General features: G+C 37.3%; 1 protein-coding gene across 1 annotated transcript; it reads right to left on the bottom strand.

Annotated features, from left to right (window-relative positions):
• Window positions 1-26,830: 26,830 nt before the first annotated feature.
• On the bottom strand, window positions 26,831-56,787 carry LOC146365690 (M1-specific T cell receptor beta chain-like). The gene is made up of 7 exons (XM_084915565.1): window positions 56,736-56,787; window positions 56,393-56,682; window positions 28,664-28,727; window positions 27,680-28,036; window positions 27,567-27,593; window positions 27,288-27,394; window positions 26,831-27,165 (listed from the first exon to the last, which is right to left on the bottom strand). Exons 1-7 carry the CDS (start codon window positions 56,785-56,787, stop codon window positions 27,139-27,141), a joined length of 924 nt encoding a protein of 307 aa, XP_084771691.1. The 3' UTR covers window positions 26,831-27,138.
• Between the last annotated feature and the right edge of the window lie 15,302 nt (window positions 56,788-72,089).

The raw sequence follows: 72,089 nt of genomic DNA, 5'->3' as shown, positions 1-72,089 counted from the left end.
GCAGTGGATTTTAGCATCTCCTCCTGTTGTGTAAATATCAGTTGGAGTCTGGTAGACTTGAACACTGGAACCTGCTGAAAAGACATCAAGTAAAATTAATACACATTATATGAAAATCATAAAATGCAACTTAAAGTTATGTCAGTAACATCGTATAATACTATTCTAAAATATTTTTAAAATATCCATGGTATTACCTGAAACTAGGATGTTAGCATAGATGCTGAGGAGTAGAATGATCATGATATTCTCTGTTGCGTCGATTATTTCTAAGCAATGAAGAAACTTTCTCATGAGCAAATGAGCAATCAACAGGTGGAGTCTTATCATGTCCTGAGTTTATTATAATGAATATCACTGTGTCAATAACTATTACAAATGCACACTCTTTGCTCAGTATACAATTCTGAGCAAGGATATATGCTGCCACCTTATGAGAGGAAATATTAGAGGTGAAAGGGGGTGTATGCAAGCAAGAAAATGATCATGATGGGATGCCAGTTTAGTTTAGTGAGTAAGCAGGCAACCAGATGCTGCATGTCCAGAGAGCAGCAGCTGGGTCAGTATATGACCTCTGGGTCTTTTCCTGCTTGTCTTCCCCCTTTGTTTCCCCCTGTTTTCCCATCATCTTCACTGCCTCTTTCCAATAAAGGCAAAATGCCGAAAATGATCATGATGTTGTGTTTTTTGACTGAATGAACATCAGTCTGCTTGTTATTGTGTTTCCATCTTAATCTATGCTGGTATTTAATTATTGTTAAAGCTGGTCTTTTACTGAAGGTAGTGGTATTAAAGTTATAAAACAGCTTAAGAACATTAAAGTACAGCACTGAGATGGTATTTATGTAGCTATACAATATAACCCTCAAATTTACAGTTTCATTTTCTTTAAAAGTCAATGACACAGTTTCTTTTCACAAAAACCTTTAATTGTAAACTACCGCAATGCCATCATCACAGAGTGTATTGAGAGAAATGTCTTATCATTAATTTGGTTGTATTAGTTAACAGAAAAAATAAGTTTATAATATGTGATATTTGTGAGACCAACATTGGTTATAATGGCTGATGCCAGGTGTGAGCTGCTGTACAGATACCCAAAAATGTGTTTGATAGGTTTTTGTATTGAGGTGCAGTGATGTGCAGCACTGTGGTAACTAGCAGCACAGAAGTACACTCCACTGCTGCTCACTTTGAGATCCTTAATCGTTAATGTGCAGTTCTCTTCTTTTTCTGCACTCCCATGCATTGTTACATTCACTCCTGTCTCTGGAGTACTTGTGCCATAACGCAGGTATCCAAGTAATTGTAGCTGTTTCTCTGACTGCTTATACCAGAGGATTGTGTCATAGTTTTGAATACGGTGTGAGCAGTGGATTTTAACTTCTTTTTCTTTTGTGTGAATATTAGATGGAGTCTGGTCGACTTTATCACTTGAAGAGGAACCTGCTGAACAGACGACAAACAAAAGTAAACACGATGTAAAAGAATAAATGAAAAATTATATATAAAATACAGCTTTATGTCATGACATTAACAATTTATATAACTGTTGTAAAGTATATTTAAGATCAATGGCATTACCTGAAGCTAGAATATATTTAAAATAGATGCTTAGGAGTAAAATAATCATGATGCCTGTGTGACAGATGTCCTCAGTGGTGCTGAATACTTCTGTCTTGTTTCATGAAAGTGTCTTTTAAGCAAATCGTGATCCAGTGGGTGGAGTGTTCTTTTATCTTGAACATTATTTGTTAAACAACATTGTGCCATTCACAACAGTGTGCAATTCAAAAGATATACTGCCACCTAATGACAGAAAGTGTTACAGCTGCAAAGGGCTCTAAACTGTGAGAATTGATGAAAATTCATGTTTATTCACTGCAAAAACTCTAAATCTTACCAAGTCTATTTCTCTTATTTCTAGTCAAAATTATCTCATTACACTTAAAATGAGACACAATCAGCTAAAGGGCAACATTTCAGTAAGCTAAAGGAACTTGTTTCAAGACAGTGAATCTTAAAACTAGAAAAAAAACGAGACAATTTTCACTTGCTTCATTGGCAGATTTTTCACTTAAGACAAGATATTTTAGCTTGAAATAAGTAAAAAAAATCTGCCAATGAAACAAGTGAAAATTGTTTATGTTGTCTTCATAGTACTAATGTTGAAATCAGAAATTGCAGATATTTTGTATATTAGAGGTTGATTTTTATGTCTGTATAACTTTAATGTCTATGTACAAATACGATGTTTTTGGCCATGCTGTTGCCAGGTCCATCCTTTTATGATCACAATGCACCGATGTTCCGATGGTTGTTCCAGCAGGATAAGGCGCCATGTCACAAATCGCAAAACTAAAACTAAAACTGTTTTCATGTACATGACAGTACTACTGTACTTAAATGGCTTCCGTGGCTCCCAGGTCTCAGTCCAAAAGAGGAACTCTGGGATATAGTAGAACTAAAACTCACATGATGATTGGGCAGCAACTGTGTGATGCTAGCATATCATATTAACCAACTAATGATACCTGTGAGCATATTTGTGCCATCATAGTGCTCAAATTGAATTTGGACACTGCAGATATTTTGAATGCTGGAGGTTGCTTTTTATGGCAGGATGCGGTTTAAATGTTACGTTGATGCTCGTGTGGAACATTCTCTGGTGATATCTGATCTTTGTGGGACCAACACTGGTTATAGTGGCTGACTCCAGGTGTAAGGAGCTGTGAGCTACAATACAGATATGTTACAAAAACAAAAAACCTTTGATTTGTTCAGTTATTGTATTGAGGTATAGTGACGTGCAGCACTGTGATAATAGGCAGCACAGAAGTACACTCCACTGCTGCTCAGTTTGAGTTCCTTAATGATTAATGTGCAGTTTTTGCCTTTATCAGCATTCCCATCCATTGACACATTCACACCAGGCTCTGGATTATAGTTGTTTAAATACATGTATCCCAAAAACTGTAGCTGTTTCTCTGACTGTTTGTACCAGAGAATTGTGTCATAGTTTTGAATACTTTGTGAACAGTTGATTTTAACATCTTCTCCTTTTGTGTAAATATTAGCTGGAGTCTGGTGGACAGAAGAACCTGCTGAACAGACATCAACCAAAAGTGAGACACATCATATTAGAATAAACCATAAATATTAGCATTACTATAAAATGCAATTATACAGATATACAGTTTTAATAATAGCTTTGTATCATTTTAAAGTATAATAAAGAAATTCATTGTATTACCTGAAACTAGAATGTATTTAAAATGAAAGCTTAGGAGTAAAATAATCATGACGCCTTGCTGTGACAGATCGCCTCCGTTGTGCTGAGTAGACTCACTTTTCAGCAAATCTTCATTCAGCAGGTGGAGTCGTATTATATCCTGAGCTCTGTGACCACCAGGTCGCACTGAACATTAATCTAGTTGATACTATGTTTCACTTTCATTGTGTGGTTGCATTCGCATTATTGCTACCTCTGATGGAATTCTTTCATTAGGAAAACATGGACTATATTTAAGTTGTGCTTTGTTTGAGTCCTTTCTCGTTTTGTTAAAACATTAAACCCGTTAAATTAGCCCTACACAACACTCGGTACAAACCTGTAATGTCATCATGTGAATAGAAGCAAAACAAAAAAAGCCTGTCTTCATTTTATAATGATTTCCACAAAACCATTGAGTTTTCAAAGTGATATGCACAATCTAAGTGCTCACATTTGAATACAACATTACAGATATTTTAAATATTGGATGTTTTTTTTTTAATATAACAGGATGTGGCAGTTTAAATATTCTATTTTAATATCTGATCTTTCTGTAACCAACTTTGGTTATAATGGCTGATTCCAGGTGTGAGATGCTGTGAGCGTTGATATAGATTTAATACAGAAAAAATGTGTTTGATAGGTTTTTGTATTGAGGTGCAGTGATGTGCAGCACTGTGGTAATAAGCAGCACAGAAGTACACTCCACTGCTGCTCACTTTGAGATATTTAATCGTTAATATGCAGTTCTTGTGTTGTCTTGCATCCCCATCCATCGTCACATTCACTCCAGCCTCTGGATAACCCTTGTCATAGCGCATGTATCCAAGCAATTGTAGCTGCTTCTCTGACTGCTTGTACCAGAGAATTGTGTCATAGCTTTGAATACTATGTGAGCAGTGCATTTTAGCTTCTTCTTCTTCTTTTGCATAAACATTAAGTGGAGTCTGGTTGACTTGGTCACTTACAGAGGAACCTGTTGAACAGACATCAACCAAAGATAATACAGATTATGCAAGATTAAGCCTTGAAATTATCTAAATTTAAAATGTATGTAAAAAAAAAAAATGCAGCTAAAGAGTTAAAAACGTAGCATTGCGTCATACTCTAATACAATCAGCATATTCATGGCATTACCTGAAACAAGAAGAAGAAAGAAAAAAGACGAAAAAGTAATAGTTAAGAGTACAATAATCATGATTTGCTATGATAGATTTTCCCAGTCGTGCTGATCATTTGCACCCTTCTTTCTTTGTAATCTTCCTTTTGAGTGAGCTATCATTCAGCAGGCGGAGTCTATATCTTCAACTTAGCTTTGTAATCATCACTGTGTCAACTTTGACCACAAATTTACAAAACTGGTTCAGCGTTAAAGGTAAAGACATACTGCCACCTTACGACGGGATGTTTTAAAGCTACACAGGGCTCTGAGATGGCGTTTGAGAAGATTATGTACTGGTGAGCAGTGATATGAACCCCTGTGCTAACTAGCAGTAAGGAAGCAAACTGCACTGCTTTTAACAGTCTTTAGTTGATAAAGTACAGGTCCATTTAGTAGCTGCACTCACATCTGTAGAGTGAAGTTATTTTTGTCTGTTAAATCATGAACTGCTACAATGTTGACATTGATACACTTGCTGTAGGTTTATATGTGTACACAACCATGCTGTATTTCAAGTCAAACAGGCGATTAAAGTGCAGACTTTCAGCTTTATTTCAAGGGGCTTAGTAAAGAAAATGCCCAAAGTGGTCAAATTAACAGTCTGGTACATTGTTAGGAGGGAATGTATCTCAGCAACATGAAAAGGCCTGAATGGCCACAGAAGACAACAAGTAAATTTAAGACGCACAGTTTAAACTTTTCCAGAAACAATCTAAAGGAGGCCACACAGTTGTGAAAAAAATGTTTGGACAGATAAATAGAAGGTGATGGAAAAAGAAAAATATGGAGCAGGAGAGAAACCACTCCTTATCTGTCATGGTCCTGGTTGGGACCCAACATTTTGTATTTTCTTGTGAATGTTTCTTCTGCATTTAAGAGGTTATTTTAGTTCAAGCTCTGTATTTCTTGATCTTGAGTTTAGTTCTTTGAGTTTTATCTATATTTCTGGTTAATGATTTATTGTTTAATCATATTGGTCCCTTTTCTTGTCCTCAGCATCTCCTGTGAGAGTCAGTCTTGTCTAAATAGTTTTTTACCTCTCTGTCTCCACGGTTGTTTCCCTGTTTAGATCTGTCAAGTTTATTTGTCTTAGTCTTACATCCTGTTTTATTTTGAGATTCCCGTGTCCCATGTGCATTATGTTCAGTTTTTCTTCCCCTGTCTCCGAGAGTCCCACTAATAAACGACAGCTGAAGGTGGCTGCAGTAAAGGCCAAGCAGAGCATCTCAACGTAAGACACGCAACATTTGATGATGTGAAATCAGGTACTATGTATAGAACAAGACTGTAACAGCGCCTTTGTTAAATCTCTTGAATTAAATCAGAAAGTCACTTCACTTAAATCCCACTTGATTGTTTATTGAAAATGTAGTATGGTGGCATACAGAGAAATAGCAAAAATAGTAAAAAAGTATTTATATGCCAACCTGAAACCTGAATTATATCCTGAGGTTTATTTTTATCTAAAGGATTGTGCCATTCACAACCACCAGTTCACACACCTGGTTCAGTGAGAAACTCAAAGATACACTGCCACCTCATGACAGGACATGAGAGGACATGCACCCTAACCAAGGTTACACTAGTAGAGGAAACTCTCCTGTTAATTACAGAGACCCAACCAACCAAGTTTCTTTGTCTTATTCACTGTATTTAAAATAATTAAATCACAAATTTTCTAGTACTTTATGAAATATAAGTCTTGAGTATTTTAATGGTTAAACATCTACAACTTAAATAATATATCATAAAATGTTTTGTTTTTTCTTCTTTAAGCTGTTGTATTCATAGTCAGCAGCCAATAATAATCCTCTACAGATGTATTTGCAATTGGAGATTAGCTTCTATTAATATCTTATCACTCATTTGGTTGTATTAGATGATAATAGGAAAAAAAGATATTTTTTACGATGTTAAAAAATATTTTAAGTTACAGTAAACTTAAAAAATTGTCACAAACTTAAGTCAGTAAGGTGAACATGATACATGCAGGAAGGTTGTGTCATTGTTTTTAATAACAGGATATGACAGCTCAAATGTTGCATAGTTGTTTATAGGGAACCTTGTGTTATAATATCTGATCTTTGTGAGACCAACATTGGTTTTAATGGCTGATTCCAGGTGTGAGGCTGTATTAAAAAGATTAAGAACATATGTTTGATAGGTTTTTGTATTGAGGTGCAGTGATGTGCAGCACTGTGGTAACTAGCAGCACAGAAGTACACTCCACTGCTGCTCAGTTTGAGATCCTTAATCGTTAATGTGCAGTTCTCTTTTTCATTTGCACCCCCATCCATCGTCACATTCACTCCAGGCTCTATAGTACCTTTACCTAAAAATAAAAATCCGAGCAATTGTAGAGTTTCCTCTGACTGCTTGTACCAGAGAATTGTGTTATAGCTTTGAATACTGTGTGAGCAGTAAATTTTAGCTTCTTCTCCTTTTGTGTAAATGTTAGCTGGAGTCTGGTCGACTTGATGACTGACAGAGGAACCTGTTGAAAAGACAAGAATTATAAAATGCAGCTTAAAGTTATGTCAGTAACATTGTATAATACTGTTCTAAAATATATTGAATATATCCACTGCGTTACCTGAAACTAGGATGTTAGGATAGATGCTGAGGAGTAGAATGATCATGATGATCTTAGTTGTGTCGATTATTTCTCATCAATGAAGAAACTTTCTCATGAGCAAACTGTCATTCAGCAGGTGGACCCTTATTATGTCCCGAATTTACTATCATGAACATCACTGTGTCAAAAACTATTACAAATGCGCACTCTTTGCTCAGTATAGAATTCTGAGCAAGGATATATACTGCCACCTTATGAGAGGAAATGTTAAAGGTGCATGGGGGTGTGAACAGGCAAGAAAATGATCATGATGTTGTGTTTTCTGACTGAATGAACATCAATCTACTTGTTATTGTGTTTCCATCTTAATCTATGCTGGTATCTACCTGTTGTTAACACTGTCACAACTGGTCTTTTACCAAAGGTAGCGTTATTTAAGTTATAAAACAGCTTAAGTTTTTTACACTACAGCACTGAGCTGGTAGCTTCATGTAGCTTTACAATATAACCAGCACATTTACAGTTTCCTTTTCTTTAAAAGTTAATAACAGTTTCTTTTACAAAAACCTTTAATGGTAAACTATCGTAATGCCGTCATCATAGAGTGTTTTTTTTTTTTTTTCAGAGAAATATCTTATCATTAATGTATGCATGTATTAGATCTTTATTAAGCATTAAGTCTTTAGTAATGGGTTGATTAAAAACATTCAAGATTACAGGAAACCAACAAAAACAATTTAGAGATTATAGAGACTCAACTCAATGTGAAAACAAAGAGAAAATGACATATACGGGAAATTTATGATGACATCTTCCCCCCAATGAAATCAGACACTGCAGATAATTTTAATATTAAAGAGTGTTTTTTTATCACAGGATGTGGCAGCGTAAATGTTTCATTGCTACTCATATGGAGGCTTCTATTATAATATCTGATCTCTGTGAGACATTGGTTATAATGGCTGACTCCAGGTGTGAGAGGCTGTGAGCTGTAATGTAGAGATATAAAGAAAAACAAGTGTGTTTGATAGGTTTTTGTATTGAGGTGCAGAGATGTGAAGCACTGTGGTAAGTAGCAGCACAGAAGTACACTCCACTGCGGCTCAGTTCGAATTCCTTAATCGTTAATGTGCATTTCTCTTTTACATTTGCACCCCCATCTATTGTCACATTCACTCCAGGTTCTGGATAACCTTTGCCAAAACGCAGGTATCCAAGCAACTGTAGAGTTTCCTCTGACTGCTTGTACCAGAGGATTGTGTCATAGCTTTGAATACTGTGTGAGCAGTAGATTTTAACTTCTTCTCCTATTGTGTAAATATTAGCTGGAGTCTGGTTGACTTGATCACTTGAAGAGGAACCTGTTGAACAGACACCAATAAAAGTAAGACACAGTACCAATGAAGAATTACATCATAAAATGAGGCATAAAGTCATAACAGTAGCAGTGTATAATACTCAAAAAAGTGTATAATATAATGCATTTAAAGCACTTTTGACATTACCTGTGACTAGATTACATTTAAAATAGATGCTGAGGAGTAGAATAATCATGATGCCTTGCTATGACAGATGTTCTCAGTTGTATCAAATACGTCTAACTTCTCTTTTGCCTGCCTCTTATGAGTAGATCATCACTCGGGGGGTGGAGTCCTATTATATCCTGAGGTTTATTTTTATCTAAAAGATTGTGCCTTTCACAACCACCAGTTCACACACCTGGTTCAGTGAGAAACTCAAAGATATACTGCCACCTTATGACAGGACATGAGAGGACATGCACCCTAACCAAGGTTACACTAGTAGAGGAAACTCTCCTGTTAATTACAGAGACCCAACCAACCAAGTTTCTTCGCCTTATTCAATGTATTTAAAATAATTAAATCACTAATTTTCTAGTACTTTATGAAATATAAGTCTTGAGTATTTAAACTTAAATAATAATTCACAAGATGTTTTGTTTTTTCTTCTTTAAGCTGTTGTATTCATAGTCAGCAGCCAATAATAATCCTCTACAGATGTATTTGCAATTGGAGATTGGCCTCTATTAATATCTTATCACTGATTTGGTTGTATTAGATGATAATAGGAAAAAAAGATATTTTTTACGATGTTAAAAAATATTTTAAGTTACAGTAAACTTAAAAAATTGTCGCAAACTTAAGTCAGTAAGGTGATCATGATACATGCAGGAAGGTTGTGTCATTGTTTTTAATAACAGGATATGACAGCTCAAATGTTGCATAGTTGTTTATAGGGAACCTTGTGTTATAATATCTGATCTTTGTGAGACCAACATTGGTTTTAATGGCTGATTCCAGGTGTGAGGCTGTATTAAAAAGATTAAGAACATATGTTTGATAGGTTTTTGTATTGTGGTTCAGTGATGTGCAGCACTGTGGTAACTAGCAGCACAGAAGTAAACTCCACTGCTGCTCAGTTTGAGATCCGTGATCGTTAATGTGCAGTTCTCTTCTTTTTCTGCACCCCCATCTATAGTGACATTCACTCCAGTCTCTGGAGTACCTGTGCCAAAACGCAGGTGTCCGAGGAATTGTAGGGTTCCCTCTGACTGCTTGTACCAGAGGATTGTGTTATAGCTTTGAATACTGTGTGAGCAGTAAATTTTAGCTTCTTCTCCTTTTGTGTGAATATTAGCTGGAGTCTGGTCGACTTTATCACTTGAAGAGGAAACTGTTGAACAGACACCAAACAAAAGTAAGATAAATATATAAGTACAAATGAAAAATTACATAAAAAATTTTGGCATACAGTCATAATAGTAGCAGTGTATAATATCCTCATCAAATATATTTAACACGTTCATGACATTACCTGTAACTAGATTACATTTAAAATAGATGCTGAGGAGTAGAATAATCATGATGCCTTGCTATCGCAGATGTTCTTAGTTGTGCCAATTACGTCTAACTTCTCTTATGTCAAATCATCACTCGGGGGGTGGAGTCCTATTATATCCTGAGGTTTATTTTTATCTAAAGGATTGTGCCATTCACAACCACCAATTCACACACCTGGTTCAGTGAGAAACTCAATGATATACTGCCACCTTATGACAGGACGTGCCATCACCAAGGTTACACTAGTAGAGGAAACTCTCCTATTAATTAGAGAGACCCAACCAACCAAGTTACTTCATCTTAGTGAATGTATTTAAAATAATTAAATCACTAATTTTCTACTACTTTAAGAAATATAAGACTATATGTAAATGGTTAAACATGTAAAAGTTAGCTAATGTATCTTAAAACAATTTTTTGTTTTTTAAGCTGTTTTATTCATAGTCAACAGCCAATATTAATCCTCTACAGATATATTTGCCATTTGCGATTGGCCTTTATTACAGGAAGTGGCAGCTCAAATGTTGCATAGTTGTTTATAAGGAACCTTCTGTTATAATATCTGATCTTTGTGAGACCAACATTGGTTATAATGGCTGATTCCAGGTGTGAGAGGCTGTATTAAAAAAGATTAAGAACACGTTTGATAGGTTTTTGTATTGGGGTGCAGTGATGTGAAGCACTGTGGTAATAAGCAGCACAGAAGTACACTCCACTGCTGCTCAGTTCGACTTCCTTAATTGTTAATGTGCAATTCTCTTTTTCATTTGCACCCCCATCCATCGTCACATTAACTCCAGGCTCTATAGTACCTTTGCCTGAAAATAAAAGTCCGAGCAGTTGTAGCTGTGTTTTTGACTGCTTGTACCAGAGGATTCGGTTATAGTTTGTAATGCTGTGTGAGCAGTAGATTTTAGCATCCTCTCCTTTTGTGTAAATATTAGGTGGAGTCTGGTCGACTTTATCACTGAAAGAGGAACCTGTTGAACAGACCAACATCAAAAAGTAAGAAACAATGTATTAACAATGAGTTAACCTAAAATGATATGTTTAAAAATGCAACTTATATACTGTTATAATAATAGTACTGTGCAATCAAGTCCTAAACCATTAAGCACATTTATGGTATTTACCTGAAACTAGAATAGAGTTTAAATGGACGCTCAGGAGCAGAAAAATCATGATGCCTTGTTTTCAGTTTTGCTTGGGATTTCCAAGCTTTCTGAGTAAACTAGCTTTTGAGTAAAACTGCATTCTGTGGGTGGAGCCCACTGTCATGGTGTCAGCCTGATGTAGTATTAAGGTCTTAAGAAAGATATACTGCCACACCATAAAGGAAAATGTTACAGGTGCGTGAGACTGAGCTGTGATACTGATCACTGGAATATTGAATTTTAGGGAGCAGATACACACACACACACACACACACACACACACACACACACACACAACACGCACACACACACACACACACTGTTACGTTCCCCTAAAAAGGTCCAGAGTATGAGGGAAAGTAACAAAAAGTGTCTGGGTGAAAAAAAGGAGACAGGGAGGCAAAATGGTTAAATTAAAGAGTTTTATTAATGCTTCTATTAGTAACACTAGTACTGTGGAATCTAGCAATACGCAAGTACAGTGCAATGCAAATACACAGCCCGAGTTTAAGTAAAGTCAAAACATTGTTATTGTATTAGGTCTTGTCTGTTAGTAAATCCTTAATAGAAAATTCTGGTACAACATATGCACAGCTATTTCTGGATCGCAGCACAGTCCTGGGCTAAGGCTAGAAAGGGAAGGGAACTGGCTGAAGTTAATAGAGGAAAGGGAAAGAAAAGCTGAGGTTGTGGGTGAATGAAACAGATGATTGTTGCATGGTGGGGCAGGATGTAAGTACAGAGAAAGTAAGGAGCTAACAGGGAAGCAGTCTCCTCAATGCTCCTGTCACTATTGCTTTTTCTTCTTCTCTACCCATTTCTATTATTCTTCATTCTATTGCTCCACCTCTTGTTTCCAGCCCTCACACTTCTCTTAATAACGCAGACTCATCTTTTTCTTTCTAGAGAACTCCTGCTGTGTTTAAGTGTTTTGTATTGTTTCCTCATAATGAGGAATGATCATAATTCAAACAATGTGGAGAGCAACAGTGCTCCCTAAAGGATGAAATAATTATAGCTGTTTCATGGCATGACAGCTGTGTGAGCAGTCACTGATATGTGGTTTATTTGGTGCTCTCCAGAATAACTGCCGCTGTCTGCATTAGAGGAGGTTTTTGTTGAAGAAGGATAGTAGATGCAACACTGTGCAGCGCTGGCAGCACAGAAATACATGGCGCTGTCCACAGACTCTCTCAGCTTTGGAATGTGAAAAGTTGACAGCTTACTTCCTACACCTGTCACTTTATAAATGTTTTCAAATGCATCTTCAACAGCTGTAAAGGTAAATCGTGCATAACCGAGTAGAATCATTTCATTTTTCCCCGGAGACTGCTTGTACCACTGTATCATATCAAATTTATCGTTTGAATGGTTGCAGTGTATTTGGATTTCCTCTCCTGGGGCCTTAATGAGGGCAGCTGGAGTCTGATGAACGCCAGATTTTGGGACTTCTGCAGAATAAAAGTTTAAAAAATAAAAGCTTTAGAGGTAACAAAAAACTTTAAATATTTTAAGAAGATTTTGTAAGTTTGAATTGAACATTACCTGTTAAACAGAACGACAGTGTTCCAAAATGGATGATGAGTCTGATCATGATCCTTACATTGATGAAAACAAAGGTGTGACGAATATGAACAGAGCTGCCTGAATGTAAAGGAAGAGGAGGGATCTACATTATGTGTGTCACTTCATCATCAATGCATTCTTCTGTGTGGGCTAACACAGGAAGAGATGGTTTTATGGCTGATATCACTGGTGATTTCCTGCCATAAACAGCAGCTAGATGCAGGTGCGCTCTTCTTTGCTGCTTATTTATGTGGCGTAATATCATGTAGGGTTTTTGTAAAAGCAAGACGTTAACTAGCTCACTGTGTGTACTAGCTGCACAGTAATAACTACCGCTGTCTTCAGTTTTGAGTTTCTCCACTTCAAGCTGTGATTTTACTGACCCATCTCCACTAATTTTGAAAGATTCTTGAAATCCATCCTCAATGGTTGGGTTTCCATATAAAATATATCCAATCAGTTTAAGAGCAGAGTCACCCCTTGGCTTCTGGTACCACAATATTACGTTGTATGTACTCTCTGAATGGTTGCAGCTGATTCTTGTTTCACCATGAATACTTCCTAATATTGATGATGGAACCTGCTGAACTCTTGTGCACAATGAAGGACCTGTGGTGAAAGTGAAAAGCAATATAAAGTGAACGAAAGGAAAAATGCCAGTTGTGAGCAATAAGTTCAGTTTCAAACCTACAGAAGCAGAGAAGCAGAAGAATGATCCTGGTGATGATTCTCATCATAATGTCTTTATGTTCCTCTTTGTATCTGCACTGAGTGAGAGGCTGAACACTTGCTGTGGGTTACTTAAAGGGGAGGAGACAAAAATTATGATACCAAGAAGGTAAGCAACAGAATGTGCCAGTATTGAAAAAAAGAAGGTTTCTGGCTTGACTCTCCTGGTCAGCTGGGGGTGTTTGCAGGTCCTCCTGCAGCAGTGTAGGTTTTTCTGTGTACCCTTAAATGGAATAAACCGTTTATGTGTAATGTATATTCATTACACTGTCTATCAGTGCTCAAGCAAGCAACTGTTATTGTAATGTTATAGCAGTCGGCCAGATTGCTGTACACTTGTTTCTCTCTTGTTTACTATTCCCTGTGAGCTGTTGATACTAACTCATCTAAATTGAATATCTTGGAACCAAAGCAGGTTTAAATACCAGAAACAGAGAACCAAGAAATGGATGATGATGATGATGATGATGAGAGCTGAGTTCATGTTGATCTTCTTTAAAGATTATTCTTACACTGAGATATTTTTGGGAGCTGTTAAGCATGATGCTGTGCTGCAAAAGAGGTAAATCATTACTGCTACCATGCACAATTTTAATACTAGGCAGTTTCAGTTAGGCCGTGTGTCTTATTGTACAACACAATCCAAATAAATGTGGCCTTTATTCACAGAAAATTCCTTTTTCAGGTACTTGTCTGCTTGTGACTATTCATAAAAAACTATCAAAAACATAAAGTAAAACTCAGATGTAGTATAACATTTTATTAAAGTTCCTGTGCTAAACACTGAAATAGATAAATTAGCTTGTAAATAAATTTAAAAAAAAGTCAAGCAACATTAATGCTGTTAAAAAATATCTATATTGCCATGCCAGTGTAACTGCAATAAGCTGTTCTTATCTTAGATCATTAAAAAAGGAATGCTGAACCCTAACCAAGTCCTGACATCAGTAACAGGTACAGAGCTCCCCCTACAGACACTGATATCTTTAGTTTATCAGTGTGCTGTCTGTAGGGAGTATTTGTGCAGCTCTTTAATCCACCTGCATCACTGTGTTCACTCACAGAACAGAAATACACTCCACTGTCTTCGGGCACCAGCCGCTTTACTGTCAGAGATCCCGTCTGTTCATTGGTCTTTGTTGCTGGAAACTTTTCCTCACTGAAGCCACTTTCATATGTGTGAGTACTGTATGCAGTTGTAAAAACAATTTGCTTCATTCCCTTCCCTGGCAACTGCTGATACCAATACATCTGTCGATATGCAACCCCCTTAGTGTGGTTGCAGTTCATTGTGACAGACTGACCCTCGGTACTCCACAACAGGGGAGTCTGTGAGACATCGCTCCCACCAGTTAGACCTGAGAATTAAAAAGTCACATCATGTAACAAGACCTCCAACAACTTTTCTATATGTTAACTAAAAAAACAGCATAGCAGCTTTTAGTGTAAAATAACAACTTGTAAAGTACCTCCGATACAGAGCAAAGCTGCAGAGAGTTTGATCAGAGCAGCTGTGATCATCACTGTGTTCTGAGCAAACTGAAATAGAAACCACAGTCAACAGTCAGCGGGTGTGATATACGCAGAGATACATGTGGGAGTGTCACATTACTGTGAGACAGTGTGTGTATGTACTTGAAGTTTATTTAAGTAGAGCAGATAATGGAAACTGGAATGGAAATTGCATGTAGGATTCTGTTCAGCTCTCTGCTGTGTCTGTATCACTGTGCTTGCTCATGACACAGAAATACAAGCCTCTGTCTTTTGGCTCCAGGTTCTTCACTGTGAATGTCCCACTCTCAGGAACTGACTTGCTGGCCGAAAATTTCTCTCTGCTTAAATTTCCACCATTTTTGGCTATACTTGTGAACACAATTAGTTCCAGAGTTTGTCCTGGTAGCTGTCTATACCAGTACATCTGGAAATAGACATCACCCTTTGTGTGGTTACAGTACATTGTTGCACTTCCACCCATCCTTTCCCACAGTATGGGAGTCTGTTGGACATCACTTCCATCAGTACCACCTGTGTGTACAACAGTTAAAGTTAATCAAGTAAACTTTTTAACTCTTGCACTTGACAGTTGTCGCCTTCTGATAGCTGGAATATATAAATGCTGATCTTACAATATTTTACCCTCAACTAATGACAGGTTCATAAATGTTGTCACCTTATAAACTTTACCTTTAATCCAGAGCACAAATACCAACAAGCTGAGCAGACCGCATCCAATAACAGTCATGTTCTCTGTTGGTTTACTGTAGTTAGAGAGATAAGAAGAATTTCAAACAGGTAGTACAATGTATGATGTTCTTTGATCCTATAAGCTGGTGTAAGAAAAAAAATCTGCTCACATGTCAAGTAAAATGCATGGATAAAAGCTGTACAGGAGCTCCCCCTACATATAGATCAGTCACATTGATTAGCTCAGCGGGCCAGGCTTGAAGTTCTGAGCTGAACAAAGCATTACAATTGGCTTGAGAATCAGTCAGTTAACGAAGATAAAGAATTACGAAAAATGTATGAGGTTGAAATCAGTTGAAATATTATCTGCTGTGAAGGCTGGTCTTTCATAAATATAAAACTGAAAGTTGCAAGTAATTGATGTCTTATTTTTAGTAATCAGAGTGTATACCAGTTGGAGTACTTCAATTGCCATAATCAAGAAATGTTGAAACAAAATTATGTTTTCATAGCTGAATGTTAAGTTGATCCGACAGTTCGTTTTAGGTGTGTTGATGATAAGACACAGGCTTGGGTAATAACCATGTACTATTTCCCTGTAATCCCAGTCACTTTTGTACTGATACCAAAATTACTGGATCACTGTGTTGTTTGTGAGTGCCGAACACAGTACGGTCAGATAACTAACATTTGCATGGATGTGTTACATCAGCAGAACATAGTTAGACCTTGGTGTCGTAGCTTTGGGCTCAGCTTTTCACATCTCTATTGGGAAGTGATGAGTAAATTTGTCCCCAGGCTCTACAGCTGTGTTTTGAGTTTAAACAGCAGGCAGCAGTGCAGATCAGAAGTGTGAGACGGTTTAAAATTTGGAACATAAACAAATCACCAAATGAGAGGTTGTGTTTTGCACATTCTGTGAAGGGAATTTTATGATGCCGTGCAGCTCACTCTGTCTGCCTTAAAGAGCTTCAAGCTTTGTCCCTCACAACAGAGGGACATATTTTACAGGACTTCCAACAACTCTAAAATAACAGAAAGACATTGTTAGCATAACTACAAAGGTAACATAAGAGCGTATCTTGTGATTTGTAATGCAATGTAAGGTGATGAACTTCCAGTTAAGCATCAGTGATCATTCTTGTGATCTGAGCAAACTGCAATGGAAACAACAGGTCTAACAGATATATGAAGAATTGTATTTGGCAGTTCCACAGTGTTGTGTGGCAGTACTTGAGGTTTCCCTACAGATGATGGGAACTTTGCCCAGAGGTTTTTGTTCAGCTCTCTGCTGTGTCTGTATCACTGTGTTGGCTCACAGCACAGAAATACCATCCTTTGTCTTCTGGCTTCAGGTTCTTTACTGTAAATGTCCCACTCTCAGCAACAGGCTTGCTGGCTGAAAATTTCTCTTTGTCAAAATTGCCATAGTCATGCTCATTATCTCTTTTGCTTGTTGTTGCAAACACAATTAATGTCATTGTTTCTCCAGGCAGCTGTCTGAACCAGTACATTTAACTATAGGTAAAATCCTTTGTGTGATTACACTGCATTGTTGCACTTTTACCCTCCCTTTCCCAAAGTGTGGGAGTCTGTTCAACATCACTTCCATCGGTCAGACCTGTGTGTAGAACACTGAAAGTTACATAAGTGTATATATTAAATCTTGCACTTGTCATTTTTCCAAATGCTGTCACATTTCTGGGATATCCACTGATCTTAGAGTATTTTACCTTTTGTCCAGAGCACAAACACCACCAAGCTGAGCAGACTGTGACTGATAATAGTCATGATCTACAGCTAAGAGTCTTGTACAGTTGTTAGCAGTGTTGGTCAAGTTACTTGAAAAAAGTAATCAGTAACTAATTACTGATTACTTCCCCAAAAAAGTAATACCGTTACTTTACTGATTACTTATTTTCAAAAGTAATTAATTACTTAGTTACTTAGTTACTTTTAAAAACACGATTTACAACCTGAATAGGTGATAAAGCAACAGATCTTTCAGCCCAATTCTACTTTTTCTGCATAATCTATCATACAAAATGTAATCAAATGGAAAAGTCTCTTTTTTTTTAACTTGTTTTATTAATTTTAATCTTTTAACTTTATGCATCAAGCAAAAATTAAATTATATGCAACATTCTCTGACTTGAAGAAATTAGTTTAACATTTAAACCTATTTTCTGCACATTCCAGCACATAAAATAAAATATTTTTTTTGTGTTTACACTCAGTCTTTCAAATAGATGTAAGTAAAACACAGCAGAAAATAAATAAAATCAAAAACTCAGCGGTCCTGTTGCTCTATTTTCACCTGTAAAGCAGGAGTGGGGTAGACGGAGGTGTGCTCTGGTGCAGGTGTGCCGCAGCGGTCAGTGGAAGGATACGGCAGCTTCTCCGTGAATTTCCCATTATGTAGTTGCGCACTCGGTGCTTGTTTAGGGTTTTTTTCGCTGTAAAAAGAAGTTTTCTTCCCACGCACAACTGACGTTAATGTTTTTGTCACTTTTTATGGAATCAAACTCAAAATAAGGTCAGTACTTCCACGCTTTAAACGCTGCACGCACACACCCTCTCTCCACACTCGATATATTATCCATTGTTAATCTGCACACAGCTGTTGTCACGAACATGGCACTTGCTTATGTCACTGTCATGAGACATTCTCACAAAAAAATCACGGTTTTAGTAACGCAGTAACGCAGCGTTCCTACAGGAAAGTAACGGTAATCTAATTACCGTTTTTGCAATAGTAATCCCTTACTTTACTCGTTACTTGAAAAAGTAATCAGATTACAGTAACGCGTTACAAGTAACGTGTTACTGCCCATCTCTGGTTGTTAGTGTAGTTAGGCTAATATGAAGACTTACAGGGAGGCGTGTCCCTGCAGTGAGTGGCATCCATTCATCCTGTGGGTTAATGCAAAATACTCTTTCTGTCTGTTAAAGTGTAGATGGTTAGATAAAAGTCAGTCACACTAACAAGCTAAGGAGGCTGGGTTTGCTGATGATATCATTTAATGAGTGTAATGAAAGTGAATGTAATGTATAAGCACAGGTCTGAGTTAATCTCTTTGGAAGAATACATGGAGGGTAATTATAGTTGCCCCTTATAGTTGTAATATCACAAACTACCTACCTGCTATTGCCAGTTTTAATTCACTTTTTATATAAATGAATAAATTAATATGTGTGCTTGTGAGTAACTTCAACCTGAATTTCTTTTCTTACTGCGGCCCACCTGCAGTACCTTCACGGACCACCTGAGGGCACCGGCCCTCATGTTAGGAATCACTGATTTAGTTCCTTGGTTCTACTTTTTGTTAGGTTAGGAATTCACAGTGTTCCTACTAGTCCTGTTCTTCTTGCTTGTCCTTGTTTCTCCAGTTTATCTCAGCTATGACTGTTTTTAGACTTTCCACAGTCCGACCGCTCATCTGGTTTGTTTGCCACACTAGCTACCTAGCATGTTTGCCATTAGTCTGGATTGAAGATTTCGATTTTGTAACTCTGCTGTAGCATTTATGTTGATTCATAGCACAGAAATACACTCCACTGTCTCCAGACACTAACTTCCAGATTCTCAGAGATACAGTCTGAGCAGTCTTTGTCTTTAATGCTGGGTTTTTTCCTGGATTAAAGCTAGTTTATATTTATGACTGACCAATGCAGTTATGAAAAAATGCATCTGTTCACCTCATGCAGATTTTGATAACAATACTTCTGAAGATATGAACTCTCAGCAGTTCTGGAGACGTCACCCCCATCAGTGAGACCTGTGGTGTTAAAAATCAATCAAAAAGTTATCTTATATATATCTAAATGCAGACTCAGAGAACAACATGAAAATACTAAACAGCTGTGATCATTCATGTCGAAACTGAAATAGAAAACACAGTGTGAGTGCTGAGAAGTCTGACATGACATACATATGAAGTGATAGAAATGTGGGAGTGTCACATTATTGTGAGACATGGTGTGGTTGTACTTGAGGTTGCAGACAATGGGAACTTTGCCCAGAGGTTTTTGTTCAGCTCTCTGCTGTGTCTGTATCACTGTGTTGGCTCACAGCACAGAAATACCATCCTTTGTCTTCTGGCTTCAGGTTCTTTACTGTGAACGTCCCACTCTCAACAACAGGCTTATTGGCAGAAAATTTATCTTTTTTGAAATTCCCATAGTCGTGCTCATCCTCTTTTTTCCCAGTTGTTGCAAACACAATTAGTGTCATGGTTTCTCCAGGCAGCTGTCTGAACCAGTACATATAACGATGAGTAGAATCCTTTGTGTGATTACACCACATTGTTGCACTTTGACCTTCCCTTTCCCAAAGTAAGGGTGTCTGTTCAACATCACTTCCATCAGTCAGACCTGTGTGTATAACAGTACTAGTTACATAGGTGGACATTTAAACTCGTGCAGTTGACAGCTTCATAAAGTTTGTTCATTTCTGACTGTTAGAATAATATTGAATTTTACCTTTTATCCAGAGCACAAATACCAAAAAGCTGAGCAGACTGTGTCCAATAATAGTCATGTTCTAAAACTGAGAGTCACATTCATCTACCAGTGTAGTTACACAGCTATGAAGAGTTGCAGGTAGGTGTGTCACTGCAGTGTGTGACATTCTGCGAAGTCGGTTGGTTGAGTTTGGTGACGTGAGAGTTGCTCAACTGAAGCAAGCGTCTCTTTAAAATTCTGGTGAATCAGGCTTTAACTGACCTGATACAACACATGTGGTCAATTCTGATCTTGAACAACAATATGATAAGCACATTCCTTCTTTAAACAAACAGCTATCCAATTTAATTACATTTTTTTTTTCAGGTAAATCAGGAGAAAGTGTCAAAGTTCATTTACATTGTTTCCTGTGTTTTTTATTTCACGTTTGTCGTTGGAGGACAGTTTCTATGTTTCTTGTCCAAAATTAATGCAGTGACATGTATGTAGATTTATGATTATTTTTTCTGTTCATTTTGACTTACAGAGGAGTTTTATGATTGCATACCCATTGTTACTGCAGATATTGCTTAGTATGACTGTAAATCTGAACAATGAGCATTGAGCGCCCCCTACAGATAATTAAACACACTGATGTCTTCAGTTCATTGTGAAACCATAGTCTGGGTATTTGTGCAGCTCTTTAATCCACCTGCATCACTGTGTTTACTCACAGCACAGAAATACACTCCACTGTCTCCAGGCACCAGCTTCTCCACTGTCAGAGATCCAGTCTCATAACTGCTCTTTGTTGCTGGAAACTTTTCCTCACTGAAGCCACTTTCATAAGTATGCGGAGTTTTTGGAGCTGTGAAAACGATTTGCTTTATTTTCTGTCCTGGCAGCTGTTGATACCAGTACATCTGTAAGTAATCAAAATTCTTAGTGTGATTGCAGGTCATTGTGGCAGACTGACCCTCTGACTTCCATAGCAGAGGAGTCTGGGAGACATCACTCCCATCAGTTAGACCTGTAGGTGTGAAAAATCAAATTATGATACAGTGCCTCATGAACACCACGAAATTTTTGCATTAAATTAAAGCTGAAGACACAGGTTATCTAGTCTTCAGCATCACGATGAAACATACCTCCAAACCAGAGCAAAGCTGCAGAGAGTTTGATGAGAGCAGCTGTGAACATCATTGTGTTCTGATAACACTGAGAGACCAGACTCAGTCTTTTTCTGTGTTGGGAGGTGTGGTATGACAGCAGAGATGAGTCACAGGTGGGAATGTGTTTGAATATTTTTATCTTGTAACACCAGGTGCTTCACTGTAATAATACTACCTTATGTGTGACTTCATATTTAACAGTGTGAAGCAATATTTTCATCTAATTGATCACTTCTGCTGCAATTCTCTTTGCACTATTTAATCTTGTTCTGTGATTTTGTTAGTAACTGTGCTAGAAAAATGTCTGAGGGAAACCATTTATATCTGGGAATGTTTGTGGTGTTTAAGGTCCCCCTACAGTTTATGTCATAGTAACAGTTGTGAACACTGCACTGAGGTTTTTGTTCAGCTCTCTGCTTCGTCTATATCACTGTGTTGGCTCACAGCACAGAAATACAGTCCTTTGTCATTTGGCTGCAGGTTCTTCACTGTGAATGTCCCTTTATCAGCAGTTGGCTTGGTGACTGAGAATTTTTCTTTACTGAACTCTCCAAAGTCTTGATCGTCATCTTTTTTGCCTCTTGTTGTGAACACAATTAGTTTCATTGTCTCTCCAGGCAGCTGTCTGTACCAGTACATCTGGAAATAGAGATCACCCTTTGTATGGTTGCAGCTAATTGTTTCACTGTCACCTGATGTTTCCACAGTATGGGGGTCTGGGTAACATCACTCCCATCAACATGACCTATGTATGTATAACAGTACAGAATGCCATATTGAACTTTGATTGCTCACATCCTTCAGCATCATATCAAAATATGATTAAAGTATATTTATTGCAGCATGACAAATGCAACTCTATATAAGTTTAAATGTTGATTTTGTTGCAACTTACCCAATTCCCACAGCAAGAAGACTGCCAGTGTGAAGAGAACTTGTTTATTGATGATGACATCCATCTTTTGTTGCTCAGAAACTGAGCCAAAGTCTCACACAGATTAAATGAAGAGCTGCTGATGGGAGTGTCTCTCCACTGTGAATTGTCAGTGATGTTGATAGCATAGTGGTACAGTGGGGCCCCCTTCAGGACATCCCAGTACATGATTATGATTATGTGAATTATTTTCAATAGATCAGGCAATCTAGGATCATTATTGCGCTCTTAGCTAAATAAAATCCAAGACCACAATCTGCCAATAATTAATATATTTTTTATCAATATAAATTAAAACAGTGTAATCAGTAAGTCTTTGAATGTGGTTGGTGCAGGTGGTTGTCACTCTTCTCTGAGAGATGCAAAAGTTAATTGTAGTTGTTATGTTTCATTTTAATATTCAGACTATGTTAGGAATATATCAAAGAATACAGTACACAAACCAAAAAGAATGTAATTTAAAAGCAAAAATACTCTAATTTCTTTAACAGTAATCTGTTTAATTTGCAACTTGCAGAAGTTTTTGTTCAGCTCTCTGCTGTGTCTCTATTTCGACAGTATGGAGGTCTGTCTGTCATCATTCCAATCAACACAACCTGCGTGTGTATAACAGTGCAGAATTCCATATTGTCACAGCTTCACACAGATTAAATAAAGACTTGCTGGTGAGTGTGTCCCTGCACTGTGAATTGTCAGTAACTATGTTGGTGTGGTGGTATTGTGGATCCCCTTTCGGTACATCCCAGTATATTTGATCTCATCATGCAATACAATGTTTGGTTATCTTTTTTTTTTTTTTTTTCCAAAATCACAGACACACATTAGTGCTAAAAGATGTAAAGAATAACACTTACTATCACAATTTAGTAATAATGTAGTAACAGTAGACTAACGATGCGGAAACAAGAAGGTAATATTGAAGTCTGTGAAGTTTTTATACATATAAATTGTTCTAATTGAATAAATAAATACAATGAATGCACATTAACAGGCTTCTATATATTTCACATATGGCTCAAATGCCATTGTAAAAGCTTAAACCATCATTCCCCAGTTTTCCTAATATTTTTTATTATCTTGCATCTAGTTCAATATACATTAAACAAGAAAAATGAAGACTGTTTAAAACATAAGATGAGAAAACGCTGACACTTCTGTGAAAGTGGGTGAGAACAGACACTATGGCATTATAGAAGAACAGCTAATTTTATTAGTAGGTAATAGGGATACTGGAGAATTGCAAGAAAGAGTATAAGTAGCCCTTTTATTATTTCCTTAAAAGGTGTCTTCTGCAGCTCCTTCAAGTACAGTTAGTTTGGGAAGTATCTTAGAATTTTTTTTGAAGATGTCTGCAGGAGTTTGTGGGTATTTCATGATTGTAAAACTTGCAATAGATGATTTGATTTTCATACATGTTCTGAATTCAACAACAAACTGCTTCAAAGGCCAGTTTGGACATTTAAATTAAGTCATGACAACAGTTTACATGAGCAGAACTCTACTCTTACTTTACTCTCCTTGAAATCACTGTCAGAGACTTTATGCTTTGACTGCTGTTGCGCAGGTTTATCCAGCAGAGGTCACCCTGAGATCTGTTGAGCTGAATCCTGCAGACTGTACACATGTACAGACTTCACTGAGCAGAAGCTCAGACAAGGTGAGTATAACTGTCAGGATGCCGTCAAACGGTGCCAATAAATGGATCTGAAGACTTAGCTGGAGAGGAAGAAGAAATAATATTGTGGAAATTCTGTTCATTTTTCATAGAATCTATACATCTGTTGTGCCTCTTTGTTTCTTTTAAGAAGTATACATATAATGAAGAATCAGCATACCCTTTGCCTGATATAATTTCTAATAGTTTTTTGTGGGGTTTTTTTTTTTTTTTTGGATGAAGTGTAACAGATGTAACTGTTGCAATTTCACCCTCTCAAGCGGAGAGCTATTCAAATCCTAAATACTGTAATACAACTTCAGTACCCACACAAAATAAATGTGCTGCTTCTAATGTGCTGCTTCTAATGTATGATAGATTAACTGAATTGAATCGATGATGTCTTCTTCACTATTTTTGCATCTCTGAATACAAAACATGAGTTTGTACCACAAGGGGTCATGCAGCATAACTAAGATTTCGTTTACAGTGATGTGCAGAAGTCTAAGACCACCCCTCCGTTTGCATTTTTGTTGTCTTGAACAATAGTTCCCAGTTCTTTTCTAGTTTTTTGAACATTGGCTCAACTTTGGCTGCTTTTTCTCATTACTTATTTTCAGTCTAGTCTTTGTACCTGTCTTTGTCCTGGTTCAGAGGAATTATTTTGGTTTTCCCAAAAAGACTGATTCTGTTCATCTGGACGTAGCGTTCTCAGTGGGAGAAACATTTCTTCAGTCGCTTGGATGAAAACAACTGAAAATGCTACATCCAGATGAACAGAATTAACCTTTTTGGGATTTCCTTACCTGGATGATTGAGCCTCCGTCAAGATATTTTTGTTTTTGTTTCTACTTAACACACCTAAACACCTGAGTCATTCATGCACAAAAAGGTACCTAACTCAAGGGATGAATGAAACAATTTTAGGTAGTAATAAATGTATAAAGATACAATCAGACTGTTCAAAAGCATAGAATTTCCCCAGTGTGGAAAATCTATCTTATCTCTCTATATGATTTCTCATTGAAACTGTGTGTTGGAGATCTTGTCAAAATTGACAGAACGAAGAACATAGAAAACTACTGTCAGATTTTAGTCTGCTTTTCATCACCATTTGGAACACATATTATTGGAAACAGATTCATTTTTCAGCATCAACAACCCAACAATCCCAAACACGCTGCCACACTTTTTAGAATAATTTTTGCTTCGTATTTTTAGTGCTCTTGCTGCAATGAGGGATGAGAAAGATAATTTCACTCCCATATTAGCTTCTATTCATTGGCTCAGTGTTAAATCCTGAATTTAATTTGAAATCCTTTTCTTCACATATAAGGTTATGAAAACTCAAGACCGTTATATCTTAAAGGGGTCCTAGTTCCATATTGTCCCCAGAGCACTTTGCTAGGCTTTCCCTCCCTAAGCCTGGCTCTGCTCTGTTTGCATGTTTCAGTAAATTTCTGCACCCATTTCCCATTTTCTTAGGAAAATATAAAGAAGGGTCACTCAAGAGTTTTGCAGAGTACCTGCTTGAAACTGAACATGAGGATGCAGCATTTTGTTTGTGTGTTTGCTGAAGTGAGTTAGCGTCTGTTTTTTATTATTTTTATTTCACCTTCAGTTTTATGTAACAAACATTATCCTATGAGTTACCTCTCTTGGTAAATGTGATTTAAAAAAAAACAAAAACAAAACAATAATAATGCATATTCATAATGTTCTAGGAAACTTTCTTATTGTCATTTCTTTGTAACCTGAAAAATATTTGTACACAAATAAAACACACAAAAACAAAAATACCTTGTCAGTGTGAGACTCTGCAGTTTGAATACTTTTGTTACAGGATGTTTCCGTTTGAGCTCTCTACCGCTATTATAAAAATGACCAAAATAACTATACTTTAGATTGCATAGTTCTCTCTTTTAATTGAATCTTCAAATACAGTTGATTATTAAGTTATTGTATAGTTTTTGGAATGCATTATATTTGCTCTGTTATTCTAAAATTATCAATATTTCCATTTAAATTATGAAAGATATGGAAAATTTCCACCTATAAAGATCAAGGTTTCCCAAAGGAGCTATAATTATCTTACACGTGTTTACGGCTCCATATTTCCGTTGCTGCCTCACAGATGTTATTTTCTGTTTATCTGACAGGAGCAACCGCAAACATGTTTTTAAAGGAAGCAAATGAGGAAAGTAGAACACATTCTTCATCTCACCGGGGCACTGACAAGAAAAACAAGATGTAGTGAACGGTTTAGACAAAAGCTATTGTGTAACTGCCTTCACTCAAACACCCTCAGTGGGGGTTTTTTCATTGCTTAAGCATGCATTAAAAAAATAGTTGCCATTTGACAGCAGCACAATTAACTTTACATTTCTTATCTGCTCCAACTAAAAAGATTCAAATAGAAATATCTGTTCCAGATCAGAGTTAAGAGCTGAGGTGTTGTATGGATGGATGTTTTTCCATCTGTTTGCTCATTGATGTGCAGAGCGGGGGGGTCGGTGCAAAGCTGCAGGTGCACACCGTGAGCCGGAGGTTGTGGTAAAGTGGAAGGTTGCACCTCCGTCGTTTCTCAGCACAGAGAGCGAGCTGCAGGCTGCTCTGTGACCACATCCTCTCCTCTGCTGTTGCACTTTACTCCTCTGCAGGGTTTCATGCCCTGGTTTGACTTTTTTGCTTTGACCTTCTTTAGTACACAGATGACTGTTGTTACGTGTACACTCACATTCTTATAGTTTCCTACTGACAGCTTTTTACATAAAGAGAATGTAAAATGTAATACAACTGACTTATATGTGCAAAGTGAAAACAGCCTACTTTAAAAAGGTCATTATGTATTTAAAATAGCAACGTTTCTCAGAAAATGTACATCACCTTTCAATTTCTATGTTTATGACCAAAAATGAACCAACTTCTGAAGCTTTTCTGAGTTGAGATGCTTCATTATTATGTAGGAAGAAAAGGAACTGACTTCTCTGAAAACAGTCATGATCGGCAAACAGGAAAGAATGCATTTTATCTCTGGAAAAAATCTTGTTCTGTGTGAGGTGAGATGTGGGTTCAGAGAGGGGGAAAAGGCACAGTCAAAAGGAAAAAAATGACTGAAAAGATCCTCTCATAAATGTTTATTGATATGAAAATGAAGCATTAAGTGGAAATTGTTCAGCAAGAATACAGCCAGTGTTTCATAAAAACAATAAAACCAAAATAAAATTAGCCAAACTTACTTTCATGCAATAGCTTTAATACTATATGAAGATTTAACTTTTGCATAGACCTGCATGCACCTTTTCCTCTATGCAAATGGGCTGCAGCACACAAAGTTGTGGCAATAAAATCAGCATCTTTTATAATTTTTATTTACAAAAAACATAAATGATCCAAGTCCCAAATCTTTGGTCAGTCCACAGCTCAGCTCTTATTTTTTACGTTTTCCTGGTGAACTCTGTAACACACATAAAGGACAATCTTCGTTAATGCCAAGCAAACAGTTGTATTTGCTTTTATTTTTGTTGTTTTTATTTTTTTAGGACAATGTAATGTAATTGGAGTTCATGTTCAACAAACCTGCAGCCTCCACACCAAAAGTCCAACAAAGGCTCCATAGAGGCAGCTCTTGAAGATAAAAACGGCGTAGGAGAGTTTGGCTTTATTTGTGATCTTCAAATATTTCTCTGTAAAAGAATAAATAAATAAATATCACAGGGGAAATGTTCAGTGTACTTTGTGGAGGCAGTTTTCAGTACAGAAAATTCGAATTTTAACAGTTTCTTACATACACTGATTTTAAGTTTGTGCTTGTGATGATGATTTTAACTGTAATAAAACCACAAAATATGTATTTACCTCTTTCTATGCCTCTATATTCTTGATCTAATGGAAGAATAAAATAAATTAGGAAAGAACACATTTATTTCCCATGTCATCAATTGTGGATCATTTTGTGCTCCTAAACTTACCTTCAACACCAAGTTGTGTAGTAAGATATTTGGTGTTGTTCTTTCCATTGTAGAAACTGACAATGCAGGAAAAGTTTTTTCCCTTCGTGTACCAATCTTTAGCAGAAACTCTCAACCTGCTTGTGATTCTATAGGATACAGGGGGGGTTTCAATCCACTCTGCAGCTTCATCTGTTGCCACACCATCAGTGACATTTTTCTCATTCATTTGCCAATACACTTCGACATGGTCAGGGTAGAAACCAGAGGCCACACAGACGAGGGTCTTCTTCCTTTTTTTGTCTTTGCTGTTTCTGCACTCATGTTCTGAAGGTCTCAGTATTTGTACTTGTGGTGGAGTGATGGTACGGTCTTTTTCTGCAAGGACAAAGGACAAAGAAGAATCACATTAACACACATGACTAAAACTGCCTTTAGATCTACAACAAATGTAAGACACCCAAGTCTCGTGCACATGCCAGGCAAACATTACAATTAGCGCACAAAAACATCCAGGAGAACTTTTTTTCCACACATATTAACACAAAGGATGAATTCAGATTACAAAACTCACATTTTCTTTATTACTAAATTATTGTGGTGATCTTACCCAGAACTGTTAGCTTGGTTCCCTCTCCAAAATAAGGAGGATAAGTGCCAGAGCACAATGCCAAGTCACAGCCACAAAAACTCACAAGACTTACAACACTTGGATTCACCTCGAGCTTATTTTTTCTACGGCATTTGTTAGTTCACATACAAAACGATTACTCTGCTATGTGCAATTTAAATCACTTTTTGATATAACAAACTGCACTTTTCTGCCAGCTGTTCCATAACACAAATCTTCCAGACTTGAGGCCATTTTTTCAAATATCACAGATTTTCTGACACATTCTGAGATGTTTACTCATTTAAATGCAATTTAAAGGTTTACAGCATGGATGACGACATCTTTACAACTCTAAAAACAAGTATTTATGCACTATTCTGTCACTTTCTTACCCAGTACTGTGAGTTTGGTGCCACTGCCAAAGTAAGCAGGGTCGTAGTTGTTCACACTGATAAACTGCTGTAGATAAACTGCTCTAGAAAGCTGCTGTCTGTCTTTGTTCTCTTTTTTCAGTGTTAAACAACCTTCACACCCAAACATATAGAAAAGACCTGAGGAAAATCATCTGCTCGTAGCATTATTAAGCAGATTTTGACCATGCAAGAGAATTAATTTTGGAAATGCACAAATCTAAAATAACAGACATTAAAACCAACTAATTTACAAAATGATCCCAATGAATATTTCATCAGAAATTATTACTTTAATGTTAATCCATCTTTGCACTCTTACCTAAAACCGTGAGTTTAGTTCCAGCTCCAAAATAAGCTTCTGACTGGAAACTCACAGTATTTCACAGAGCTGATAAGAACTGAGTGTGAGAACAATATTCTGGGCGCAGAGCCAAATGTTTTATAGGCTTTTACTGGAGAACACAGATAACACTTTTTTCTCCTGGCACAAGAAAACTTCTACAAGAAAACTTCATGTTTTAAACTTCTTGTTCACTACCATCACAAAATATATATATGAACCACATACTAAATGTTGTCATTCAACCAACATATAAACACCATGAGAGTAAAGCCCAGCTGATTTTTGTTTTTGTTTTCTTACCTAAAACCGTGAGTTTAGTTCCAGCTCCAAAGTAAGCCTCGTTGTAGGAACACAGAGACTTTGTACTGTGACAAAAACCCTTCCTAGTGCCTTTCTTTAGCTGTGCCACATGGAAATTATTCCAACTGTCACTTTTTTACATGTAAAGACTTTGACTTTAGCTACCTGAGTTTGAGGTGTAAAATTAAAGAGGTAAATTTTTTAGAGGCAGCTCAACAAAATCAGTCCTCAACATTATTTAGTCAACTTTAAAATGTTTTCTTACCTAAAACAGTTAATTTTGTTCCTCCACCAAAGTGAGCCTCTGAAGCACCAGAGTCACAGTGCACCTGATCAGTGCTCAAAACAGCTCAACACATGCTGCTTCTGCTTTGTTTCTTAATTCTTTGTTTACTTTTATTGAACTAAATGTTACTTTTCTTTAAATTAAAAATCCCACATATGCTACACTGCTCTTTTTGTTCCAAGTTTTTACAAGTTTAATATAATGCAAAATGTTTGTGTTTGTTTTTTCAGGTAACACTTATTCTTTAATTGGTTTTAATTTGTAACATTTATGAGAATAAATTTTGATTCGTCACTTACCAAGAACAGTTAGTTTTGTTCCCTGCCCGAAATAAGCTTCATACTGACACAGCATTTAAACCTCAGAGCAAAAAGCCCTGAGCTGAGACTACGGAGAACTCAAACATATTAAGCTTGTTCAAAAAAGACTCCACTCCAGGGATAACTAAAATAACATGTTTGGATTCATGTATCCAAGACCTTACTGCAGACATACATATACTCATATATAGTTTTTGTTTCTTACCTAAAACGGTTAATTTTGTTCCTCCACCAAAGTAAGCCTCTGCACCAGTACCAGAGTCACAGTGAAGTTAATTAGTGCTCAAAACAGCCCAACATGCTGTTTCTACTTTGCAACTTCAGTTTTTGGTCTCTTCATAAAAAATAATGAAGTTTCCTTTTACTTTTCTTTAAATTAAAAAGTCTACATGTGCTGCACTGGTGGGGGTGTTTTCCACTTTTTTGTTTTTGTTGCTTTTACAAGTTTAAATGCCAAACACCTTACTGCAACACTTTTCTCACCTTTAACTACTTTTACTTTGACAGGTTTATGAGAATAAATTTTGATTCGTCACTTACCAAGAACAGTTAGTTTTGTTCCCTGGCCGAAATAAGCTTCGTTCTGACACAGCATTTAAACCTCAGAGCAAAAAGCCCTGAGCTGAGACTATGGAGAACTCAAATACAGTTTGTTTAATAATGACTCCAGTTGGGAAATTTTAACATCTATTTGGATTAATGCCACCAAGACTTTACTGCAGACATACATATACTCATGTTGTAGTTTTTATTTCTTACCTAAAACAGTTAATTTTGTTCCTCCACCAAAGTAAGCCTCTGAAGCACCACCAGAGTCACAGTGAAGTTAATTAGTGCTCAAAACAGCCCAACATGCTGTTTCTACTTTGCATTTTCATTTTTTGGTCTCTTCATAAAAAATAATAAAGTTTCCTTTCACTTTTCTTTAAATTAAAAACTCTAAATGTGCTGCACTCGTGTTTTATTGTTGTTGTTTTTACAAGTTTAAATGCCAAACACCTTACTGAAACACTTTTGTCAGCTTTAACTAGTTTAACTATGTTTATGAAAAGACATTTAGATTTTTCACTTACCAAGAACAGTCAGTTTTGTTCCCTGGCCGAAATAAGCTTCATAATTGGCACAGTGTTTAAGCTTCTGAACAAAAAGCACTGAGCTCAGACTATAACGAGTCCAAGTACAGTAAGTTTGTTACCAAGCTGCTCATGTAAGAAAGTTTTTTATATTGGTTATTCCTCTGGCCCAAATCTTATTACAAACATTATGTATAATTTTTCTTTCTTACCTAAAACAGTTAATTTTGTTCCTCCACCGAAGAAAGCTTCATAACCACCAGTGGCACAGTGAACTTAATCTGTGCTCAAAACATGTCACGATGCTTCTTTCACTTTGCTTCTTTAAGCTACTATTAAGAGCAACAGCTGTCCTTTAACATGTTTTAATTTTTTCTGTGTTGAATTCATGTGAGAGAAAAGTTTTACTTACCAAGAACAGTCAGTTTTGTTCCCTGACCGAAATAAGCTTCTCTATTGACACAGCGCTCAGGCTTAATGTCAAAAAGCACTCTAAACATCTGAGCTCCTTACATTTCTTTTTGCAGCTTCACCCTTGAACATCTTCATGCATTTATTTGATTATTTCCATGCTTTACTTACCTAATACAGTCAGTTTGGTTCCTTTTCCAAAGTAAGCTTCGCTGTTTGTCACAGTGCAAAATACTCAGCATGAAACTCTTTTTCTACCACACTTCTCTTTGGGAATAATCTTTGCTCATACTTCTGCCAACACTTCTACTAATCCTCTAAACAAACCAATATTCATCCAACACAGTAGAAAAAGTGAAATATTTACCTAAAACTGTCAGTTTGGTTCCTTGGCCAAAGTAAGCAGGATTGCCCATGGTCACAGTGCAAAATACTCTGCATGAAACCCTTTTTGTTCCAGAATAACCTTTGACAAACGTCTTTGATAATACTTCTGACAACACTAAGGCTCTAATCAAAATTGCATTTATAAAAACACAGAAATAAAGAGAAATATTTACCTAAAACTGTCAGTTTGGTTCCTTGGCCAAAGTAAGCTTCGTTAGCATTGTCACAGTGCAAAAATACTCAGCATGAAACTCTTTTCACGCTAGAATTATCTCTGAGGGTTGTGTTTACTTATAATCCTATCAATACTAAGCCTCTGATGAAAGGTAAATTTTTCGGAACACAGAAATAAAGTGAAATATTTACCTAATACAGTCAGTTTTGTTCCTTTTCCAAAGTAAGCTTCGCTGCCCTGACACAATGGAAAAACACTCAGCAAGAAACTGTTTTTGCACCAGAATTATCTCTGAGGATTGTCTTTACTAATAATCCTGTCAGTACTATCTGAATAAAGGTACATTCATCAGAACACAGAAATAAAGTGAAATATTTACCTAAAACTGTCAGTTTGGTTCCTTGGCCAAAGTAAGCAGGTTGGCCGGTGGTCACAGTGCAAAATACTCAGCATGAAACTCTTTTTGTATCAGAATAATCTTTGACAATAGTCTTTACTAATACTCCTGTCAATGCTAAGGCTCTAAACAAAGTTACAGTTCACAAAACACACTAGTAAAGTGAAATATTTACCTAAAACTGTCAGTTTGGTTCCTTTGCCAAAGTAAGCAGGATCAGTGGTGGTCACAGTGCAAAATAGTCAGCATGAAACTTTTTGGATCTGACTAATCTTTGAAAATCCTATTTACTAGAAGTTTTCTCTATACTAAGGCTCTAATTAAAGTGACATATAAGAAAACACAGTACTGAAGTGAAATATTTACCTAAAACTGTCAGCTTGGTTCCTTGGCCAAAGTAAGCAGGTTCAGTGTAGGTCACAGTGCAAAATACTCAGCATGAAACTCTTTTTGTATCTGAATCCTCTCTAAGGATAGTCTTCATGGATACCTCTGTTTATACTATGGTTATAGTTAAAGTCATATTTATCAAAAACTGTAGTAAAATGAAATATTTACCTAAAACTGTCAGTTTGGTTCCTTTGCCAAAGTAAGCAGGGTAGTTGTTGGTCACAGTGCAAAATACTCAGCATGAAACTCTTTTTGTATCAGAATGATGTTTGACAATAGTCTTTACTAATACTCCTGTCCATGCTAAGGCTCTAAACAAAGTTACAATTCACAAAACGCTGCAGTAAAGTGGAATATTTACCTAAAACTGTCAGTTTGGTTCCTTGGCCAAAGTAAGCAGGTTGTGTGTTGGTCACAGTGCAAAATACTCAGCATGAAACTCTTTTTACACCAGAATAACCTTTAGTTAGTATTAATGAACATTTATGTTAACACTGAGGCTGTAGCCAAAGTCATATTTGTCAAAAAATGGAAGTAAAATTTTACCTAAAACTGTCAGCTTGGTTCCTTGGCCAAAGTAAGCAGGATCATTGTAGTTCACAGTGTTCTCTGTTCAGCTTAATATTTCTGCTGTTTTTAACAACAAATTTTTCCTTCACTCTTATGCTGACATTTACACTCTTTTAATTATAATCGACCGAACCGAAGCTTTGAGATATACAACTTACCTAAAACAGTGAGTTTTGTTCCTTTTCCAAAGTAAGCTTCAGTTCCAGAGTCACGCTGTTGTCGCCCTCTGCAAAAAGCTTTCAAAACTTCCCAGAAACATCCAGTTTACATGTATTCTAATAATTCAGATGGTCTTTAAAAGCTTAGAATATCGAGGGTGAGCTTCACATTGTCCAAATTCTTTAGTGTGGCAAGATGACGGGACAGACATCATAATGCTGCTCCTATGAACAACAAGTTAGAAAAAAAAATGTTTTTCCATTAAAATTTCTACATATAAACGACTTTTCACTACCAAAGTGTTCCTCCATCCCAGACACCTTCAGATTAGTGATTTTTCCGCTCTAACAACGTTTTAAGTTGCATGTAGCAGTCTTCACAATGCATTTTAATGGGAGGAGGTTTTTGTACGACGGCTCTATAGGATTGTATCACCGTGGCCCCCTGTCCCCACGGTGAAAAAGCATCACACAAAAACCTTGCGTCTCTTTCGTTCTCTCCTCTCTCCTTCCCCCACCCCGCTTCTCCCTATCTCAGCCTCCATCTCTGTCTGCCTGTGAGCGCAGCTGTGCAGGTCGGGCTGACTGACAGATGAACGCTGCAACCTGACTGCTGCTATTTCTGTGACAGCTAAGAAAAGAAGCAGGAAGGGAGACTTTTTTATTTGTGTTTGTAGTTGCTCAGAGGAAGTGACATCTCTGGTGGTCACAGCTCTTTATCCAATCAGTTATCGGCAAGCAAAATTCACTGAGAGATACAACAAGACATTCTTTACATTTCTCAGCACTCGATTTCCAAATGTTTAACTTTCAAATGAATACAGAGCACAATTGCTCTTTATAATACAAACCAAGGTCAAAACTCTACATTTAGTATTTTCTCAGTGGTTCGGATGACCTGGTGTATTGTTATTGGCAGGTTTTCATTTTCTGTGTGATCCACAGATAGTTCTCAGACTCTTTAAAGCCTAAACCATAAAATAATTACCAGAAAATTCTGTACTTTTTAAATGGAGCATTTATTGAACCACTTGACAAATTTGTTTGAATTTGTTAAAATTTTAATTTCCACATATGTATTGTATTTGCTACATCTTGTTTTTTGTTGTTGTTTTTTTAATGCTTAAAAATGTATTGTGGAATTTATTTAGTTTTTTTTGGGAGTAAAATATTCACACTAAAGTCTCAGAAACTCACAAAAACTGAACGTATCAAATATAAATCATTAAACTTTAAGGGCTTAAAGAAGCATTATAGCTTTTTAAAGTTTTTAAAGAATAAGTAAATTGTTTCTTTAAAAGTATTATTGATTCTTTTTTTTCTTTTTTTCTTTTTTTTTTAGCTCATTCTTCTGGTGGATAGGACTGCAATTTTAAACATATCCCCAGTCTCATTATTTGAATTTCTTTTTCAGGATCTAAATATCAACACTAGTTGTAAAGCACTACAGAGAGGACAGTGTTCTCCTCTTGCTGCTGAACATTAAAGATAATGGACCAAATATTTCCTTCTTAGCTAAAAGAAATCAATTATGTGCGTGAGGAAAACTCCATATGAATGCTACTGGTGCTCTGTGTACGCTGGATGTGTAGGTAGTCTACATTAGTCAACAACAATACCATAACAACAGCTTATACTTCTGCCCCCAAGTGGCAACAAAAATCTGTCATTTACAGCTACAAGGATCCCTTGGATCTTTTGGATCCTGTTGGTTGTGGGTTGGAAAGTCCTTGGAGCTCTTTATTATTGATCAAGTCATTCCTGGGCAGTTTTTATGGTGTGATGCATTATTCTGATGGGAGAGACCACTGCTGTCCCGGAGTGCCAGGTGGGTGTCTCAAACAATGTTTAGCTACATGCCAACTAAACAAAACAACCAAAACAAATCCCAAGAGACAAAGTTTCTCTCCACTGTAAAAAGAGAAGGCCAAGTTTTTTCACCTCGCCTATCAGTCATTATAATGTTTATAAAGAAGTATCTATATTTCTATAACTCATTGATGTGTGTGAATCCTTTTTCTTTTCTAATTTCTATTTCTTCGTTGCTTTGCCATTAAATACATTTTATTATGTAGGAATTCCTACATAATAAAATCATCTGTACTACAAGACTAATATGATACACAAGATTTACTCTTCGTGATATTCTACCATTCAGCTTGATAGTACCTGTGTCATTTAAATGTAATCATCTAAGTGTAATGCATGATTAACCCTGTAGAGGTCAGTGTAAAGTTGATATAGTTTTATTATGCCAGGCTGTACACAGAGCCAAAATATTTAATAAGGTGCTGGTTTGAGCACAGAGTGACTCAGATGATGCTGAAAAGGGTAATATTGTATAAGCCTCACACTGCTAATGCACCTGTTCTCTTATCTGAAAAGATCAGCTTTATGAGGTTTGCAGAAACAAAGTGTGGAGATGTAGTTTTTGTACCCGCTGAGAAGTATCTGAATTCATGAATGTTTTTCTTTTCAATAAAGATTTCAAAGTTTGAAGTGTTTTAATGCAAGTTGTATATCTTTTTTCACCTCTAAAACAAAATTCTGGTCAGAGTCTGACACTTTAATCCACTCTCAGATCTTCCTTCTTTTCTCTTCGGGTTGTTGTTTAGCTGCAGAGGCTTTCTGAGCCATTGTGCTCTTCTAGAGACACAGTAATAAACAGCTGAGTCTCCAGCCGCAACTGAGTGTATCTGCAGAGAGGACCTCAGGAGGGAAGGCCGGGACATACTGTACTTGGATTTGTTGAAAGGAGCTTCAGTGTCCCACACTTTTTCACCAAGAGAATAGGTTATTAGCTCTATTTTCCCACTCTTGCGTTGTCTGTACCAAAACATGTAGGAATTATCCTCATCTTGACTACAGGACAAAGTTGCAGACTGATCTCCAATGTGACTGTTTATAAATGGATCCTGTTTGATTTTTACACTGAAGGAGAAATCTGGAAAACAAGATGAAAGGCAACAAGTGAGCATGCAAAATCTTCAACACAGAAAAATATTTATCTCTGAATTTAAAGTACTTACTGGAGAAGATTAGTACTGCAACCAAAAAAGTGTACATCATGATCATTATTATACACTTAGGGGAAAAAAGTAAGAACCATTACAGTTAGAACCATTTAGTCTGCTGTTGGGCTGAAGAGCTGCATGTGTCATTCACTGTCTTCTGCAATCAAAGCTTCTAAAATGAGTTCAGATCATCCTCCTCTTATTTTACCACAAAGCCTTCACTCACTTTCACATTTCATAGGTTCTTACAGCTTTCTCTGCAGTTCAGCAGTCTCCTAGTGGACACTGAATAGCAACTGCAGAGCAGGGTTCTTGTTATGGTAGGGCTTATGGTTGATAATGCTCCAACACAATTAGAATTTTATAACATAAAAAAGCATGATCGATTCGGAAATTTAATCAGTGCTTCTCAAATTTTTGATGTACATTTCAAATTTTACTTTTCCAATTTTAAAGAAGAAACTGGACACAGTCTTTGGAGATTTGTGTAGTAATTTATGCAGCATGTGGCGTTTTCACTCAGGTCCATAAGATCCAGTTATGAAGACAAAGCTGAAGTCACAGAGATCCACAATCAAGAAGCAACCAAAGACCTGACAGAGCATCTCAGGGGAGGAAAAGCAGCATTTGGAGATGTCCATGAAAAAGATTTTCAACAAATGTTTTAAAAAATAGTTAAAATGTTACAGTTGTGTTATTATGTAGCAGAACTGTAATTCCTAAACAGTTATTGCAATGCTTTTAATGATCAATGATTAAATGTGAAAGTCTTCGAAAGGCAATTATTAAAAAAATATATATCTTTTCTAGAAAATTATGAGCTATATTGAATGTGCTTACTGTTTCTACACTGTGTTATATGACAGCAAGTGAGCATAAAATAGTGTGAGACAAATACATTTTTAATTCTTTTGACAAAAAAACTCAGGCTGTGTTTTCTGTCCAGGTTTACTTTGAGCTAAACTTCGAAAGTAGCATTTAGTGACTATAGCGATTCTATTTTTAAACTCACGTTAGTATCACACTTTCCTGCTATTCAGCGAAAATCATAGTTACAGAAGTATAGAATAATATAATATTGTACTAGTATTTAACGAAAAGCTTGACTTCAGCAAGGATAGGCTTGATATCAGTACAGTAAATTATGTAGATTTAAATAACATGTATCAGTAATTACCTGGAAACAAACATACTGGACAAAAACATAAGTAAAGCTGAAACTCGTAACAGATGAATCAGTGTACCTGGAATACCTGCCAACCAGTGATGAGAAAACTTTATAACTTAATACTGCCAATAGCTGTAAATTGTGATGGACCATGAGCTGCAATGTCACTGAGGTTTGTGTATTTCCTTTGTAGTCAGATTTTTTTATATTCATATTTAATTTTTTTTTATTTTAGAATTGGGTTGATTTTTGTTTTTTTCTTGGGTTTATTTTTTTTTTCGAGCAATTTATTTATTTGTCTAATTGACTGAAACTTTTTTTTAATAACAGGGATCTCAGGAGTAGACACTTCGTTGAGCTGGTGGACTCACAGTCAGTTAAATCACATCTAAAGTCTAAATAAATAAATAAAACGCTGGTTGTGATATTTGACTAAACTGTCAAAAAAATAAAATAAATTTCTTGTAGATGTTTTTCAAAATGTAATTTTTTGTAGATAGCTTTGTAAGTTGAGAATATTGTTTTAGTTATTTCTATTTTCCCGTTTTTCATTTGCTAGAATTTCATTTTCATACATATTTTTAGTTAATTTAGTTCATCTTTATTCTTTATAACTGATGGTGCTGACGGGTTAAAGAGAGCTGGTGAAATGGGGTTGAGTGTTAAAAGGAGCTGTTAAAAAACCCAGCCAGAATAAAAGGAAGAAAACAGAGCAACGTGAGACAACACATGTATACAAACGCATCAAATTATTTGTTTGTCTGTTTTGTTGACACCAACATTTTGACCCAGCGCTTGCCTCTCTGATGGACACACCCAGCGGTCACCTGTACGTGGCTGCAGGAGGCGTGGCTGCATGAATGTCCTGTAGCTGCAGGGTTTGACCTAATTAGAGCCCACGTTTTTTTCATTTCTTTTAAATTAAGTTCTGCATTGGTTTATGCCTCTCAGTTGCCTAATTTCTAACAGCTTACCTAGTACAAATATATCCAGTATCATAAACAGGCCTAATATTCTGTACTGCATTTCTAAAGCCGAGAGTTTAGTAATTTCTCCTTAGAGGGGTTGCGTGGAGGATCCTTCCCAGTCCCCATTCCTGCAGCTTTTCTCACACACCAACATCCACCTGCGGACTGGGAGTTTTCTGATAGGCTACTTATTTCCGGAAAGCTGATGCTGCTTTATTTTCTTCCCAAGGTAAGCCCCCATTTACTTTGGTAACATGTAGTAGTCGTTGTTCATCAAGTGTTTAATGCTAAGGTAACATTTAGCCCTGCTAATTTCAGCTTGCTAATGCTTTTGGTTTTTGTGTACAGCAAAGTAGTTAAATGTCATTCTAAAGAAAGTCGGGAAAAGCCGAAGAATCTGAAGTTCTTCAATGGCACAAAAACTTTGAATCAAGCTTTGTATTTCCTTCTTCCTGTCATCTTACATTCCTCTCTCCTACTTGAGATTTCCTCTTCACTTACAATTGTACTTACAATACTATATTTACATAACATTTTAAAAATGTAAATGTATATTGATCAATCTTTCATGTTAATTTTAGTTATTTCTGAAAAAGATTCACTTATTTCAGAAATAACCTTTGACCCCATCGACCTCATTACTTAGAGCCATGTAGCACTCACTAATCAACAACCTATGTCAGCTGAATTTTTAACATACTGCAGGTACAAATTGATTTTGGATGGGCTTCATTTTTGTTGTTTATTAAGACCTTTATTGCCCTACTTTAGAGTGGGCATCTTACAAAGATCGCACCTGAGTGATGCACAAAAATGTTCTGTTCTGTGAACTGAGCAGTTTGTGACTGTAGCTTGGGAGGAGTTGGTCTAACAATAACCAGAAGAACCTAAATAAAACAAACACAGAATGACTTCAGTGAAGAACATGCATGTTTTGGAACAGCCAAGTCATATAGTGCTGAATGTGCCTTGAAATGCTCTGGGATGACCTGAAGAGGGCTGTTGAATCAAGAAAACCCCGAATTATTGATTAGTGAAGTAAATTTGTTTGCAGTCATAGTCAAAACCTATTCCTCACTACCATGTAAATCTCATAAGCAGTTAGAGGAATGCACTGGACCTTTTTGCTGTTATAAGAGGCTGCACTAAATTCAGTGGTTCCTTTTCTTTCTTTTTTCTTTTTCCCCCCTTCTGGCCTTCATGTTTGAATGAGGAAGAAAGTACAGTATCAGTCATCAATGCAGAAAGTATTGCAGTTATCCAGGACTGCAAATCTATAATGTGGCACAGATTGTTGTTCCCTTAATATTTAAATATTTTTGTGTAATACATGCACGCCTGCATACTCCTACCAAATTCTACATTTTCTTAAGCTTAATGTATGTGTTGTAGGATTTTAGTTTTAGGAGCTTTCTCTGTTAACACTAAGACATTACTATAAAATCACTATCATTGTAACTGTAAATAAAACCCTCCTGATTCTGGTGTTCACTCTTTCCATAATCTCTGGGTTTAAACAGCAAAAGATACATAAGCTATGCTGCAGTGTGTTTGTAATTATCAGATAAAATTATTAGTCAAAGTTAACTTTTTCTCTTTATTTCATTACATACAGTAACAAACATTAGAACTAAGATATGGAAAAATGCTGTCCCCTTGGTTTGTTCTGCTACTCTAAGAATATGACTTCATGTGCACATCTATAACACCCCACTTGCAGAAAATGCTGAGGGTTTTTAGTGAGGGAGCAGCATTAAACCACATCACTGTGTGCTGGCAGCGCAGAAATAAACAGCCGAGTGCGACACGTCTGTGTTTTTTATTGTCAGAGTTCCTTCTACTGTGCTGTTCCTCGTGAGGGTAAATTGTTCTTTAAATTCACCCTCATAATTTTGGGACTGTTGATAATATCCAAAGCCAATGAGAGTCATGGATGCATTCTCCTTTCTTTGCTGGTACCAGAGCATTAATATATGGGTACTGTCATCATGCTTGCAGTTTATCTGGACCTCAAGATTCTTATTCACTATCTGTGGAGAAGACTGCTGAAATATAACTGCGCTCGCCTGACCTGCAAAGAGAACAAAAAAACAGTTTACAACGAGTCAGTACAGTATTTGCATTTAATTGATTATTTTGGGAGTTCAAATTGAAATTTAAGATCTTACACGAAAACCAGATGATGACAAGAAGACTAGGTGAAGACATTTTCAAACACTGATGGGAGAAGGTGATTGCTCATTTTAAAAAGAGGCTCAGGGTAAAGGGGGAGGAGAATGTTTGTTGTGCTTAGTTTATCACTCCTGTTATAGGGGCCTCATGTCATGTGCTGTGCTTCCATCTATGGGTGTAACAGAAATCCAGGCATCTTCTAAAATAGCATGCATCAAGTTCCTTAACCATTATTAAGAGAGAGGCATAACTTACATTTTTTAGGGGTTGTTAGTGATTAATGCCACACTGGGCTCTTCTGCACTGTGTGGTGGTATCTGCCCAATGAACAAGTTGCTTGGGCATGGGTGTTCAGTATGAAATTTGTGTGTGTATTGCTATGATTTCCAGATTGGAAAAAAATATTTCCAACCATCCAGCAGTGCACAGGAGAGGTGAAGAAGAGAGTGTAGTCAGGGTGGAGACCAGCGTCAGGGGCGATTTGTGACAGAATGAGAGCAGAAACATTTAATGGGTGGGATGGACTGCCCTCTCTAAGTTATGTTACATAAGTTATGATTCAGTGCACTTTGTATGTAGTCTAAATTAAAGTGCTTTCTGTTCATTTTTATAAAAACCATATTTAATAGAAGCAATCTATGGAGTAATCCAGTCCTCTTGTTTCTCGCTGCAACTCTAAGGAAAACCAGCAAAAAGCTATGTGTGCGTGTACAATTCCTCACTTGCAGAAAAATGCCGAGGGTTTTTAGTGAGGGAGCAGCATTAAACCACATCACTGTGTGCTGGCAGCGCAGAAATAATCAGCCGAGTGCGACACATCTGTGTTTTTTATTGTCAGAGTTCCTTCTACTGTGCTGCTCCTTGCGATAGTAAATTGTTCTTTAAATTCACCCTCATAATTTGGGGACTGTTCATATCCAGAGCCAATGAGGGTCATGGATGTATTCTCCTTTAATTGCTGATACCAGAGCATTAATATAAGGGAGCTATCATTATGCTTGCAGTTTATCTGGATCTCTCGATTCTTATCCACTATCTGTGGAGAAGACTGCTGAAATATAACTGCGCTCGCCTGACCTGCAAAGAGAACAAAAAACAGTTTACAACGAGTCAGTACAGTATTTGCATTTAATTGATTGTTTTGGGAGTTCAAATTGAAATTTAAGATCTTACAAGAAAACCAGATGATGATGACAAGAAGACTAGGTGAAGACATTTTCAAACACTGATGGGAGAAGGTGATTGCTCATTTTAAAAGAGGCTCAGGGTGAAGGGTAAGAGAATGTTTGTTGTGCTTAGTTCATCACTCCTGTTAAACGGGCCTCATGCCATGTGCTGTGCTTCCATCTATTGGTGTAACAAAAAATCCAGGCATCTTCTAAAATAGCATGCAATGAGTTCCCTTATTCATTATTAAGAGAGAGGCATAAGTTACATTTTTGAGGGGTTGTTAGTGATGAATGCCACACTGGGCTCTTCTGCACTGTGTGGTGGTGTCTGCCTAATGAACAAATTGCCTGGGCATGGATGTTCAGTTTTTTGTGTGTGTATTGCTATGATTTCCAGATTGGAAAAACTTATTTCCAACCATCCAACAGTGCACAGGTGAGGTAAGAAAGAGAGCACAGTCAGGATGGAACGGGTGGAGACGAGTGTCAGGGGTGATTTGTGACCGAGTGAGAGCAGAAACATTTAATGGTTTTGATAGACTGCCCTCTCTAAGTTATGATACCTAAGGTATACTGCAGCGCACTTTGTATTTAGTCTAAATTAAAGTGCTTTCTGTTCATTTTTATAACAAAGATATTTCATGGAAGCAAGCTATGGAGGAATCCGGTCATCCTGGTTTGTGCTGCAACTCTAAGGAAAACCAGCAAAAAGATATGTGCACATGTACAACATGAAAAAATGCTGAGGGTTTTTAGTGAGGGAGCAGCATTAAACCACATCACTGTGTGCTGGCAGCGCAGAAATAAACAGCCGAGTGTGACACGTCTGTTTTTTTTATCGTCAGAGTTCCTTCTACTGTGCTGTTCCTCGTGAGGGTAAATTGTTCTTTAAATTGACCCTCATAATTTTGGGACTGTTGATAATATCCAAACCCAATGAGGGTCATGGATGTATTCTCCTTTCTTTGCTGATACCAGAACATTATTACAAGGGAGCTATCATCATGCTTGCAGTTTATCTGGATCTCTCGATTCTTATCCACTATCTGTGGAGAAGACTGCTGAAATATAACTGCGCTCGCCTGACCTGCAAAGAGAACAAAAAACAGTTTACAACGAGTCAGTACAGTATTTGCATTTAATTGATTATTTTGGGAGTTCAAATTGAAATTTAAGATCTTACACGAAAACCAGATGATGACAAGAAGACTAGGTGAAGACATTTTCAAACACTGATGGGAGAAGGTGATTGCTCATTTTAAAAAGAGGCTCAGGGTAAAGGGGGAGGAGAATGTTTGTTGTGCTTAGTTTATCACTCCTGTTATAGGGGCCTCATGTCATGTGCTGTGCTTCCATCTATGGGTGTAACAGAAATCCAGGCATCTTCTAAAATAGCATGCATCAAGTTCCTTAACCATTATTAAGAGAGAGGCATAACTTACATTTTTTAGGGGTTGTTAGTGATTAATGCCACACTGGGCTCTTCTGCACTGTGTGGTGGTATCTGCCCAATGAACAAGTTGCTTGGGCATGGGTGTTCAGTATGAAATTTGTGTGTGTATTGCTATGATTTCCAGATTGGAAAAAAATATTTCCAACCATCCAGCAGTGCACAGGAGAGGTGAAGAAGAGAGTGTAGTCAGGGTGGAGACCAGCGTCAGGGGCGATTTGTGACAGAATGAGAGCAGAAACATTTAATGGGTGGGATGGACTGCCCTCTCTAAGTTATGTTACATAAGTTATGATTCAGTGCACTTTGTATGTAGTCTAAATTAAAGTGCTTTCTGTTCATTTTTATAAAAACCATATTTAATAGAAGCAATCTATGGAGTAATCCAGTCCTCTTGTTTCTCGCTGCAACTCTAAGGAAAACCAGCAAAAAGCTATGTGTGCGTGTACAATTCCTCACTTGCAGAAAAATGCCGAGGGTTTTTAGTGAGGGAGCAGCATTAAACCACATCACTGTGTGCTGGCAGCGCAGAAATAATCAGCCGAGTGCGACACATCTGTGTTTTTTATTGTCAGAGTTCCTTCTACTGTGCTGCTCCTTGCGATAGTAAATTGTTCTTTAAATTCACCCTCATAATTTGGGGACTGTTCATATCCAGAGCCAATGAGGGTCATGGATGTATTCTCCTTTAATTGCTGATACCAGAGCATTAATATAAGGGAGCTATCATTATGCTTGCAGTTTATCTGGATCTCTCGATTCTTATCCACTATCTGTGGAGGAGACTGCTGAAATATAACTGCGCTCGCCTGACCTGCAAAGAGAATAAAAAAACAGTTTACAACGAGTCAGTACAGTATTTGCATTTAATTGATTGTTTTGGGAGTTCAAATTGAAATTTAATTAAAAATGTAACTTAAGATTAAGTTACATTTTTGAGGGGTTGTTAGTGATGTGGTGTCTGCCCAATGAACAAGCTGCCTGAGTATGGAAGTTCAGGAATCTGGAAATTATTTGCAGTGAGTATCTGCTGCTTGTCTCACCACTAAACTCCCATTGTAAAGGGCTTATGCCATGTGCTGTGCTTCCATCTATTGGCAGGATTTATTTAAAACACCTTGCATCATCACAAGCGGGTTAGTCTGAGGAAAATATCCATGTGTAAGAACATTATTTTGGGGAAAAAATGCAGATAGTGTTTTAATATTTTAGAAAACATTTTCTTACCTTTTTATTTACTTAACAAACTTGATGGTAAAAATTGCTGTTATTATCTTCTCCACAGTGTGGTTTCCCCCCACCTCCTCAAGTCGATTACTTATGCTTGAGTCAGATGTTTTTGTCATGCTTCTGAGGTCTGCCACAGTACCGTGTAGCCTTGCAGCGCAGAGATAAACAGCCTCATCTTTTTCCTGAATACTGGTTATTGTCAGAGACCACTGCTTGTCATTTTTCTCTGCCTGAAAACCAGATTTGAATCCCTCTTCGAACTGTGAAATTCCAGCTACAGTAGCCACAATTAGCTGGAAGCTTTTTCCTCTAGGCTGTTTATACCAGTACAGATATTGATAGTCTGTGTCATTCTGGTAGCAGTGCATCTTTGCCGAGCCATTGGAAGGGTTAGAGATGTAATGGGGCCACTGAGTGATCAGAACGGATTCAGAAACACCTGAAACACAGTAAGCAGAAATATATCTTTTATCATCTATATGGTAATAATATTTACATTCATTGAATGGACTTAATACAGGTAAAAAGAAAAGGCAAGGAAAGTGTGAAAATTTAGAGTATGTTTTTGTCTTTGTGTTGATAAACTTTACCTGCTGCTGAGATAATCAAGAAAGTCAGGGTGGTGATGCAAGGAGTCATTTTGTTTTTAGAACAGGAAATTGAATGGGTGGAAATTCAGCAGAGCCAACACTGTAGGTAGATCTCTGTGGAGGAAATGACATCAGAATCTGAGCAAAGACAGAAAGATTGTGTGAAGGCAGACTTTAGAACTGCCATGCCTCCTTTATCAATCATGCAGGTGTGGTTTTGATGCTGTGAGCCACCAGCTTTTTGTAAAGCAGGCATAGGAGTTGAAACACTGTGCCGACTCGCAGCACAGAAGTATTGTGCTGTGTCTGCTGGATTAACATTGGAGATTTCAAGATGAGCTTTGGCCGTTGCATGGCCTGTTATGTTAAATTTGCTCTTAAAGGTCTTTTCAAGAGTTGGGGCACCATATTCAAGCCGCCCAATCAGGTCCATTGCTCGCTGGCCTCCTGCTGCTGACTTATGCTGGTACCAGTACATGTAGGTATAGCCACTCGCTCCATGGTAGCATTCGATCTGGGCTTGTTGTTGTTCTGGTTTTATCAGAAGATTTAAAGGTGTTTGCTGAATCACAAGTGATGACAGCCCACAGTCTAGAGGACAAAAACCAAACTGAAGGATCACAGGAAGGATAAATATTGTTATGAGAAAGTACACATATCTTTTTTTTTTTCTACCTACCTGTGAGCAAAGACAAAACCAAAATTCCAAACATTTCAAAACTTTACTGGAGAAAATCCTTAAATAGCAATGATCTATGTAACTGACTTTGAGATAGATATACAGAGGTGTCAATGAAGACACTCTGACATTACATGTTTCTTTATTGTACATGTGTGTTAAGAAGAGGGAGGAGCTATCTTAGCATTTTCATGGGTTGTCACTGCTCTCTGCTGTTCAGTCATTTTATTTAGACATAAAGTGTTTTGTGACACACGGACAGCAGCCAGAGTATTCCTATCTGTCCTATTCCTAGCTGTTTGATAGGAATGGGACATTACTCTAAAATTATAATTGTGATTGCAAACAAAATAATTCTGCAAATAAAATCATCCTCATTCTGTTTCATTCTTATTGGCTGTCCGACTCTTAGCCTGATCTCTGGTTTTAAAAAGCAACAAATGTAAAAGTTATGCTTATTCTTCAAATTGACCCTCATATTTTGGGGACTGTTCACATCCATAGCAGTTATAAACACATTCTCCTGTCTTTGCCGATACCAGAGCATCATTACAAGGGAGGCATCATTATGCTTGCAGCTGTACTATCTTGGGGAGATTTGTGAAACACCACAGCGCTCACCTGATCTGCAGAAAGAAACAGGAGTCTCTTTTCCTTTAGAATAGGAAATTAAATGGGTAGAAATAGACAGAGCCAGCAATGCAGGAAATGACACCAGAATGTGATCAGTGATAAAGGGACCAAAGTGAGAGAAACTGTGTGAAAGTAGACTCTAGAACTGTCACTTCTCCTTTATCAATCATGCAGGTGTGGTTTTGATGCTGTGAGCCACCAGCTTTTTGTAAAGCAGGCAGAAGAGTTGAAACACCGTGCTGACTCGCAGCACAGAAGTATTGTGCTGTGTCTTCTAGGTTAACATTGGAGATTACAAGCTGAGCTTTGCCCTTTGAATGGCCTGTTATGTTAAATTTGCTCTTAAAGGTCTTTTCAAGAGTTGGGTTTTCATAATGAAGCTGTCCAATCAGGTCCATTGTCCGCTGACCTCCTGCTGCTGACTTGTGCTGGTACCAGAACATGTAGGGATAGCTATTGTCTCCATGGTAGCAATCGAGCTTGGCTTCTTGCTGTTCTGGTTTTATCAGAAGATTTAAAGGTGATTGCTGAATCACAAGTGCTGACAGCACAGTGTCTAGGACAAAAAGAAAAACTGGTTTGATATTGTCATGAGAAAGTACACACATCTGTTTATTTTCTACCTACCTGCAAACAAAGACAAAGACAATACAACAAACATTTTAAAATCCTTATAGCGATGCTTAATCTTCACTGTCGCTGCAGCGTTCTATATAACTATGATTTAGATATAGATATACAAAGCTATCAATGAAAGCACCCTGACACTACATCTTCCTTTATTGTACATTTGTGATGAGGAGGGAGGAGCTTTCTTTTTACTATGCTCATGTGTCACCACTGCTCTCTGCTGTTCAGTCTTTTGTTTAGACATAAAACATTTTAAAGAGACTGAAGGAAAAACGTTATTTGAACTTTATGGGTGAAAATGGAGAGCAGCATTTATAACTGAAAGCCAGGTTTCTTCCAAAGTGAAATTCATCACTTTCTTTGGAAATTGGTAATGGCAACAAATTTAATTTTGGGGGTTTTATCTGTAATGAAAACCTCAGTGTGAAACTTCTGTTCTTCTGCACATGCTCTACAGGTGTGTGGCTGCTTAATTATTTTGTTGCTTGGGCATAGATGTATGGATATAGATATATATATTTAGCATGAAAATGACACGTGCAATGCTATGGCTTCCAGACTGAACAACTTATTTCTTTGCAATGCTTAGTGGGCGTGTCAGAAGTGTTAGTAGCAATCTGTAAATATAAACTCTGTGCAACCAAAGTTTTGCAAATAATGCATCCTTGAAGCATTTAGTACATTTTATCAAGGCAACATGCAGTTTGGATCAAAAATTATAGTCTGAAAACAGCCCAGCATTTTTTGCAGTTTCACTATTTTAACTTGGTACAGTTTCACAAAGTCTGTGTGGTTTCTTGTTGGGGTACTGTTATCTACCAGATCAGGATGAGGGTTTTTGTATGAGAGCATCACCATCTTTATAACTGTGTATTCGTGCTGCTCCAAAATATTCTCCACTGTCTTCCGGGTGTCGTGGGTTCAGGATATGGAGATAAACTGTTTTTCTCCCATCTCCACTCACCTGAAAGTTGCCTTCAAATGGCTTCTCAACATTTAGATTTGTAAAATAGACGTAGGCAATCAGCTTCAGGGAGGTGTCGCCTGGTGAGCGCTGATACCAGAGAATGGTATCGTAATTAGTGATGTTATGAGTGAAGGTCAGGTTCACTTGTCTGTTTGGTTCCGCTAACAGTTGAGTTGGAGACTGAGACAGCTGTTTTTCTTTGCTGAGATAAGCTCCTGGAGAAGAAGAGACGGGGAAAAAAGGAGAAAGACGTCTGAATATTTACCTTTTTTTTTTTTTTCTCTTTTTTTCTTCACATAAACTGATTTTGTAAGAGTTCGGTTTTACCTTTAATCCAGAACACGATTAGGACGGCAACGATGAAACTAGATGGCTTCATGTTGGATGTCAGCACACAAGTAGTCTCTTCAATGCTTTGAGAGTCAAAAGGAGAGACAGGAAGTGATGTAGTGAAATCAGAGTTGTTCATCAACAGCTTGTGTTTTTGTTTTTTTTGGGGGGGGGCAGGTGTACTCAATGACAAATGGACTGGTTTTTAAAATAAAAAATGTTTTTTGAGCAGAAATCCTTGCTATTGATGCTTAATTTAAGAATATAAAAATAATGCTGTTCCTCAAAGTCAGTTAGCTCAAAGTGTTGACACTGTGTTTCATGATGTCATCATTACTCCCCTCAAGTTAATTATTAACTGAAAAATTATAAATATCTTTTTTCTTTTAGTGAATAATCTGTAAGATTTCTTGTTATCCAGAAAGCCTCCTTGACAAATACTTCCTATAGCCTTGAGTCTTAGTGCTGCTGAATATGATGACTAATAGGTTCTTCTGTAACAGGAGACATGGGAAGAGGTTTTTGTTTAGAGAAGATGGGTGTTTGATGTACTGTGGTTGACTGGCAGCACAGAAATACGTTGCTGTATGTTCAGGTGCTTTTAGTTTGTTGATGAAAAGTGAGCCGTTCTTTTTATTCGAATTCAAATCCCCCTCTAATTTGAAATTTTCTCTAAATGGTTCCTCCACGCTGTCATCTTTGAACTGTGTATATCCATATCCAACAAGTTTCAGAGCTGTCTCTCCAGGTAATCGCTGGTACCAAAGCATCACTCTGTAGTCACTTTTATCATGGGTGCAGATTAGCTGTACATCATCATTGACCTTTTTGATTACAGCAGACGGAGACTGATGGATCTCTATCCCCAGAGAGATGCCTGCTGTAAGCAGAGATAGAAAAATTAATGATTTTAAAATAAGCGAATGCAGTGTGTCACGTCACCATGAAGCAGTTACCTGTGAGGAAAAAGAAAAAAAGAAATCTAATCATAATGTAGAGATGTGGCGATAAAGTCATGAATGTGCTGAAGCGTTTAAATTAAAACAGTCTCTGCTGAAAGCACCATGTCACTGAGCTGATTGCCATTTCAGGAAGAAGCTAGTAAGATGTAGGCAGAAGGGGAGTGGCTTCAGCTGCAGATGACAATATTTTAGTTTTTAATTCTTTCATTGTTTAGCTTGTTAAATATCAGAAAATATGGAAAATGCTCATTATCATTTTCTAAAAGTCCCGCCAATGATAAATGTTTTGATAAGCAAAGATTTACTGCATTGTAAATATAAAACAAACCTCAAACTTGGGAATGTTACCAGTTTTTTAGATGGTGTATCATTGCAGTCCTGCAGGTTATACAGAATATATGCTCTTATTTTAATCATCCATATAAGACATGCTGCTTTAACAGATTTTTATTATATATTAGAAATAATTACCTTTTATTATGAGTAATTGGAAGAAATCAACAAAATAATATCTCAATTAAAAACCAAAAGTACAAAACCAGGTGTCTGATGTCAGTTTGTTTCCATTCTGGTTTCAAACCACTGATGGTTCCAGATTATGGAGGTTTTTGTAATGTTCACAGAGGATTTCTGTCATTGTGCTTGGCTTGCTGCGCAGTAGTAGACAGCACTGTCCTCTTGTTGTGCAGCTTTGACTATCAGAGAGCTGTTCTTTGCTGTACTCCCAGTCAAATCTCCAGAAATAATGAAATTGCTTTTGTACTGATCTTCCATTGTGACTTGTTGGTGGTACAAATACCCGATGAGTTTTATGGCTGTTTCCCCGGGTGGACGCCGGTACCAGAGCATCAAATAGTAGTCAGTTTTATCATGGATGCAGAAAATCTGCACTTTTGAACTAACATTTGCGATGATATCAGAAGAAGACTGACGGACTTCAAGCCCGAGAAAAACCCCTAGACCAAAAAAAGAAAAGAGAAGCTTTTGATAGCTGATAAATTAAAACAAATATAAAAATCTGTTATTTCCAGGCTTAAAGACATTGACATCTTTTAAAATTTTTACCTGGGAGGCAGCAGAAAATTAGAAGGCAGATCATTTTATCTCTAACAACATAAAGCCTTTAGACTTTCTAAGCATTTAGAAGCTTGATAACAGAGTTTAGTGGATTTAAATGACTAGAATTAGATCACACCAAGTGTTTATACTAATTAACAGCCCAGCTGACATAACTGAGGTTTAAGAAGGAAAGGATGTGATGATGATGATACGTCATTGCTTTACATTTGCTGGGAGGAGTTTTTTCTTCAACTGATGTTTCCCTGAAGATTTCTGTGTACTGGAATAGAACAACATTCTTGTTTACAGATTGAAAAACTGATTTAAATCCTATTTGACTGACTATAACAACCATAAATTGTCATTACTTAGGCTGTGCAGTCTTTAAGGATATCTGAATTACAGTATTTCACGAGCACTGCATAGTAGTGTCTTACTGCATGAATATGTTTAGTGATGATGTCTTTGCAACTACTAGTGGCAGAAAAGGAAATGTGAACCTTTATAAGGCTTGGAGGAGTGTCTGCTCCTTGGTTTTGTAAACAGTATGTGCTTTAAAAACATCCAACATGGATCAAGTCAAACGACGACCACTACAGCAGGTGCTTGGGAGCTTGTCTTGTCAAAACCACCAATGATAAAAATTATGTGGAGTTTTTGTAAAGTTCAGAGGAGCTTTCTGTCATTGTGCTTTGCTTGCTGCGCAGTAGTACACTGCAATGTGCTCTCGTCCTTTGATTTGGATAGTTAGTGAGCCATTCTTTGCAGAATCGCCCCCAAGATTTCCAGTGATACTGAAAAGATCTCTATATTGTTCTTCAAGTGTGACAGCTACATAGTTTAAAAACCCAATGAGTTTCATAGCCGTGTCTCCAGGCGACCGCTGGTACCAGAACATCATCCTGTAGTCAGTTTTATCATGACTGCAGAAAATCTGAACTTTGTCACTAGCCTTTGCGACGATATCAGAGGAAGACTGACGAACCTCAATCCCCAGACTAGCACCTAGAACAAAGATAAAAGAGAATTTTAGCTTGTGAAGGTTGTTTTTTGGCTTGTTTCTCTAAAATGTATCAGAGTGCAAGTGTTTCCTTAAATACTTAAAGAAATTAGCACCTTTTCAAATTATTACCTGACAAGTAGCAGAAAATTAAAAGGGAGATCATCTTGTCTGTATTCAAAGCTTGACTTTAGATGTGTTTAGAAACTTTATATAAGATTTTAGTGGCTATGAGTTAATGAAATTGGACCACACAATTGTTTATACTGAGAATCATCTGCCTATCTGACATGACTGAGGTTTAAGAGGGGAAAGGGAGGAGATGACGAATCATCACTTTATTGCAGACGAAACTGCAGATTGCTGGGCGGAGCTTTCTCTAAGTAAACTGTCATGTTTGTGCTTTTCTGTGGTTGTTGTGTAAATGTGCCTTTTAGTCTACATGTTGTATTTAAAAATAGATTTAATTGTCGGCTTTACTATTAACAGTGTTACGGATAAAAATCAAAATTGTGATTAATTATACAGTATTTCAGGATGTGTGAATTAGTTTTACAAGTCTAAAGATGGATCTGTGTGTTTTCTACAGGTAAAAAGTATAATCTTTCATATGGAGATGCTTTGTTTAAGTATGTGAAAGAGTGCTCTAATATGTGCTTCCTTCCTGGTTATGTAAACTGTACTTAAATTACATGCTTACTTAAATAAAAATGAAATAGTCAAGCTACAATACAACCACTAAAGCAGGTGGTGGGAGCTTGTCTTATCAAAACAAGCAATGATCAAATATGTGGAGCTTTTGTAAAGTTCAAAAAAACCTTTTTGTCATTGTGTGTTGCTTGCACAGTGGCAGAAAGTGCTCGTGTCCTTTGACTTGGGTATTAATTGAGCCATTCTTTGCAGCATCTCCACCCACAGTTCCAGTGATATTGAAATTATCTCTATGTTGTTCTGCAAATGTGACAGCTGGATAGTTTAATTACCCAGTGAGTTTTATAGCTGTCTCCCTGCAGCTGTTGGGATCAGAGCATCACCCTGTAGTCAGCTGGGATCTAACCAAGATGTGGGAGGAGTCTGTTCAGTTTAAAACCATCCACTTTGAGGATTTCATGGTTCTGAGTTTTTGTATTAAAGAAAGGTGTTTTCCACTCAGTGTGCATAGCTTGCTGCACAGTAATACACTGCACTGTGCTCAGGCTTTAGGTCCACTATAAACATAGAAGCATTCTTTGGTTTACTTCCACTCAAGTCTCCTGTAATATTAAAATGTTTCTCAAATGATTTCTCGTGCTCTTTGTTGTTGTAGTTTAAATGTCCAATGCGCTTTAGGGCTTGATCTCCAGGGGATTTCTGGTACTACTGCATGAATGTGTAGTCGGTCTTTCCATGGCTGCAGACCAGCTGGACTTCGTCTCCACGACTTCTGAAAACTTCTGAAGGTGTTTGGTGAACTTCAACACCCAGACAAAGACCTAGAAGGAGAGAAAATGAACAATAAACCTATAGATAGGTAACCTATAGAGAATATAAAGTGGGATTCTTAAATGGTGAATGTGATTACCACTGAGCCAAAACAAACTAAATAATGTCAGCATGATGAGCTTCTGTCTGAAAGCAGCACAGTAAGTGACTCTAACATTTTCCCCATGGACACTTTTATTGACACCCCCCCTCTTTGAAGTAGCTACTGCATGTTTAGATATCAGCATTTCTTGAGCTCCATCGCCACCTACTGGAAGTACATAACAGTCAAGTCATTGAATCCCTCCAGAATATAAACAAATAAATATGAGAGGATATCTTGGAAAAAGTCAAAAACACCATGTTACCTGGGTGATGTTAAATCTTGTGCAGAGGACAGTGATTATCATGTTGTGTTGCATATATTCAAGAACAACTGTACGTTCAATCCTTGTAATCATATCTCGGTCCTGTTATCTAGAAAATGGGCCTTGATGCAGTGGACACTGAATAACCACTACGCTACAGATGTAGGGCCAATTTATTAAGGACTGAAAATAACAAAGACAGAAATTGAACCCCAAAACAGCTGGTGTACCAGAAGGTTATTTTTCAAAACCTAAAGCCTAAAGAATGGTTCAGAAATTTCTCTGAATAGTTTCAAAACCTGTAGAGAATACTTTGTGTCTAAACATTAAGTGTCACAGAAGCATTAGCATATTCTGTACCAAATTATGCAGAATTTTTAAATATGAATTACCATGGAATTCCCTGTACCGTGAACCCTATGCTGACAGAAAATAAGAAGACGGATCATTTTGTTGGTGTTGACAGAAATCAGATCTCTTGTTGCAATTCCTAGGGGTAGTAAAGGGAATACAAACATTCATAAAGCTTGCAGGAGTAAGTCAGCGGTTAATGCTGATGGTTATGTCAAATAAAGTTGCACATATTTGCTCATTTGTGCATCCTTGCTGCTTTTACAAACTGCTTATTATATTAGTGCAATTTTGCATGAATGGATCAATCCATAAGAAAACCACTCAAGCAGGTGCTTGAGAGCTTCTCTTATCAAAACCACAATGATAAAAAAAAAAATCATCTGGAGTTTTTGTAAAGTTCAGAGGGACTTTGTGTCATTGTGCTTTACTTGCTGCACAATAGTACGTTGCACTGTGCTCTTGTCCTTTAGCTTTCTTGACTATCAGAGAACCGTTTTTTGCTGTACTCCCACTCAGATTGCCACCAATTTCAAAATTATCGTTATTTTGATCTTCAAATTTTGGAGTGTTGACGTTTAAAAACCCAATGAGTTTCATAGCTGTCTCTCCAGGTGACTGCTGGTACCAGAGCATCATCCTGTAGTCGGTCTTTTCATGGCTGCAGAAAATCTGCACTTTGGATCCAACGTCTGTGATGAACTCAGAGGGAATCCCAGACAGACACCTGGATAGAGAATGAAGAAAATATTATTTTTAAATCACAACAAATGATATATATTTAATGAAATGATTTCCATGTTCAGAAGATAAATGGTAAACAAGCTATTACCTGTCAGGCAACAGAAAAAGAAAAAATTAATCATGTTGACCTTCCTTTGATAAAGTGTCTAAGAGTTTAAACATTTAAATTGCTGGGATTTGACATCAGATCATATGACTCACCCCACGGAGGTTTAAGAGGAAAGTGCTGTGAACACTATGCTTGCTTGGATCTTACCAAGATGTGGGAGGAGTGTGTTTAATTTTAAAAGTTTTTTTCTTTTTTCTCTGTGTGTATAGTAGACTGCACTATGCTCAGGTGCCTTTAGCTCGACTACAAACTGAGTAACTTTAGCATTGGACACTTTTATCGACACCCTCCTCTTTGAAGCAGCTACTGCATGTTTAGATATTAGTATTCATTGAGCTCCATCGCCACCTAGCGGAATGACATAAAGTCTTTTCTAATATCCTATTAAAATGTATGCCTGCTTCTATCAGAGGTTTTGGTTGCGTTTTTTAGACTCTCTTAACAGTTGATTTGAGCTGTTTTTCCCTTGTTTTGTTTTTTTCTTGATTTTTTTTTTTTTTTTTTTTTTATACACACCTTTTTATACACACCAGCTGGATTTTAGTAGACTTTGTCAATGAGTGAGGAACCTGTGAAAAATACCATCAGAATCCTTAAAGAATCTAAAGCAAGGAAAGAAAAAAAGACCTGAATTGAAACCCAAAAATCTGTATAAGAATGTTATTTGTCAGCAAGTTTAAGAGAGCTGAGCCTTTGGGCTGTGCAAGCCCGCATAGTCCTTCTATTTTATGTCTTCTTTTCTTATACATCATTATCTCAGTTTTTTCACCTATGGGAGCTCATAAAGGGGTTTGGCAACTATTTAGAAACAGACCTCTGACCCTTAATGTTGATGGTTATGTCAAATAACATTGTGGTTTTTTGTGTTGCTTATTTGGGATTCCTTCTTAGTTGTATAAACAGTGTATTAGTACACGTATTAGTAAATGTGACTGGATTAAGCCACAAAACAACCACTCAAGCAGGTGTCTGAGAACTTGTTTCATCCAAACCACAAGGATAAAAAATATTGTTGAGTTTTTGTAAAGTTCAGAGGGACTTTGTGTCATTGTGCTTTACTTGCTGCACAATAGTACGTTGCACTGTGCTCTTGTCCTTGAGCTTTCTTGACTATCAGAGAACCGTTTTTTGCTGTAATCGCACTCAGATCACCAGTGATTTCAAAATTATCGTTATTTTCATCTTCAAATTTTGGAGTGTTGACGTTTAAAAACCCAATGAGTTTCATAGCCGTCTCTCCGGGTGGCTGCTGGTACCAAAGCATCACTGTGTAGTCAGTTTTTTCATGGTTGCAGAAAATCTGCACTTTGGATCCAACGTCTGTGATGAACTCAGAGGGAGACTGACGGACCTCGAATCCCAGACAGACACCTGGATAGAGAATAAAAAGATTATTTTTAAATTGCAACAGATGATACATTTAATGAAACCATTTCCGTTGTCAGAGGATTTTATTGTATGCAAATACGTTATTACCTGTCAGACACCAGAAAAAGAGAAAATAAATCATCATGTTGTTTCTTTGGCAAGAAACATTTATTTATGGATTTAAACTGCTGGGATTTGACATCAGATAAGCTGACTGACCCCACAGAGGTTTAAGAGGAAGTGAAGTGGGAGGAGCATGTTCAGTTCTGTTCATGATGAGCTCCTGTCTGTGAACAAAACACCAGTTGACTCTTACTAACACCTCCTTCTTTTAGGCAGCTATGCTTAGATGTCAGTATTTCTTGAACTCCAGCGCCACCTACTGGAGGACATAACAGTCATCTCTAATATCAGATTAATTGTCAGGCAGTTTTTGTACAGCTTCTCCCACTTCTCACATCACTGTGTTTACTCACAGCACAAAAATACACACCGCTGTCATTCTGCTGCAAGTTATTCACAGTAAGAGCTCCGTTCTCAATGGCTTCTTTAATGGCTGAATATTTGTTTTCAGGCGCCCCGCCATAGTCCGGGTTCCCACGAAATACTGTGTAGACAATGAGCCTCATGGTCTCTCCTGGTCTTTGAATGTACCAGTACATCTGAGTATAACGTGTGTCTTTGCTGTGGCTGCAGTTCATCTCTGCAGCTTTGTTGAGGAAACGCCAGCTGATTTCAGGGTATTGAATCACATCCTGGGAATGACCTGTGGAAAAAAACCAAAGTAATTCTGATCGTTCTTTGAGAAATGTTTCTCACCTTGCAGCCACAGAGATGAGACAACAATCGTTATGAGCACTTGAGCAATCATAGTGATAATCTACAAGGAGATGCAGCTGGTGCTGTAAAAATTAAAACCTGCTGCTATTTATAATGGTAGGTGGAGGCTTCAGGCATTACTTCAGTTACCTCACAGTAAAGACCTCCCATTCCAATATAGGATTAGATTATTGGTTAGAATATAGGTGCAAACACATGTGAGCTCTAAAAACGATGAGGAGATTTTTTGTATTAAGGAGCAGTGATATGCAGCACTGTGGTAAATGGCAGCACAGAAGTACACTGCACTGATGTTCACAGTGAGATCTTTAATTGCTAATGTGCAGTTCTGGCCTTTATTTGCACTCCCATTTGTTTTCACATTGAGTGCAGGCTCTAGAATGAATTCTGAACTGCATCACAAACATACTGCTACCTTATGAAAGGACTTTAGGGAAGGGTAAGTCCTCAAGACTGCAAAAAGAGTTTATTCATATTACTTTTAAGCTACTGTATATGCATTTGCCCTGAGAATGTATTAATTTAAGATGTCCTTATTAGCAAATGTAATGTTTGGGACTAGTTATACATGACAGCTTTTAAAATAGACTTACATGTAGGAGGGGTATGTTCAGTTTAAAACCATCCTCTTTGATCACTTTGAGATTTTGTATTAAAGGGAGGGGTTTTCCTCTCAGCGTGCATCGCTAGCTGCACAGTAGTACACTGCACTGTGCTCAGGTGCTTTTAGATGGACCACTTTAGGTATGGTACGCTGTTAAGTTTTGTGATTACACACTGCATGAGTGTATAGTTAACTTTCCATGGACACAAACCAAGCTAGACCATGTCTTCAGGTTTTTGGAAAACTTTCAAAGATGTTTGGTAGACTTTAATCCAAGGAAAAACACTTACAAAGAGAGAAAAACTATAGATGATATGAAGTGGGACTCCTAAATCATAAATGTGATTACTAATATGCTAAAACAAACTGGATGTCATCATGAGGAGCATCTGTATGAAAGCAGAAAAGTGGGTGACTCGAATATTTGCCAGTTACTGCAGGTTTTGATCTTTGTATTTTTTGAGCCCAGCGCCACCTACTGGGAGGACATAAAAGTCAAGTCATTTCTAGTATTAGTTTAATGGTCAGTTTTTGAACAGCTTCTCCTACTTCTCACATCACTGTGGATGCTAACGGCACAAAGGTACAGACCACTGTCATTTAGCTGTGAATGATTCACAGTAACAGCCCCACTTCCAACTATTTCTTTGCTGGCTCAGTGTTTGTTTTTAAAGAGTACATAGACAATGAGGGTCGTGGTCTCCCCTTCTCAAACCACTTTGTTAGTTTTTGTTTTGTCAGGGGTCCCACCATAATCTGACTTCAGCCAAATTGTGTTGAGGATGAGGCTGGAAGGAGACCTGTAAGAAAAGAAAAAAAAAAAAAAAAGGCTTTTCTTCACAGTAAGGACCTCCCATTCCAGTTTTGGATTATAATCACAAGACCAATGTTGGTTAGAATAAAGGTGCAAGCGGCTGTGAGCTGTAAGAGATAAAAACTAAGAGTGAAGTGGTTTTTGTATTGAGGAGCAGTGATATATAGTACTGTGGTATCTAGCAGCACAGAAGTAAACTGCACTGCTATTCAGGGTGAGATCTTTTAGTATTAATGTGCAGGTTTGGTGTTGATTTGCACTCCCTTTGATGTCGACCCTCCATCCAGGCTCTGGTGCTCCTTGGCTTACTACCATGTATCCCAGGAAATGAAGTTGTTTGCTTTTTGTTTGCTTGTACCAGAGGATCCGATCATAACCAGCTATACTGTGTACACAGTTGATTTCAGCTGTTTGTTCTTGATTTTTATACATATTAGCTGGAGTCTGGAAGACTTGGTCACTGAGTGAGGAACCTGTGAAAAATATCAACAAAAACCCCACAACAATGTAAAACAAGCTGTATAAGAGTAAATCGTGAAAAACTGAAAAGTTACGAATGCATTACCTGACACGAGGATAATGTTAAAGGTTATGCAGAAGAAAGTGATCATCATGTTCCTTTGCATGATTAAGAAACAGTCCTCTTAAGTCTACTGTGCTCTCATAACTGTACATTCAGCTGTTGATCATTTCTGTCATTTCCTGGTAATCCCTCCCATCAGTAAAATGGGCAGTGATGCAGTGAATTTAGCAGCTACTGTATTGTAGACGTACTGCCATCTTACTAAAGGACTTAAAATAGCAAAGGCCTGAGCCGAAAAGAAATTTGTAAGAGAATGTTAAGTCAGAACCTTATGGAACATGTCCCTCCAACAAAAATATATTTTTAAAGAGTGTTCAGTGATGCATTTAATCCAGAATACAGAATGCCATTTCAAATTATTGAAAGAAGGCATCATTTTGTCTGTATTAACTTAATTGTTTTAGAAATTATTAGAAACTGATAATTAGTGGCTGTATGTGTAAGTAACTGGAATTTGATCATATCAAGTGGGAGGAGTTTTATCTTGGAGAAAGTGTCATATTTGTGTTCTGTGAGTGTTTCTGAGCCACTCGAGTAAAAGTGGCGTACTGAAAGATGTACTGGTTGTCTTCACTATACTTGGTGTTAAAAAATCAAATTCATCTTTGGCTGAATAATATCTAGAATTTATGATTAGATACATTGCACAGCCTTTAAGATTTGTGAATTGTAGTATTTCACGTACTAAGATCACTGCATAAAGAGGTCTTTGCAACTCTTAGTACCACAAAAGTCAAAGTACACTTTATTATCATCTCTGCTGTATCCAATGCAGCATCCAGAGAGACGAGACGACGAGTCTCCGGTTACATCAGTGTAAAAACGAGCTAATGAATAGATATTACAAGGAGAAGAAAATAAATAAATATACGCTTAAGAGTTACAATTAGAATTTACAGTTTACAATTTATAATTTGGAGTGGTTTAAAGTGACCAGTGTAGCAGCTTGTAAACCCAGAGCAAAAAAGATTGTCCATAGAGCAGCATGTCTTACAGAGGTAGTGGTGTGTAAAGTGTAAAAAAGTCAGTTAACAGATTGTGTGAGTGTGTGTGGTGAGGGGGAGAGGGAGGACTGGTGGTGAGTTCAAAAGGGACTGCAAAGATATTAGAAACAGGGGTATATCAGTACAGTTTTATACAAATCAATCGAACCACAAAACAACAGCTAATGCAGGTGTTTGAGAATGAATGTGGAGTTTTTGTAGAGTTCAGAGGGACTTTTTGCCACTGTGCTTCTCTAGCTGCACAGTAGTACATTGCACTGTGCTCTTTTTGTGTCACTTTGACTATCAGAGAGCCATTTTTTGCTGTGTTGCCACCCAGATTTCCATTTATATCGAAATGATCTTTATATTGGTCTTGGTCAAATGTGACAGCTTGGTAGTGTAAAAACCCAATGAGTTTCATAGCTGGCTCTCCGGGTGGCTGCTGGTACCAGAGCATCACCCTGTAGTCAGTCTTTTCATGACTGCAAAAAATCTCCACTTTGGATCCAACATTTGTAATGAACTCGGAGGGAGTCTGACCAACCTCTACACCCAGACAGACACCTGGATAGAGAATGACAAAAGATTGCATTTAAAGAAAAGGAGATGAGACATTTAAGGAAAGAAATTCCACTTTCCAAAGAGCTTATTGTGTGCAAACAAGGCATTATTACCTGTCAGGCACCAGAAGAAAAGATGATGAATCATGGTGACACTTTGCTGATAAAGATGTTTAAGATTTTTAGGGATTTAAATTACTACGATTTGATGTCAAACCCCCACTGATCTCTCTTAAAGTTTAAAAGTAAAGTGAAGTAAAACACTACACTGGCTGGGATCTAACCAAGAGGTGGGAGGAGTACCTTCAGTTTAAAACATCCACTTTGATTAATGGTTTTGTTTTGTCTCAAGGGGAGGGGTTTTCCTTTCATTGTGCATAGCTAGCTGCACAGTACTATACTGCATTGTGCTCAGGTGCCTTTAGATCAACAATAAACTGAGATGCATTCTTTTCTTTCTCTGCTCTCAAATCTCCAGTAATATTGAAGTGTTTCTCTAACAGTTCCTCATTGTCTTTGGACTATAGCAGCAATGTATTTCAGAGCTTGGTCTTCTGTAACATGAGCATGTAGTTGGATTTTCCATGGCTGCAGACCTGGGTTTGTCTCATACTGTTCTGAAAAATTTCAGAGGTGCTTGGTGAACTTCAAAAGTTAAAATGAGAGAAAATGAATATTCTACAGTGTATATATGATGATATGAAGTGGGACTCCTAAATGATGAATTTGATTACCAATAGACCAAAACAAACTGGCGCCAGCATGATGAGCTCCTGTCTGAAGACAAAAAAAAAAGTGTCTAACATTCTTTTTTTGGGGGGGGGCAGATCTATAACCTGAAACTTATAATGATTTATAATGGTAGGTGGAGGTGTTGTGGAAGTTTTCCATTAAATAAAGCCTGCAGACGAGCAGTGAGCGGTAGCTAACATTCTTTAATCAAAACACAAAGAACAGAAAAACCAAGCTTGGTGGAGAGCCTGCATGATTGCGGGGCAGACGGTCAGCAGAGTCTCACGAGCCTAACATGGCTCTCAGTTAAATACCTTCTTTAGGAACAAAAGGCAGTACACAGCTGTTTCACACCTTAAGGTTCACACTCCCTTGCTACCTCCCAGAGTCCTCGAAGAGACAAAAGATTCTTCCTGTGGAGTTGTCTGCTCCCCCCCCCAACTTCCTTACCAGACCCCCACCATCTGTACTGTGTGAGTGTGAGACATGTTAAAATCCAGTGGCACCAAGGCATTATACAATAAAATAATGTGATTAATACATAAATAAAAGAAATTCCTATACAGAGTCTACAGGTATTACTTCAGTTACTTCACAGTAAGGAATTATTAATGTGATGTAATGATGACTTGAGCAATCATAGTGAGACTACAATGAGATATAGCACCTATTTCAAACTTTAAAGCCTGCTACTGTTTATAATGGTAGGTGAAAGTTAAAGCCTTTGCTTCACAGCAAGGATCTCCTATTCATGATTGTAATCACAAGAAAAACATTGGTTAGAATACAGGTGCAGGTGGTAAGTAATAAAAATTGGTAGTGAGGAGGTTTTTGTATTGTGGATCAGTGATATGTAGCACTGTGGAATCTAGCAGCACAGAAGTACACAGCACTGCTGTTCATGAAGAGATCTTTAATTATCAGTGTGCAGGTCTGGTATTTATTTGCATTCCCAGCAATTGTCACAGTCACTCCAGGCTCTACAGATGAGCTTGTTCCCAACATGTATCCCAGGAACTGCAGTTGGCCGGTTTTTGTTTGCTTGTACCAGAGGATTTGATTATAGGTGTCTATACTGTGTGAACAGGTGATTTCAGCTTTTTCTTCTTGATTTTTATACATATCAGCTGGATTCTGGTGGACTTGGTCACTGAGTGATGAACCTGTGAAAAATATCAATGAAAACATCACAACAAATTACAACAAGGAATATGAGAGTGAATATTGGAAAATGGAAAAGTTAAAGTGCATTACCTGACACGAGGATGATGTTAAAGCTTATGCAGAAGAAAGTGATCATCATGTTGTGTTGCATGACTACATTCATGAACATTATGTCTTCTGTACATTCAGTCTGCTGATCATTCACGTGTAATTTTTGGGTAAACCCTCCCATCAGGAAATCGGCAGTGATGCAGTGGATTCTGAAGAGCCACTGCACTACAGACATGCTGCCACCTTATGACAGGACTTCAAATAGCAAAGACCTAAACTGAACAGAGATGTGTAACAGAAATCATAATCTGGATGGTTATTTCCTCAAGACTGTGCAAGCTCCCTGTAGTGGTTCTAATCTGTGGTTATACACTCATGACCATGTTAGAAGGTAAAGACTCTACAATAATAATAAGATCATGTCACAGTGTAATAAAACTATCACACTGGTACAAACACCAAATCAAGTTTAAATAGAATCAGCAACTATTTCTTCCGTTTGGCAACAAACAGCATTTTGATGCAGCACCACTTCAGGCAGATGTTCTGCAACACAGTCATTTTTCCTATTGGTTAACATGATGAACACAGTCATAATTGTTTTAAAATTTCTCAGATTATTTTTGAAATATAATTTTTTGAATGTAATTATTAAGAAATATAATGTTTGACATGCTTCAGCTTTAATCAGATTGTTAATTTTGCAGACAGTTTTTCTCATCAGTTCAATGATACATTTAATTCAAGAGAACAAAAATGATGATGGAAACAACAAATTTAAAGGCTTCATGTTTGATGTCAAACGACATGTTCATATCCAACATGAAGGTGGTCTGTGGGGGTGGAGGTTCAGCCTTATTATGTCCTCTTTCACTTGCCCTGATATCGCTTTAGATTTTATACTGAATTGTGAGTTTGAAGCTACCAAATACAGTTCAACACTTTGAAAAAACAGGCTCGCATGGCCATGAAACTACCTGTCAGTCAATGAACTACTGAAAATGGGAGACTGTTCAAAGCTGTAGTTCATAAACATTTAAAGCAGTGCTTGCGTTAAATCCATTTAATTAAAGTTGAAAGTCAGCACTTTGATCACAGCTTTTTTGTGTGTGTTTAATTTAAAGTCCACTGTGGTGATTTACAGAGACAAAATTACAAAAATTGTGCGAAATAATTCTGAGTCTGTATATTCAAGCGACAACTGAAAAATATATATATATATTTTATTCTTTACTATTTAACTTTATCCATATTTTCTGTTCTGCTAATCTTCACTGTTTCACTGTTGGTCATGTCAAGATGCAAAGATTTGTTTCATTGTAAAACTAAAACTAACAAACTTACCATCTGTTTTTCTGGTGATGAATTACTGTAAGCTTAAGATCCAGCATAAATCTCTATTCTCTTATTTCACCTGAATTATCCAAAAAACTTGGGTTGCTTTTAAGTTTTTATTACACATTAGAAATCTAATGTTACACGTCTGGTAAAATTGGAACAAGCCACCAAACTGTATTAAATTAAAAACCAAAACCACAAAAACAGGTGTCTTCAATCAGTTTATTTTCTTTTTTCAAACCACTGATGATTCCAGGCTGTGGGGTTTTTGTAATGTTCAGACAATCTTTTTGTCATTGTGCATATCTAGCTGCACAGTAGTACACTGCACTGTGCTCATGTTGTGCCACTTTGACTATCAGAGAGCCATTTTTTGCTGTATTCCCACCCAAATCTCCTGTAAAATCAAAATGATCTTTATATTGGTCTTGGTCAAATGTGACAGCTTTGACGTTTAAAAACCCAATGAGTTTCATAGCTGTCTCTCCGGGTGGCTGCTGGTACCAGAGCATCACCCTGTAGTCAGTCTTTTCATGGCTGCAGGAAATCTGCACTTTGGATCCAACATCTGTGATGAACTCAGAGGGAGTCTGGCGGACCTCAATACCCAGACAGACACCTGGATAGAGAATGACAAAAGATTGTATTTTAAAGAAAAGGAGATGAGACATTTAAGGAATGAAATTCCACTTTCTGAGGGGCTTATTGTGTGCAAACAAGGCATTATTACCTGTGAGGCACCAGAAGAAGAGATGATGAATCATGCTGACACTTTGTTGATAAAGATGTCTAAGATTTTTAGGGATTTAAATGACTGAGATTTGATGTCAGACCCCCACTGATCTAAAAGTTTAAGATGAAACTGAAGTAAAAACACAATACTGGCTGAGCTCTAACCAAGAGGTGGGAGGAGTACCTTCAGTTTAAAACATCCACTTTGATTAATGGTTCAGTTTTGTCTCAAGGGGAGGGGTTTTCCTTTCATTGTGCTTACCCTGCAGCACAGTACTATACTGTGTTGTACTCAGATGCTTTTAGATTAACTATAAACAGAGATTCGTTCTCTGTTTTCTCTGTTCGCAAATCTCCAGTAATATTAAGATGTTTCTCAAACAGTTCCTCATTGTCTTTGCACACTTTATAGCAGCAGTGTTTTTCAGAGCTTGATTTCCTGTAGCTTGGTAACACATGAGTATGTAATTGGTTTTTATCATGGCTGCAGACTAGATGGGTTTGTCTCCTATTGTTTTGAAAACTTTCAAAGGTGTTTGGTGAACTTCAACACCTAAAATGAGAGAAAATGAATATTCTACAGAGAAACTATATGATGATATGAAGTGGGACTCCTAAATGACGAATTTGATGAGTTCCTGTCTGAAGACAAAAAACCGAGTGTCTAACATTTTGCCATAGACACTTGTATTAACACCTTCCTCTTTAAAGGAGCTACTTCACGTTCTGATAGTATTTGTGGAAACTACTGCCACCTATTGGAGGAACCTAAAAGTCAAGTGACTTTTTCCACGATGTTTTCGAACAGGTTCTCAAACATCACTATGTTCATGTTTGTGTGGTAGGTCCATTTGGAAGAGAAAAACCATTCTTGACGAGTGGAGAGCAGGTAGCCAAGGTAGAAGAGAACAAACTTTAAAAAGCAAAATATAATTTATTTACAATAAAAACGAGGAATAAAAACAGCAATGGCCAGGGGCAACAAGAATTCAAATATAACGATATAAAAATCAAATTCTAAAAATCCAGACAGAATGTGCACAAATTGTTAAAAACACTAAAAGTCAGTTTAAAATACTAAGACAGCCAGGGTCCCCACACATCCTCTACAATCCCTCCTTTCAGTGCTCTTGGTCTTTTGGTGGTCGAAAGGCTCACGCTAATTGGTTGACTTGGCATGAACTCTCACAGGTGAGGGTGATTAGCGATAACAGTGAGGTGTCTTCTGGATTAAACAAGTTTCACAATAAAAGCATGCGATAAACCTATAAGAACTAAAAAGACAGTTAAAAACATAATTAAACGCTTAAAACTTATAACATACTGGTAAAAAAAGACAAAAACCTAAAACCTACCACTATTCCCTCAGATGACGTTTGTTTGTTTGTTTTGGGGGTTTTTTTTTCCAGGGCCACACCATGGTCAGCCAAATTATGTAGACCTATAACCTGAAAATTAAAAGTTCTTTGAGAAAAATTGTTCATGGATTCCAAGAAAATAATAATAAATGCCATGCACGTCATTGAAATGTTCATGTACCTTGTAGCCACAGAGATGATTATTAATGTTATGACCTAATGAGCAATCATAGTGAGACTACAATGAGATATAGCACCTATTTCAAACTTTAAAGCCTGCTACTGTTTATAATGGTAGGTGAAAGTTAAAGGCTTTGCTTCACAGCAAGGATCTCGTATTCATGATTGTAATCAAAAGGAAAACATTGGTTAGAATACAGGTGCAGGTGGTAAGTAATAAAAATTGGTAGTGAGGAGGTTTTTGTATTGTGGATCAGTGATATGTAGCACTGTGGAATCTAGCAGCACAGAAGTACACTGCACTGCTGTTCATGAAGAGATCTTTAATTGTCAGTGTGCAGGTCTGGTATTTATTTGCATTCCCACCAATTGTCACAGTCACTCCAGGCTCTACAGATGAGCTTGTTCCGTACATGTATCCCAGGAACTGCAGTTGGCCGGTTTTTGTTTGCTTGTACCAGAGGATTTGATTATAGGTGTCTATACTGTGTGAACAGGTGATTTCAGCTGTTTCTTCTAGATTTTTATACATATCAGCTGGATTCTGGTGGACTTAGTCACTGAGTGATGAACCTGTGAAAAATATCAATGAAAACATCACAACAAATTACAACAAGGAATATGAGAGTGAATGTTGGAAAATGGAAAAGTTAAAGTGCATTACCTGACACGAGGATGATGTTAAAGCTTATGCAGAAGAAAGTGATCATCATGTTGTGTTGCATGACTACATTCATGAACATTATGTCTTCTGTACATTCAGTCTGCTGATCATTCACGTGTAATTTTTGGGTAAACCCTCCCATCAGGAAATCGGCAGTGATGCAGTGGATTCTGAAGAGCCACTGCACTACAGACATGCTGCCACCTTATGACAGGACTTCAAATAGCAAAGACCTAAACTAAACAGAGATGTGTAACACAAATCATAATCTGGATGGTTATTTCCTCAGGACTGTGCAAGCTCCCTGTAGTGGTTCTAATCTGTGGTTATACACTCATGACCATGTTAGAAGGTAAAGACTCTACAATAATAATAAGATCATGTCCCAGTGTAAAACTAATAATAAAACTATCACATTGGTACAAACACCAAATCAAGTTTAAAGAGAACTAGCAACTATTTCTTCCGTTTGGCAACAAACAGCATTTTGATGCAGCACCACTTCAGGCAGATGTTCTGCAACACACAGTCATTTTTCCTATTGGTTAACATGATGAACACAGTCATAATTGTTTTAAAATTTCTCAGATTATTTTTGAAATATAATTTTTTGAATGTAATTATTAAGAAATATAATGTTTGACATGCTTCAGCTTTAATCAGATTGTTAATTTTGCAGACAGTTTTTCTCATCAGTTCAATGATACATTTAATTCAAGAGAACAAAAATGATGATGGAAACAACAAATTTAAAGGCTTCATGTTTGATGTCAAACGACATGTTCATATCCAACATGAAGGTGGTCTGTGGGGGTGGAGGTTCAGCCTTATTATGTCCTCTTTCACTTGCCCTGATATCGCTTTAGATTTTATACTGAATTGTGAGTTTGAAGCTACCAAATACAGTTCAACACTTTGAAAAAACAGGCTCGCATGGCCATGAAACTACCTGTCAGTCAATGAACTACTGAAAATGGGAGACTGTTCAAAGCTGTAGTTCATAAACATTTAAAGCAGTGCTTGCGTTAAATCCATTTAATTAAAGTTGAAAGTCAGCACTTTGATCACAGCTTTTTTGTGTGTGTTTAATTTAAAGTCCACTGTGGTGATTTACAGAGACAAAATTACAAAAATTGTGCGAAATAATTCTGAGTCTGTATATTCAAGCGACAACTGAAAAATATATATATATTTTTTATTCTTTACTATTTAACTTTATCCATATTTTCTGTTCTGCTAATCTTCACTGTTTCACTGTTGGTCATGTCAAGATGGAAAGATTTGTTTCATTGTAAAACTAAAACTAACAAACTTACCATCTGTTTTTCTGGTGATGAATTACTGTAAGCTTAAGATCCAGCATAAATCTCTATTCTCTTATTTCACCTGAATTATCAATTAAACTTGGGTTGCTTTTAAGTTTTTATTACACACTAGAAATCTCATTAGTCTGGTAAAATTGTAATAAGCCAGCAAAACTATATCAAAAGTAAAAACCAAAACCACAAAAACAGGTGTCTCAAATCAGTTTATTTTCTTTTTTCAAACCACTGATGATTCCAGGCTGTGGGGTTTTTGTAAAGTTCAGACAATCTTTTTGTCATTGTGCATATCTAGCTGCACAGTAGTACACTGCACTGTGCTCATGTTGTGCCACTTTGACTATCAGAGAGCCATTTTTTGCTGTATCCCCACTCAAATCTCCTGTAAAATCAAAATGATCTTTATATTGGTCTTGGTCAAATGTGAAAGCTTGGAAGTTTAAAAACCCAATGAGTTTCATAGCTGTCTCTCCGGGTGGCTGCTGGTACCAGAGCATCACCCTGTAGTCAGTCTTTTCATGGCTGCAGAAAATCTCCACTTTGGATCCAACATTTGTGATGAACTCGGAGGGAGTCTGACCAACCTCTACACCCAGACAGACACCTGGATAGAGAATGAAGAAAATTCAATTTAGACAATAACCCGACACATTTAATGAAACCATTTCCATGTTAACATCGCCTGAATAGACAAACATAAAAAATTCTGGTTAAATTACAACAGATGATACACTTAATGACACAATATAAATGTCAACAGGATCTTATGGTATGTAAACAAGGTATTACCTGTCAGGCACCAGAAAAAGAGAAAAACAATCATTGTGACCTTCCTTTGATAACGTGTCTTTAAATTGAACTTGCTGTGTTTTGATGTCGGACTTTACTGATCTGTCTTAAACTTTAAGATGTAATTGAAGTGAACACTATACTGGCTGGGATCTAACCAAGAGGTGGTAGGAGTATGTTCACTTTAGATCCATCAGACCATTAAAGTGGGAGGTTTTGAGTTTTTGTATTACAGGGAGGGGTTTACCTCTCAGTGTGCAAAGCTTGCTGCACAGTAATACACTGCACTGTGCTTAGGTGCCTTTAGGTCCACTATAAACATAGAAGCATTCTTTGCGTTATCTCCACTCAAATCTCCACTAATATTAAAATGTGTCTTAAACGATTCCTCGTGCTCTTTGTTGTTGTAATATAAATGTCCAATGCGCTTCAGAGCCTGGTCTCCAGGGGATTTCTGGTACCACTGCATGAGCGGGTAGTCGGTCTTTTCATGGCTGCAGACCAGCTGGACTTTTTCTCCAGGTCTTCTGAAAACTTCCAAAGGTGTTTGGGAAACTTTAACACCCAGACAAACACCTAGAAACAGAGAAAATGAATAATCAGCATATAAACAAAAGATAATTTGGGATCCTTGGATGATAAATGTGATTACCAGTGAGCCAAAACAAACTGAATAATGTCAGCATGATGAGCTTCTGTCTGAAAACAGAACAGTGAGTGATGTGAACATTTTCCCCATGCACACTTTTATTGACGCCCTCCTCTTGAAACCAACTGCTAAAGGTTTTGATATCAGTATTTCTTGAGCTTCATCGCCACCTACTGGAGGACATAAAAGTCAAGTCATCTCTATCAGATTAATTGTTGAGCAGTTTCTGTACAGCTTCTCCTACTTATCACATCACTGTGTTTGCTGACAGCACAAAAATACACACCGCTGTCATTCTGCTGCAAATCATTCACAGTTAGAGCGCCGTTCTCAGCTTTTGCTTTTAGAGCTGAATATTTGTTTTTAGGCGCCCCACCATAGTCGGGCACCCCACCCAAAGCTGTGTACACAATGAGTCTCATGGTCTCGCCCGGTCTTTGAATATACCAGTACATCTGGTTATGAGATATATCTTTTTTGTGGCTGCAGTTCATCTCTGCAACTTCATTAACATAACTCCATCTGATTTCAGGTTGTTGAGTCACATCCTGGGAAAAACCTGAAAGAAGAAAATATAAATGAATATTAAAAATACTCTGAGCAAACGTGTTCAGGTCTTACATGAACAAAAGTGATTAATGTTTATGTACCTTGAAGCCACAGAGATGAGAATATGAAAGCGATGATCGGTTGAGCAATCATAGTGTTACTGTACAATGTGATGAGAGAGACTTTCATTATTTAAGTCTCCTGCTTTTTATAATGGTAGGTGGAGGCTAAAGGCTTTTCCTCACAGTAAGGACCTCCCGTTCCCTTACTGGGTTATAATCACAAAACCAATGTTGGTTAGAATACAGGTGCAAGCAGCTATGAGCTGTAAGAAGACTAACAGTGAAGAAGTTTTTGTATTGAGGATTATTGTTATGTAGCACTGTGTAACTAGCAGCACAGAAGTACACTGCACTGCTGTTCAGGAAGAGATCTTTTATTATTAATGTGCAGGTCTGGTCTTTATCTGCACTCCCTTTGATTTCAACCATCCATCCAGGCTCTAATACGTCTCGGGTTACTACCATGTATCCCAGGAGCTGTAGTTGACTGTTTTCTGTTTGCTTGTACCACAAGATGCGATCATAGTTAGCTATCTTGTGTACACAGTTGATTTCAGCTCTTTGTCCTTGATTTTTATACATATCAGCTGGAGTCTGGAAGACTTGGTCACTGAGTGAGGAACCTGTGAAAAATGTCAACAAAAAATCTCACAACAATATAAAACAACAAATATGTGAGTAAAGGATTAAAAATTAAAAAGTAAAAAAGGTGCATTACCTGTTTAAGGTTATGCAGAAGAAAGTGAATATCATATTGTATTGCATGATTATATTCAAGAAGTTGCATGTTAAGTCTTCCGTGCTTTCATAACTGTGTGTTCAGCTACACTGATCATTCATTTGTCATTTCTGGTTAAACCCTCCCATCAAAAAATGGGCAGTGATGCAGTGAATTCTGAGCAGCCTCTACGCCACAGACATACTGCCACGTTATGAAATGGCTTAAAGTGACAAAAACATGTAACACACTGTCATTTTTCAGCACCTTACTGTGTTTTTCTATATCTCCTTGAACATCTTCATCATCTTTTCCTTCATCTATGCCGAAATATCTGCTATCTGCTCAGGAAACTGTGCATCCAAGCTTCAAGCAGCACCGTTGGGTCAAAATTGATGGTGCATTAATATGCTTGAATTTTTAATTTCTATCACTGAATTCTATCCACTACATCCAGATTCATAAAAAGGTGGATTTTTCTCAGACATCACCAGTGACTGTGAGCTGTGTCAAAGGTGATTTTATTCAAAGGTTCAAAGTCCCAAACTTGCTGACAGCTCAGAAGTTGCTTTTTATTTCCTTTTAAAATGATTGTTGTCATAGCTAACTCGATGCAGAAGATGTTTCCTGACCAACTGTTTCAGTAGTTTGACAGTAGATGTGGTGTAATAACTCAAAAGGCCTTCCAGAGGATATTAATAAAAAGAGAAGCATATTTTTATCTGAAATGGGAGCTCCTTTTTTTAATCTCTTGCATGAATCATGTACCTGGAAGCCACAGAGATGAGACAACAAATGTGAAAAGCACTTGAGGAATCTAAGGCTACGTTCACACTGCAGGCGAAAGCGCATCAAATCCGATTTTTTTTTTTTTTTTGACCCTATGCGACCCATATCCGATCATGGTATGACAGTGTGAACGGCACAAATCCGATATTTTCAAATCCGATCTGGGTCACTTTCGTATGTGGTACTGAATCCGATACATATCCGATGTTTTAGAAAGCGACTGCTGTTTGAATGGTCATGTTGCATTAAATCAGTCTTTTACGTCACTGACACAAGACAGACGGCAATTATCAGTGCCCGAGAAGACATCGCGAACACTTCCTGGCCATCCAGTGTAGATGTCAGTGAAACTGTTGGGAAGACAACGTGAACATTTTATTTGTACTGTATAATCTGCAGATTCTGACAGAAATCTGCAACTGTCCTTTGAAGCACCGCTCCTCTCTAAAACAGCAATAAGGATAATTATTAGGTTATCTACATTATTATGTAAATAACAAAATAACTTAAAGCAAAAATTGGGAAACGTAAAGTCTGAAGTCTTTATATTAAGGGCCATCAGTCAAACAATACTGTTTGGTCTGGGTCTAAACAGAGCGAGTTGTGTGTCGTCTTCTTTTGCGCATGCGGGCCGCTTTGAGGGTTCAGACTAGAGCGCGTTTGCTGTCACATTTTATTTGTAGTGTGAA

Source organism: Perissodus microlepis, chromosome 19 (genome assembly GCF_051167445.1).
Source record: "Perissodus microlepis isolate ML-2025 ecotype Zambia chromosome 19, ASM5116744v1, whole genome shotgun sequence".
In the NCBI taxonomy this organism is placed as follows: Eukaryota; Metazoa; Chordata; class Actinopteri; order Cichliformes; family Cichlidae; genus Perissodus; species Perissodus microlepis.
Note: the sequence above shows the minus strand (reverse complement) of the source record. Positions and strands in the feature narration are given on the sequence as shown.

What these genes read in the sequence shown, in the direction of transcription:
- LOC146365690 (XM_084915565.1), bottom strand. Translation starts at nt 56,787, where the DNA reads ATGATTGCTCAAGTGCTCATAACGATTGTTGTCTCATCTCTGTGGCTG. An exon ending in CTCATCTCTGTGGCTGCAAG is followed by an intron (nt 56,683 to 56,735) that starts GTGAGAAACATT and finishes TTTTTTCCACAG; the next exon opens with GTCATTCCCAGGATGTGATT. An exon ending in CACCAAACTCACAGTACTGG is followed by an intron (nt 28,037 to 28,663) that starts GTAAGAAAGTGA and finishes TTGTCCTTGCAG; the next exon opens with AAAAAGACCGTACCATCACT.